Raw genomic sequence first — 57,317 nt, forward strand, 5'->3', positions numbered from 1 at the left:
TGGGTCTGAGTCTCTGTCTAAATTTACAGTAAGTGTGACCTTTAGCAAATCCTGTTTTCTTTGGGCCTTAGTTCCTTCTCTGTGAAAAGAGAGGTGTTAACTAGATAATCTTTATTGTGCTTTCCAAATGGCATGTTCTGTATCTATATATACATTACGCTATGACTGCTTTAATTTATTTAGGAGAGATTAAATACATAAATAAAACAGCTGGGTGGTATGATATTTATCCAAAGGACTGTGTTGCATCTCTAGGCCAGTTTTACCTTAAGTGGCAGTGACAATGATGACAGTAAAATAGCATGTGATGCAGGATTCCCAGTACCACTAAGACAGACACATTTAACCTGTCTCTTACTCCACACTTTTATTTTAATGGACACTTCATAAAAGTGGATGTCCAACCGTCTTAGTCAGGAATAAAATAACTTGTTCTACCTAATGGCCAAACTTGAAATAACAGTCATATTAAGGATTGGTGATTGTGTGGACCAACCAGATGTTTCATACGTTGGTGAAGCGTCTCCTACTTAGGCAAACAGTTTGGCAGTGCCTACTAAATCTGAGTGTATATAGCATATTCCAATTCCTACTTTACCACCAAAGAGAAATGTGTACATCTCCACCAAAAGACATGCATAAGAATGTTCACAATGATATTATTGGTAACAGAAAAAAGGAAAACAATTCAACTGCCTATCAACATTAGAATAGATAAATAAATGATGACATATTTATACAATGGAATATCCACCATACAACAACGAAAATGAATTTCCTACAACTGCACGCAACAAGAAGGAAGGCTCTTACAAACACCATGTTAAAAACAGCACATACTCTAAGTGTACACTCATGTATGAGTCAGAAAACAATCTATCATAATGAAATTTAGGAAAGTAGTTAACCCTGCAGATAATGGGCTTATGACTTAAGAAGGAAGATGTAGAAAGGCCATATTTTGTTTCTTGGTCTGTATGCAATTATGCAAGTTTCAAGGTATTTTTGTTTTGTAAAAATTCCTGTAACTGTGCGTCTATTACTTGAGTATTTTTTGTGTGTTCCTTACACACCAAAAGACTTTTCTAAGCACAGCCTATTCACCATTTGATTGTAAGAAATTTCAGTTTCTTAAGTAAAAATTTTGATTTTTAGCAATGCCTTGTGTACAATAAATTTCAACATATTTTTTGGAAAATTAAAGGTGAAATTTTCATCAGATATTTCAGTGAATAATTATTCTTTTTATAATTAAAACTTGCTGTCTTGCAATGAAACTTAATGTACACTGATATCAGTATATACACTTAATTTATTTCAAAAAGCCCATGCCCTAAGGCAAGACAACTATTTTCTGAAGGAATTGTGCTTATAAGTAAACATTTGCATTGTGTTAGTGGCACCAGTGACATTAGGGAATTTGTTTAGGTACCATTTTTATTTTTTTCCTAACTTGCTTCCTTCTGATGTCTTAAATTCTGCCTTAAATAATTTTTTCCCCACGATCTAAGGAATTCATCTTCAATTAAATGTAAATACCTTTGGGAGGTTAAATAGCTTATCCAATTTTTAATGATAATATAGCCACCATGGTTCAGTTTTAATGAGAAGGGTGGAAAGGAAGTTAGACTAGATAGTCTGGAGGGACAGTCATGTTTTGGTAGGAAAAGTATGGGTCTTGCCTAATTAGAGTGTAGCTAGAGTGAATTTGGCATCCCAGGAGACAGGAAAATGCTTGAGGGGAAAATTAGTTTGGAAAGAAATTAGAAGAATAAGATCAAGAATGACTTTGCCTCTTCCAAATGTACACCAGAAAAGTAGGTAATTGTAGCAAAGCTCTTGAGTAACATAAAGGCATCAACTTCATGAGATTACTTGGTGGACAATTACTAACAATTAGTGAGGTTGTTGGATCTTTGTCTCAATAATGTCTAGCATAGGAGTACATTGGGTACTGTAGTATTGGAATCATAATATAGAAAATTACAAACAGATATGAAAAATCATTGAAATGTATCAACTAACAGCACTTTGCTCAATATCAGGAATGCTTTATTTTAATGAGTGCAGCTTAAGGAGTGATCAGACTTTATAAGAAAAATGAAAAAGGCTATTTCTGTCTGCTCCCAGTGAGGGTTCAGAATAAACAAGAAATTATCTGGAATGTTGAGTAGATTCACTGGCTTATGTCTACCAGTTCTTTTTTTTTTTCCCCCTGTATATGCAAATTTCACAATAATTTCTTTTGTTGTAAAGAAATAAGTGAACTGCTTTAAGATACAAGGTACCATGGTTGAATATAATTATTATGCATTATCTAAAAATATCAACTGACAGTAGATGCTTAATAAACGTAGAAATGTGAGCTTGCCAGTGTCCTGAAACAATTCACAATTATCAAATATGACTCAGAATGTGGCCAATACAGTCAACTTTCACAGGGCTGCCGTCTTGTACAACTTGAGGTGATACCATCTTTCTTATTATTTATGCCTTCCCTGGAATTGTGCAATACAGTACCCCATTTCACACCAAAGTTAATAACATTGAAGTGTTCAGCTAAGATAAATAAAATAGATTATGTTTCAAATCTGGTGACATTTTCTATTTGCTCTCCTCTAACCTTAATCATTGTTAGAATCCTGATTTGGTGGGACTTTGATGACCTTTATGTTCTCTTAGATCTCTGAAAATATTTGGATTGCTATTTTTGTATATTTGCAACCTTGGTTTTAACATAAAAGCACTATAAAGCCCTAAGAGTAGCAAAGGAAGTTATTTTTTAAAGAGCAATCTGTTTTATTACACCATAGTCAGGCATCGGTTGTGAGCAAATGCTTTGGAGTCAGATAAACTTAATGCCAGTGATCCTCCAGATGTTTATTTACTAGCTCTGGTCTCACTTCCCACATTTATATAATGAGATTGTTAGAGATAACTTCGGATGCATAAGATAATACAAGAAATACATAATGTATGGTGAAAAGTTAATATATGAAAACACCTGTCATTAGTAAGAACACTACAATGGACTATATTTAAAATCATACTTCTGCCCCTGAAAGTTCATCGTTGAATGAAAAGGTACTTAAAGTACACATTTATAGAAGGAAGGGGGGATAGATATTTTTATGATTTAGAACAAGATGAAGACATGATTGAGCTCTGGGCCCTGATGAAGAAGTCCTGTCAAGGCCAAGGTGACTGAAATGGTGGACTAACATTCAGGGAGTGTGGCAAAATACATTGATAGCTACGGAGATAGGGGGAAGAGTGAGTAGGTACAAAATCATGTTTCTAGTACCTCCCAATTATCCATGTGCTTAATGAAGAATAATACAAAAAAAGTATTTTATGGTTGATTTAAAAAAAAATTTTATTTTGATATATATATATATATACATACATACATACATATCTATATATAGATATATATGAAACCCAGGTGGCATAGTGGTTAGGTGCTACAGCTCCTAACAAAAAGGTCAGTAGTTTGAATCTTCCAGGAGCTCCTTGGAAACTCTATGGGGCAGTTCTACTCTGTGATTTATGGTTGCTATGAGTCAGAATCGACACTACACCAATGGATTTTTATATATGGAAACATATATACACATAGTTCATATGTATGTTCAAATGCTAATATGTAAGCCTAAGTTGAAACTGACAAAAATTGGAACAAGTGCCTGAGAACTAAAGTACGACCTTGAGTATACCTTATCTGAATTTAGAGACCATCTAAAGAATATATTTGACACATTGGACACAAATGATCGTAGACCAGATGAGTTGTGGAAGGACATCATACATGAAGAAAGCAGGAGATCATTGAAAAGACAGGAAAGAAAGAAAAGACCAAGATGGATGTCAGAAAATACCCTGAAACTTGCTCTTGAACATCAAGTAGCTAAAGCAAAAGGAAGAAATGATGAAATAAAAGAACTGAAGAGAAGATTTCAAAGGCTGACTTGAGAAGACAAAGTAAAGTATTATAATGACATGTGCAGAGACCTGTTCTTCTCTGCTGAAAGGGAAGATCACTTTCAGCATTGCTCAAGCTGAAAGAACTGAAGAAAAAATTCAAGTCTTGAGTTGCAATATTGAAGGATTCTACAGGGAAAATATTAAATGACGCAGCAAGCATCAAAAGAAGATGGAAGGAATACACAGAGTCATTATACCGAAAAGAATTGGTCAGCGTTCAACCATTTCAGGAGGTAGCATATGATCAGGAATCGATGGTACTAAAGGAAGAAGTCCAAGCTACACTGAAGGCATTGGCAAAAAACAAGGGTCAGGGAATTGACGGAATACCAATTGAGATGTTTCAACAAACAGAACAAGGGATACTTCATGGTTTAAAATCAGAAAAACTGGGTGTCAGGGTTGTACCCTTTCAAAATACCTATTTAATCAGTAGAACCCTCGTGGTGCAGTGGTTATTTGGCTGCTAACCAAAAGGTCAGCAGTTTGAATCCATCCCCCTCCTTGGAAACCCTTTGGGTTAGTTCTACTCTGTCCTATGGGGTCACTACAAGTCCAAATCAACTGAATGGCAATGGGTTTGAATTTGGTTTATTCAATCTGTATGCTGTGCAAATAATCTGAGTAGATTGACTACATGAAGAAGAATGAAACAGCAGGATTGGAGAAAGACTCATTAACAACCTGCCTTATGGAAATGGCACAACTTTGATTGCTGAAAGTAAGAAGGACTTGAAACTCTTACTTGTGAAGATCAAAGGCCACAATATTCAGTATGGATTATACTTTAACATGAAGAAAACAAAAATCCTCACAACTGGACCAATGAGCAACATCATGATGAACGGAGAAAAGATTGAAGTTGTCAAGGATTTCATTTTTCTTGTATTCACAATCAAAGCCCATGGAAACAGCAGTCAAGAAGTCAAAAGACACTTTTCATTGGGCAAATCTGCTGCAAAAGACCTCTTTAAAGTGTTGAAGAGCAAAGATGTCATCTTGAAGACTCAGGTGTGCCTGGCCCAAGCCATGGTGTTTTGAATCACCTCATATGCATGCAAAAGCTAGCCAATGAATAAGGAAGACCAAAGAACTGACACCTTTGAATTATGATGTTGGTTAAAAATATCGAATATTCCATGGACTGCCAGAAGAATGACCAAATCTGTCTTGGAAGAAGCACAACCAGAATTCAATCCTTAGAAGCAAGGATGGCAGCAACTAAGAGTCACACACTTTGGACATGTTATGTGGAAGGATCAGTCCCTGGAGAAAGACCTCAGGCTCCGTGAAGAACAGCGTTAGCGAAAAGGAGAAAGACTCTCAACAAGATGTATTGACACAGTGGCTGCAATAATGGACTCAAGCATAACACAGATTGTGAGTATGGCGCAGAACAGGGCAGTGTTTCATTCTGTTGTACATAGGGTCGCTAGGAGTTGGACCTGACTGGAGGCACCTAACAACAACATAGATAGAGAAAGAAAGAGAGAAAAAAGAGAACTAATTTTATGTTTTCTTGAAAGTATCATCCTAACACACATGTTTCCTTTTAAAAAGATTCATCATTGCACCTATCAACTATAAGAGTAGAAAGAGCCCTTAAAGTCTATTTATTTCTACTCTTCTTTCTTTATCCACCAAAGAACCACAAAATACTTAAGAGCAAACGGAGAATGACCCATTACTTTTGGAAATTCTTATTCTAGAGACTAAGAATTTTGAGAGAAATAAATATAAACAGAAAAAAAAAATTCAAGACAGATTGGATTATGTGTAATGGATGTTATATACTCATAAAGTCATTGGATTGGGGGTGGGTGACATGTGGGTGGGGGAAGAGAATCACACAGTGACTAATGAAATAAAACCATTATAGGATTGTCATATATCTAAATAAGGTAGTAAAGAAGTTTCTTCAGAAATGGGGGGGGAACAGGATGAACAATGGAAAAGATATGAAAATCACTTAGTAGAGAGGATTTGAGCTTCATTAGACGTGTGATGTGACTGAAGGATATTGTAGATTCAAGGTGGTCATAAAGCATAGCATTAAACTCAACTGTTATTGGACATTGATCAGTTTGTATAAAAACTTCAGTCTTTGTTAAAGTTGTTGCAACATTCACAGGGGAAAAATATAGAACAAGGAATCTAATTAATCCCATGTTTACACAACACAGAAAAATGAGGGCACAGGCTTTAGAGACCTAAGTCCCAAATGTCACTAAGTAAAAATAAAATGTGACCTGTCTAGTGTTCACCTACCCAAAATCAGAAGAGAAAGACATGCTTATCTCAGGTAGGATTCTGAATTGACAAATTAAGAGACCGTAGGGGAAAAAAATTTTTTTTTTTTTTGGAAAAGCAGGGAGTCAAATATTGAGGACCTTGTAAATGGATCATTTTATACCTACTTATGCTGGGTATGTGCCTGAATAAGCTCTGCAATCTAACGGCCAAACCATATCTTGTTAAAGCTGTGTGAATTTGCCTGACGTCATTTGTATGAGTAAATACGTTATTAATTTATATTTTAACTAAAATTCATAAGCAAATCATTACTTTTTATTAGTGTTTAAGTGATTTCACTACATATGTGAATTTAAGATTTGTTCTAGTGCTATTCCAACCATAAAAACCATAGCCTGAGGTTAAAAAAAAAAAAAAAAACAGTGCCCTTGAGTCGATTCCGACTCATCGGGACACTATAGGAAGGAGTAGAACTGCCCCATAGAGTTTCCAAGGAGCGCCTGGTGGATTCGAACTGCCGACCCTTTGGTCAGCAGCCATAGCACTTAACCACTACACCACCAGGGTTTCCATAGTTGAGGTAGCACATTAAAAATACCAATATGTATAAATTCTAGTTCATATGGAACACACACTATAATATACAAGTACAGAAAGAAATAAAAATCAGAGCATCATTCCCATTTCAATTTTTATGTACTAACAGAGAGATCCACACACTAACAGACACACACACACACACACACACACACACACACACACACAGAGTCACACAAGGAAATGAACCCTTAATATTTCTTGAAACATTTATTATTCTTCTTTCTATTTTCAATTTTTATGGAAAATTCAATTTAAAAATCCAAAGACATACAGATGTGTATGTTAAATCCTATATTTCCCACCTTGTATGATTTCTCTTTAGTTTGTCAGTGGGCATATCCCTTGGGATCTGGTCAGTCATGTAACCGGACAACACGTGGTCAGCAAAGAGGAGATGAAGGGTGATGGGAAAGTTGGATAAAACAGATTGTATTCACCTTTGGTTATTCAGATAACACTAAAGACATCATACACCAAAGCACCATAAGAACTTTCATTTATTAACTTATATGCTGTAGCATTTATAGTTTCTGAATAAATCAATTATATTTCTGTATGAATACAAAAACTGTGATCACTTCTGTGGCGCAGCTAGGTAGTGCTCTTTGCGCGTCCGACCTTTAGGCCTGTGTCTTCCGGCTGCGCCTCCCTGAATAGCGGGGGTTTATCGTTTAAAATCTGGAATAAGCCTTAGATTTATTCAGACCTACCGCCTCAGACAAGACACAAATGTCGAATACCAAGAGGGACGTATCAAAGCTACTCACTAGTCAAGACATTTTGGATTTTTTTAATAACAACAATGCCACTTTGTTAGTGACATTCATCTGGGCTAATTTCCTAGGATAAAGAAGACAATTTAGAAAAAGAAAGTGTTCTGCCTTGTGATAATATTTTGTGGCTGTCCAGCAGAGTTAAACCCTGATCTGTCATTGTCTTGATCATTTTTATAAGCATTTAGAATAAGAACAAAGAAGAATGGCTGGAGAAAATTGCTCCTCCTTGACTGGATTCCACCTCATGGGAATTACTAATAAGCTTGAGACCAAAGTGACTGCATTCACCTTGTTTCTGGTGGTTTATCTCATTATTCTTGTGGCAAATCTTGGAATGATCATTTTAATTAGAACGGACTCCCAGCTCCAAACACCAATGTACTTTTTCCTCAGCCACCTCTCCTTCTGTGACCTCTGCTATTCCACAGCAATTGGGCCCAAGATGCTGGTAGACCTCTTAGCCAAAGACAAATCAATTTCCTTCTATGGCTGCGCTCTGCAATTCTTCATTTTCTGTATCTTTGCAGATTCTGAGTGTCTTCTGCTGGCAGTGATGGCTTTTGATCGGTACAAGGCCATTAGCAACCCCTTGCTCTATACAGTCAGCATGTCCAGCAGAGTGTGCTCCGTGCTCATGGCTGGGATTTACCTAGTGGGCATGGTGGACGCTTTGATACATACGACATTAACTTTCCGCTTATGTTTCTGTGGGTCAAGTGAAATTAATCATTTCTTCTGTGATGTCCCTCCTCTTCTGCTGCTATCTTGTTCAGACACGCAGGTCAATGAATTAGTGATATTCACCATTTTTGGCTTCATTGAACTGAGTACCATTTCAGGAGTTCTTGTCTCTTACTGTTACATCATCCTCTCAGTCTTAAAGATCCACTCTGCTGAGGGAAAGTTCAAAGCTTTCTCTACCTGCACCTCACACTTAACTGCTGTTGCAATTTTCCAGGGAACTATGCTCTTTACGTATTTCCGGCCAAGTTCTTCCTACTCTCTAGATCAAGACAAGATGACCTCATTGTTTTATACCCTTGTTATTCCCATGTTAAACCCACTGATATACAGCCTAAGGAATAAAGATGTGAAAGAAGCTCTGGAAAAACTCAAAAATAAAATGTGGTTTTTAATAGTTAAACACACACTTAAGGAGTTGCAATTTTCTTCCCATCATATAGTACATTATAATGTGGTCTCAAACTCAATACAGTCAGTATTTTTACAAATTATCTACTATACCAATTATTAAGTACTTTCTTAAATATGCTATACTTTCTTAAGTGTCTTCAGTTTAAATATAGTACTATCTAATTTTAGAAAACTTTCTGGTCTCTGTATTAGTGTTTCAAAATTTTATTTGTTCAATGTTTCCTGTATGCATTAACTGAATTATTACAGGAGTTATTGATTATTTATTTAACACCTACTACACTTCTAAGGGTTTTGTATTTTATGGTCAATCCAGTGGTTTCTATACTAATGAACTCTATAATTCAGTGTAAATGATAAACTTTAATTAACTAATAATCCGAACAATTTATAATATCATGAAATGATAAGCTAAGGTGCTCTTAATCCAAAGTAAAATGTCTCAATCTACTGTAAAAAGAAGAAAAACTTATTTGAAATTAACTCATGTATTTTCTGATCTAAATAATGAATGGATACACAAAGTGGGGGAGAGGAAAGTATTCGAGGCAGAAGGATTGGTAATTAGTGGTCAAGAGGTGGGTATTCCTACAATTTTTTAGAGAAAATGAAGCCTCAAATTATTAGCTATAGAAGAACAAAAAGAAGGAACCTTGGTGAAGCCCATCCTTGTGCGGTAATTCTTAACTCTCCCCTCCCTTCCTCTAGGAAGACTTCCTTTCATTCCCTGCCCCCAGCCTATCTCAGGCCTGGACAAATTCCCCTAGTCTTGGGCATAAACCACCCTCTCCTCAGGGTATCACTTTATTTGTCACTTGGTTTGTTAAATCATTGTGTATAAGCTGAGATTATGAGCATTCTGTGATGATGAGTGGTCCATCCCTGTTATAGCAAGCACCTGCATTGTGTCCATGACATAGAATGGGAAAACACATACACGATAATATCAACATACTTGATAACATTTTTTGAGGGATGTTTACATGGCAGACAAAACAAAATTAACTGAGAGAATAGTATACACCTTGAACATATTTGTTTACACCTTGTAAAAATGTTCATATTATGGTTGTGGTTATTAGGGGTAATGCATCTATAAAGATATGCATATTAATTACTTGAGAATTAAAGAATATGCATTTGGGTACTTTCTTGAGGTGTGCCTACTTCTTCGGCCTCTGGTCTTGTTTTTTGATAGTCAAAAGAAAGCAAGTGGCTTTTTCAGAAAACATGAATATAATCCTATATTCAAAGGACTACACAAATGGTTAAGTGCTAGGGCTGCTAACTAAAAGGTAGACAGTTCTAACCCACCAGCTGGCCCTTGGAAACCCTATAGGGCAGTTCTACTCTGTCCTACAGGGTTGCTAGAGTCTGAATCAACTTGATGGCAAAGGGTTTTTTGTTTCTTTTATTTTTTGATGCAACACCCAAGGACACTGTTAATTATTCCTAACAAACATAGAAGCTAAAAAGCCACTGAATGTCATAGGCAATATAGCTGCCACTGCAAAATGTCATTTTATGAAAACATTTCAGAATTCCAGTAAATCCCAAGAGCTCCTCTGCTTTTCCAAATGGCATTTCTGTTTTGGACACTGTGACATGTTTGTGAAAGGTAAGATGGTGGAAAAAAGTGTATGGGAATGGATTGCTTTAAATCCCTCTTCCACAATATTTTCTCAATTAATCCACACTCTTTTGGAATTGATACTTACATACGGCAGAATGGCATAAAAGTGTGCTTCACGTATATTAATGCCCAAACAACTTTTTGGGGGGTACCAGCTTCAGTAGATTTTCTCTAATTCAGATTATATATTCGTGGACTCTAATTAACCCAGCTTCCTTCCATATCACAGTTATATATGACACCATCAAAGAGTGATTTGGTGGCAAAATGGCCTCTTTAATCACATCAAATGGCTTTGAGCTGAAGAAAAGTAAATTTTAAGCCTCATAAATAATTCATTCTAAGCTCAATAAATGGATATCTGAAATGGATTAAACAATTTGATTAATTTCAGGCATCTCCCTGAATTTATGCAAAGACAAGTTGAAAAACTCCTTCATGGGAATCTTTTTTAGGGATATTATGTTTCACACAGGAACTTTGTCAGATAGCTTAAACTAATCCTTCTCCATTTCTCCTTGGAATTCAACAGAAATGGAAAAAACATAATATCAAAGGCTTTAATCTATCCTAAGCCGTCTATAATCCTCACTGCTATCTTCCATTCTTTCGCTCTTTACATCACACCCTTCTCATGCATTCACTAATGACTGGTGGTAAATATTATTATCCAAATACTATACTACCAATGCCTGAGGATAGTGGGTTAATAAAACCAAACCAAACCTGTTGTAGTTGAGTAGATTCCGGCTCATAGCGACCCTATAGGACAGAATAGAACTATCCCATAGGGTTTGTGAAGAGTATCTGGTTGATTTGAACTAACAATCTCTCGGTTAGCAGCTAAGCTCTTAACCACTGCACCACCAAAGCTCCAGTGGGCTAATATTATAGGTGAATTCCTATATCTTGACTCCTTTCTTCAGGCTTAATGATGAAATCCCTAAACATGAGAGTGGCTAGTGATTTGGTTATATGTAAAACGCAGCAAACAGATTATACTGTTGATAGCGGCTATTTAACCACATTTGTAGGAAAAGAGCAGTAATAATGGTCTAGGACTTAGTAAGGGAGAGTGCTCTTTTAAAGACAGAGGCAGCAAATTTTAACCTTCCTAGTAAATCTTCCGCAAAAACATGCTAGGAGCCAGGCATGCAGTGCCACTCTAATCATTGTACCATTTCATAAGTCGCCCTTCCTCACAAAACCCAGTTTTCCCTATGTTAAACACGAGGTCAGAATAGCTTATCTCTCCAATCAGTTCCAGCTGACAAATTCTGACTCTGTATCTAGGATTCTAAACCCAAACTGAAACAAACAAACAAAAAAATATTGCCAAGTTGATTTTAACTCATGGTGACCCCATGTATTGAGGAGTAGAACTTCTCTACAAGGTTTCCTTGACTGTAATTGTTATAGAAACACATACGCAGGCCTTTCTTCCTTGGTGCTGTGGGGTGGGTTAAAAGCCTCCAACCTCTAGGCTGGTAGTTGAGCATAATCTGTTAGCACCTCCCAGGGACCAATATAAGATTCTACTGTTGTGTAATCCCACCCCCACTACTGAACACATCAAAAAAAAAAAAAAAAAAAGATTAATGACTTAATCTTCCTACAAAAGGACTACATTGCACCTCTAGTCTCTTTGATCTGAAATGCCTGTGACAATGAAGTCAGCTAATAATGTTAATTACAAAAAGCCAAATGCCTTTAAAAATTGCTCCTTTGACTGGCCTCCTAGTCTGCATTGACAATTTAATATGCATTTTATATTTTGAAAAAAGGTTATACAACTTTATTTGTGCTCAGATAAAAAAAGAGTAAATTTCAATAGAGTGCAATACCTCAGCTACAGAATGGCAAAAACAAAAATAATGGACAATATCCAGTATTGGTGAAAAGGCAGAAAAATCATAGCTCTCATACATTGATAGTAGAAGTGGACATTGGCATCCCACATTGGAAAACTGTATGACAGTACCTAATATAGCGGGGCATACACATGCCCAATGGCTCAAAAATCATATTCCTAGCTTTATACCCAAGAGAAATAAGTGAATATCCACCATTTGCAACAAGTACAAAAATATTAAAAGTCACATTATTTGCAATAGCATAAAACTAAGAACTCAAATTTCTATCAAAACATTCAATCAGAAACTGATTAACATTGTCTTCAAGTCAATGACACAGTGGTTAAAGCACTCCTAACCAATAGATTGGCAGTTCGAAACCACCAACAGTTCTGCCAGAGAAAGACATGGTAGTTTGCTTCCGTAGTTTTACAGCCTTGGAAACTCTACAGGGTCACTGCGAGTTGACATTGACAGAGTGGCAGTGGATGCATTAGAATCAGGATATGTTGGGCTTTGTTGTTGTTAGGTGCCATTGAGTTGGTTCTGGCTCATAGCCACCCCATGTACAACCTAACAAAACACTGCCCGGTCCTGCACTATTCTCAAAATCATTGTGCTTACCCTATTGTTGTAACCACTGTGTCAATCTATCTTGTTGAGGGTCTTCCTCTCTTTCACAGACCCTCTGCTTTGCCAAGCACGTGTCTTTCTCCAGGGACTGACTTCTCCTGACAACATGTCCAATGTATGTGAGATGTAGTGTCTCCACCCCTCCTTCTAAGGAGCATTCTGGTAGTACTTCTTCCAAGACAGGTTTATTCTTTTTTTTGGCAGTCCATGGTATATATAATATTTTTTGCCAACTCCACAATTCAAAGGTGTCAATTCTTCTTTAGTATTGTTCACTCTTTGTTCAGCTTTCACATGCATATGAGGCGATCGAAAACACCATGGCTTGGGTCAGGCACACCTTAGTCTTCCAGGTGACGTCATTGTTTTTCAACACTTTGAAGAGGTCTTCTGCAGCGTATTTTCCCAATGCAATGCCTCTTTTGATTTCTTGACTGTTGTTTCCATGGATGCTGATTGTTGAACCAAGTAATATGAATTCCTGACAACTTCACACTTTTCTCCATTTATCATGATATTGCTTATTGGTCCAGTTGTGAAGAGTTTGGTTTTCTTTATGTTGAGGTGTAATCTGTACTGCCGGCTGTGGTTTTTGATCTTCATCAGTAAGTGCTTCAAGTCCTCTTCACTTTGGGCAAGCAAAGTTGTGTCATCTGCATATCAAAGGTTATTAATGACTCCTCCAACTCTGATGCCCCGTTCTTCTTCATATAGTCCAGGTTCTCGGATTATTTGCTCAGCATACAGATTAAATAGGTATGATGAAAGGTTACAACCCTGATGCACACCTTTCCTGACTTCAAATCACACAGTATCCTTTTGTTCTCTTTGAATGACTGCCTCTTGATCTGTGTACAGGTTCCTCATGAGCACAATTAAGTGTTCTGGAATTCCCATTCTTCACAAAGTTATCCATAATTTATTATGATCCACACAGTCAAATGTATTTGCATAGTCCATAAAACACAGGTAAGCATCTTTTTGGTATTCTCTGCTTTTAGCCGGGGTCCATCTGACATCAGCAATGTTCTCCCTCATTCCACTTCATCTTCTGAATCTGGATTGAATTTCTTGCAGTTCCTTGTTGTTATACTGCTACAGCCACTTTTGAATGATCTTTAGCAAAATTTTACTTGTGTGTGATATTAAAGATACTGTTCAATAGTTTCTGTATTTGGTGGGATTTCCTTTCTTGGGAATAGATATGTTTTGTTCATCTAGTGCTGATATAACAGAAATACCACAAGTGGGTGACTTTAACAAAAATAAATTTATTTTCACACCATCTAGTAGGCTAGAAGTCCAAATTCAGGGTGTTAGCTCCAAGGAAGTCTTTCTCTGACAGCTTTGGAGGAAGGTTGTTGTCATCAATCTTCACCTGGACTAGGAGCTTCTCTGCACAAGGACCGGAATTCAAAGGATATACTCTGCTTCCGGCACTGCTGCCTTGGTGTTATGAGGTCCCCAATTCTCTGCTTGCTTTCATCTCTTGAAAGATAAAAGGTGGTATAGGCCTCAGGGAAACTCCCTTTATATTGGATCAGGGATGTGACCTGAGTAAGGATGTTACATTCCTCCCTAATCCTCTTTAGCCACAGGCAGAGATTATGATCCAAAAATCATGAAATGGAGGACAACCACACAATATTGGGAATCATGGTCTGACCAAGTTGACACATATTTTGGGGGCACACAATTCAATCCATGACAGGGCATAAATATGGCTCTTTTCCAGTCAGTTGGCCAGGTAATTTTTTTTTAGGTTTTGGAGACCATAAACTTTGTGTTACAGCCATTTACATCTGCCCTTGTATTGATAAAAATCAGCCATAGGCAATGATACACAAATGAATGAGGGGATCAATTAAGCCTTATAGGTCATAGTTTGCTTACCCTTGAACTGGATTAGATAAATAACATATGGTATGTTTGTACATTCCCCCAAGCATCTGTCAGTTTGTCGTACTGTGGGGGCTTGTGTGTTGCTGTGATGCTGGAAACTATGCCACCAGCATTCAGATAACAGCAGAGTCACCCATGGAGGACAGGTTTCAGCTAAGCTTCCAGACTAAGACAGACTAGGAAGAAGGGCCCAGTAGTCTACTTCTGAAAAACATTAGCCAGTGAAAACCTTATGAATAGCAGCAGAACATTGTCTGACATAGTGCTGGAAGATGAGCCCCCCCAGGTTGGAAGGCACTCAAAAGATGGCTGGGGAAGAGCTACCTCCACAAAGTAGAGTCGACCTTAATGACATGGATGGAGTCAAGCTTTCGGGACCTTCATTTGCTGATGTCGCACGACTCAAAATGAGAAGAAACAGCTGCAAACATCCATTAATAATCAGAACCTGGAATGTACGAAGTATGAATCTAGGAAAATTGGAAATCATGAAAAATGAAAAACAACGCATAAACATCGATATCCTAGGCATTAGTGTGATGAAATGGACTGGTATTGGCCATTTTGAATTGGACAATCATATAGTCTACTATGCTGGGAATGACAACTTGAAGAGGAATGGTGTTGCGTTCATCATTAGAAAGAACATTTCAAGATCTATTCTGAAGTACAATGCTGTCAGTGATAGCATAATATCCATACACCTACAAGGAAGACCAATTAATATGACTTTTATTCAAATTTATGCACCAACCACTAGGGCCAAAGGTGAAGAAATAGAAGATTTTATCAGCTGCTGCAGTGTGAAATTGATCGAATATGCAATCAAGATGCATTGATAATTACTGGCGATTGGAATGCAGAAGTTGGAAACAAAGAAGAAGGATCAGTAATTGGAAAATATGGCCTTGGTGATAGAAACAATGCCGGAGATCGAATGATAGAATTTTGCAAGACCAATGACTTCTTCATTGCAAATACTTTCTTTCACCAATGTAAACGGTGACTATACACATGGACCTCGCAAGATGGAACACACAGAAATCAAATTGACTACCTCTGTGGAAAGCTCAATATCATCAGTCAGAACAAGGCCAGGGGCCGACTATGGAACAGACCATCAATTGCTCATATGCTAGTTCAAGGTGAAACTGAAGAAAATCAGAGCAAGTCCATGAGAGCCAAAATATGACCTTGAGTATATCTCACCTGAATTTAGAGACCATCTCAAGAACAGATTTGATGCATTGAACACTAGTGACCAAAGACCAGACGAGTTGTGAAATGACATCAAGGACACCATCTGTGAAGAAAGCAAGAGGTCACTGAAAAGACAGGAAAGAAAGACCAAGATGGATGTCAGAGGAGACTCTGAAACTTGCTCTTGAGCATCGAGCAGCTAAAGCAAAAGGAAGAATTGATGAAGTAAGAGAACCAAATAGAACATTTCAAAGGAACTCTCGAGAAGACAAAGTAAAGTATTATAATGACATGTGCAAAGAGCTGGAAATGGAAAACCAAAAGGGAAAAACACGCTGGGTGTTTCTCAAGCTGAAAGAACTGAAGAAAAAAAATCAATCCTCAAGTTGCAATAGTGAAGGATTCTATGAGGAAAATATTAAACGATGCAGGAAACATCAAAAGAAGATAGAAGGAATACACAGAGTCATTATACCAAAAAGAATTAGTTGGTATTCAACCATTTCAAGAGGTGGCATATGATCAGGAACTAATGGTACTGAAGGAAGAAGTTCAAGCTGCTCTGAAGGCATTGGCAAAAAACAAGGCTCCAGGAACTGATGGAATATTAATTGAGATGTTTCAACAAACAGATGCAGCACTGGAGGTGCTCACTCGTCCATGCCAAGAAATATGGAAGACAGCTTCCTGGCCAACTGACTGGAAAAGATCCATATTTATGCCTATTCCCAAGAAAGGTGATCCAACCGAATGTGGAAATTATAGAACAATATCATTAAAATCACACGCAAGCAAAATTTTGCTGAAGACCATTCAAAAACGGCTGCAGCAGTATGTCAACGGGGAACTGCCAGAAATTCAGGCCAATTTCAGAAGAGGTTGTGGAACCGGGGATACTGTTGCTGATGTCAGATGGATCCTGGCTGAAGGCAGAGAATACCAGAAGGATGTTTACCTGTGTTTCATTGACTATGCAAAGGTATTCGACTGTGTGGATCATATCAAACTATGGATAACACTGGGAAGAATGGGAATTCCAGAACACTTAATTGTGCTCATGAGGAACCTTTACACAGATCAAGAGGCAGCTGTTCGGACAGAACAAGGGGATACTGATTGGTTTAAAGTCAGGAAAGCTGTGCGTCAGGGTTGTACTCTTTCACCATACCTATTTAATCTGTATGCTGAACAAAGAATATGAGAAGCTGGTCTGTATGAAGAAGAACGGGGCGTCAGCATTGGAGGAAGACTCGTTAACAACCTGTGTTATGCAGATGACACAACCTTGCTTGCTGAAAGTGAAGAGGACTTGAAGCACCTACTAATGAAGATCAAAGACCATAGCCTTCAGTATGGATTACACCTCAACATAAAGAAAACAAAAATCCTCACAACTGGAGCAATGAACAACATCATGATAAACGGAGAAAAGATTGAAGTTGTCAAGGATTTCATTTTACTTGGATCCACAATCAACAGCCATGGAAGCAGCAATCAAGAAATCAAAAGACACATTGCATTGGGTAAATCTGTTGCAAAGGGACTCTTCAAAGTGCTGAAGAGCAAAGATGTCACCCTGAAGACTAAGGTGCGCCTGACCCAAGGCATGGTATTTTCAATCACATCATATGCATGTGAAAGCTGGACAATGAATAAGGAAGACCAAACAAGAGTTGATGTCTTTGAATTGTGGTGCTGACGAAGAATATTGAATAATACCATGGACTGCCAAAAGAACAAACAAACCTGTTTTGGAAGAAGTGCGGCCAGAATGCTCCTTAGAGGCAAGGATGGCGAGACTGTGTCTTACATACTTTGGAGATGTTGTCAGGAGGGATGAGTCCCTGGAAAATGACATAATGCTTGGCAGAGTACAGGGTCAGCGGAAAAGAGGAAGACCCTCAGCAAGGTCAATTGACAGTGGCTGCAACAATGAGCTCAAGGAGAACAGCGATTGTAAGGATGGCGCAGGGCCAGGCAGTGTTTCGTTCTGTTGTGCATAGGGCCGCTATGAGTCAGAACCAACTCGACGGCACCTAACAACAAGAACAACAACATGTTTGTACATTAAAATATTACTCAGAAGTGAGAATGAATGAACTACTGCCAATTACAATACGGAGAAATCTCAGAATCATATTGATGAACGAAATAAACTAGAAATAAAAGTGCAAACACTGTATGATTTCACTTCTAAATAGTTCAAAAACATACTAAACGAGTCTACTATATTGGATATCATTTTTTTATGGGGCCCATGGACAGTCTCCAAAAAGCGGATAATTTTGTGTTTTTTGATCTGTGTTCTCACTTCAGGGACGTTTCTGAAAATGCATTTTCTGTACAATTTATTACTTGAGAATTTTTATATGCGTATTATACCTTAGCTGGTATTACATAGTGTATTCATTATGAGATTGTAAACAACAGAATATCATTATTACCTTTTACATCTCTAGCAATTTCTTGCACACAGTAAGTTTTCACATTAAAAAAATTTTTATTTCTTTTTAATTATGTTTGTAAAATTAGTCAATTGCACAACTTTCATAGACTATTTCAGTAAGTAATGATCCTTTATGTTACTAAAAATGTGCTACCTGGATAAGAACAGTAACGTTCTTATAAACTGACAAGCTCTGCTAGTCTTATTTCCAGCACCAGGGAGGCTGAATGACTCTGGGTCACTTTGGGGCCAGTATCCTGCACTGAACTTGTCTCATTACAGCCGTACTTCACTGCCAGACAACTGTTCTTTGACGTTCATATGTAGACAGTTACTTACATAGTATGTCAAGGGTACTCGTGACACCAGGGAAACTGTTTAGTTACAGCTTTAAATTCCACTCAAATCTTTTTATCTTTTACATAGTATGTCAAGGGTACTCGTGACACCAGGGAAACTGTTTAGTTACAGCTTTAAATTCCACTCAAATCTTTTTATCTTGTATGTATATGATGCTTTAATTCGATGTTTTGAATTCCATTCAAATATTTTTTCTAATGAAGAATTGTTTGCATACCAAATGATCATGGCCACAGGATAGATTACGTAAATCAATGTATATAAATAAAAAGGAATGCAATATTATTCATAATACTTATTTACACACAAAGTGGGTTCATTCTGAAGTCATTTTTGTTTATTTATTTATTTATTTTTAATCTGATAGATTCTATAACAAAACATGGTTATCCCCGGTAGTAAGATTTTGGTTAGTTTTTTCTGTCTTTAAACAATTCTTTATTTTGTGCATTTTATTTTAAAGGGAAAGTGTTGGGGTGTGTGTGTGTGTAGTGTGTGGGTATGTGCAAGTTTGTAGTATATATCATGAAATTAAAACATAATGCTTGTATAGGAAGTGGTGAGCAAGAAATAATGAATGACGGTTGACTAGAGATTGCTTAAGTATTATTTTATCAGGTATAATAGTGGATGTCAAAATAGAAACAAAACAATAATGGGGAATAAGTTGGATTTATTTTTAACCACCCAACCTGTATGAAGTAACAGGTGATAAATCATGTAATTATATCAGTCACATATTCCTATGAGACAAACTTTTGAACACCCAGAGACCAGACACAAAGGTAGTTATATAATCTCAGTCATCAAAAGACAACACTGAGGGTCCACACAGAGGCAGCTGCATCTAAGGGATAAGTCACTAGCTCTAGATCAGGTACTAGTATTTACTGTTGTTGCTGTTCGTTTCTTTTTTAATTAACTTTTTATATTTCTTTTTCCTCTTGCCACTAAAATTATATTTATAAAACCAGGGGAGGTTATGGATCTTTGCATAAGCTTTTATTTTAATTAAATATGTTAACATCCCTAGATAACAGAACATACAACAAAATGCAAGAAGTAATTGGAGTGGTGGTCAGAATTGTTTTTATTATTACTATTATTTTTAATCTTTTAATTAAATTTTCTGCATTTTAAAAATGTTCCTTCCCTGGGAAGGAAAACATTTCTAAAGATGTGTCTACAGGGATATTTAAATGAGTTCATGTCAAGGTTTTGGAGACCTACACTTTGTTTTTGTTTGTTTGTTTTGTTTTTTTATTGTGCTTTAAGTGAAAGTTTACAAACCAAGTCAGTCTCTCATACAAAAATTGGTACCTACCTTGCTATGTACTTCTAGTTGTTCTTCCACTAATGAGACAGCAAACTCCTTCTCTCCACCCTGTATTCCCCGTGTCCTTTCAGCCAGCTTCTGTCCCCCCTCTGCCTTCTCATCTCCCCTCCAGACAGAAGCTGCCCACATAGTCTCATGTGTCCACATGAGCCAAGAAGCTCACTCCTTACCAGCATCATTTTCTATCCCATAGTCCAGTCCAGTCCCTGTCTGAAGAGTTGGTTTTGGGGATGGTTCCAGTCTTGGGCCAACAGAAGATCTGGTGACCATGACCTCTGGGGTCCCTCTAGTCTCAGTCAGACTATTAAGTCTGGTTTTTTATGAGAATTTGAGGTGTGCATCCCACTGCTTTCCTGTTCCATCAGGGATTCTCTGTTGTGTTCCCCGTCAGGGCAGACATCAGTTGTAGCCGGGCACCATCTAGTACTTCTGGTCTCAGGCTAATGTAATCTCTGATTCATGTGGCCCTTTCTGTCTCTTGTTAGAGCTCTGTACTTTGATCACTAGGTCATTATTCAGATGTCATCCATTTCACAATCCCCCTTTTTTAAATCTATCTTCATTCCATTTTTTTTTAATCCCCACAGAGCAGGAGGTACATGTATGATATAATATATGATAAAATTGATTTCAGTAAAACATAACAGTAGGACCCAAAATTCAGTTGTCCTCCCAAGTTCCACAACATCTTCTTAACCAAGGGCAAGCGGATTTCAAAGGTATCGAAGAGAAAGAACACAATATTATAAGTTCTGGAAATTGAGAAGGAGAACACAAATCAGACATGACTTTGAGGTTATGAGAGTTGATCGAACATGTATTACTATCACAGGTCTTACACATGTAATCTGTTTGTGAATAGAGACCATTAGTTCTTGTAGGCTACTTTAGAGGGACAACACAGGAAACCATACTCCCTTTCAGGCTTCTCTGCCACTTGTGTTAACAGCACCCTTACGATTAGTTTCAAAATGCTCTTCATATGTCCCTTGAGCAACAGAAATTTGCTGAAGGGAGCATGGTTAGCCCTGGCATATCTTTGTCTATTCACTTCAGCCTATTGCTCATGGGGACCCCGGTAGTGCAATGGTTAAAAGCTATGGCTGCTAACCAAAAGGTCGGCAGTTTGAATCCACCAGCCTCTCTTTGGAAACTCTATAGGGCAGTTCTACTCTGTCCTACAGGGTTGCTATGAATTGAAATCAACTTGACAGCAAAGAGTTTTTTGTTTTTGTTTTTTTTTCTTATTGCTCATGAAGATCTTTCAACCCCCTTTTCTAGAAACCACTACCTGTTCTACTCTGGCAGGTCCTGATTCACAGACTATGTCCACCGCATGGACAATGGGATGCAGTTTTGTTTGTTGAGTCTGGATAGGACCTGAGGGGTTAATGGGATAAAAAGGGGAATGTTTTATCCAAAACCTGCTACAGCTCTATCTGCTCTACAATCTGTGATGATCTGAGTGAAAAAATAAAGGATTATTTTAAATACCTGAACTGCTCACTTAAATATACTTCCCTGTTACTGAGTCCAACTACAAAATTGGGGAAAAAAAGAGCTTCTTATCAGATGATGTGGATTAGCTGGACCAATTAATTGTAAGAATCATGACCCTAAATTCTCAAATTATCAATTTCTTAATCCACACAATAAAAATATTAAGAATGTCATGAATACTACGTAGGTGTGTGGAAATAACATGATTTAATTGGAATGAAAGTGTCCTGCAAACTCTGTATAAAACCAAACCAAGCCGTTGCTGTTGCGTCAGTCTGACTCATAGTGACTCCACGTGTCGCAGAGTAGAACTGTGTTCCATAGGGTTTTCTTGGCTGTAAACTTTATGGAAGCAGATTGCCAGGCCTTTCTCCCAAGGTGCCAACCCCTAAGTTAATAGTGCAGTACTTACCCCTTTATGCCACCCAAGGACCTTGCAAATTCCGTACGGAGATATAAAAATGTAAAAGGCAGTATTGCCATTATTATTTAGTAGATTTGTATATCAATGGGTATATTTCCAGTTGGGTCAATTCGCTTCGAGCAATCCTAGTATTCTTTCTTTACTTATTTTTAACTACCAAAACTGAGAAAGGACCCGAGGTTAAACTGTGAAGACAGTAAGATGATGCTAACCTTTCACTTCCATTTCCTTCTTTCAGGGGTTTCATAAATCTAAGTGATGGCTGCTGAGAACCACACTTTCTTTACTGACTTCATATTCTTAGGGTTTTTTGACAGAAAGGGTGTGCAACAGGGGCTCTTTGTACTCTTTCTCCTGGTTTATGGCATAACCGTGATTGCAAATCTAGGGATGATCCTACTGATCAAGATAGACTCCAGACTTCACACACCCATGTATTACTTCCTGAGCAATCTGTCTTTCTGTGATGTCTGCTACTCCTCCACTGTCTCTCCCAAGATGCTGGCTGATTTCTTATCTGAGCAAAAGAGGATTTCATATAACTTATGTGCCACTCAGATGTATTTTTTTGGGACCTTTGCTGATGTGGAATGTCTCATTTTGGCTGCCATGGCCTATGACCGTTACGTAGCCATTTGTAATCCACTTCTTTATACAATTGCCATGTCCAGGAGGGTCTATACCCAACTAGTGGCTGGTGTTTACATTGTGGGGTTGGTGGATTCAGCAATCCACACTTGCTTCACATTTCAACTGTCCTTCTGCAAGTCCAATGTTATCAATCACTTTTTCTGTGACATCCCACCTTTGCTAGCCCTCTCCTGCTCAGATACATCCATCAATGAGATAGTGATGTTCGCTTTTATTGGTTGTGTTGTAGGGTGCAGCATCGTAACCGTTCTTCTCTCCTATAGCTCCATCATAACTACCATCTTTAGAATGAACTCAACTGAGGGGAGACGCAAAGCCTTTTCCACATGTGCCTCCCACTTAACTGCTGTGGCTATATTCCATGGTACACTCCTGTTCATGTATTTCCGACCAAGTTCAAGTTACTCAATGGACACTGACAAAATAGCCTCTGTCTTCTACACAGTCGTGCTCCCTGCGTTAAACCCACTGATCTATAGCCTGAGGAATAAGGATGTGAAAGATGCCCTGAAAAAAACAATAAGCATTAAATTATGTTCTGGGTGAAACTGCATTTTCAACCCAGAAGTATTTATGTAAAGATTCTCCGAGCTAAAGTTGAAGGACTTTGACATAAGTGCCTGCAGTTTCACCAATACACTCTTGTAGGTTTTTTGTTGTTGTTGTTAGTGATTTTGCGCCTAAGCTGAGTATTAAAAAAACAAAACAAAACAAAAAAACCATGATTAAGTTGATTCCAACTCATAGCTACCCCACAGGGTTTCCAAGGCTGTAAATCTCTGCAGAAACTGACTGCTACGTTTTTTCTTGTGGATCAGCTGGTGGTTTTGGAAGGCAGACCTCGGGGCCAGCAGTCGATGGCTTTAACCATTGCATCACCAGGACTCCAACTGCGCGTAAGGAGCTTTTACTATTGGTCTTATTCTTCTCTCCAGAGTAAGAAAGAGTAGTAATGGTTTAACTTTGCTATTATGCAGAAGGAGCTCCTCTATTCTGTGCCCATGAGTATGCCTGAGTGAGATATCATGGGTTATAGCAGCATAGCTTCTAACACCAATTCAACATACCCTCATTAGGAGTCAATTTTTAAAAAAATGAGTCTAATAAATATAAGGAGCCCTGGTACACAATGGTTAAAGCAATCGACTGATAATTGAAAGGTCAGTCGTTCGAAACCACCAGTGGTTATGCAGGAGAAAGATGTGGCAGTTGGCTTCCATAGAGATTTATAGCCTTGGAAACTGTATGGAGTCGCCATCAGTCAGAATCAACTTGATGGCAGTGGATTTGGGTTAATAAATACAGTTGCTCAGCCAGAAGGAAGTTTTCATGAATCAAAAGTAGCCTTATTTGTAACCTTCCTATCTATTAGCATGGCCCCTGGAAATGCTGCATCATAACACGTAGATGTAGATAATCCATATGGGTAAATCTGCTGCAATAGATTTAAAGTTTCACAAAGGCAAGATCCTTCTGTCTTGTTCACCATTATTTTTGCATGGCTATTCTTTTTTTTTTATTCTCAATACTAGGCTCCAAAATGTCCATCAAAAATACTTACTGAATAAATACATCAGTGCTTCCCTGGCAAAACTGATACAAATTGTGTCCTTTTATATACAAGTAGAACATCTATCCTTTAATTTTGTTTTAGCACATTCACTTTACATGAAATATGTCTGCACCTCTTATCATTTGGCCTTGTCTAAAATAAGAAATCATGGACAGGGCTCATTTGACATAAAAACCATCTCAGGCCCTTCATTCCTCATTGCTGTTGCTGTTGCTATTGCTAGTTGTCTTCGAATTGATTCCGACTCATGGTGACCCCATGTATGCAGAGTAGAACCGCTGCATGAATTTTCAAAGCCATGACATTTCAGAAGCCAATGGCCAGGCCTGTCTTCCAAGGCACTTCTGAGTTGGTTCAAACTGCCAACCTTTCAGTTAGTAGTTGAGAGTTTCACTGTTTGTGTCCCCAGGGGACCCCTCCATTCTTCCTTAACCTGCAGCAATAGTATCAGCAGATGTTCTCAGGATCAGTGGTTCATGGTTTATATTGCACCTTCCAGCCTGAGAATCAAACTGCAGGTTTTTTCTTGCTCTCACTCTGGGGATTAGATGTGGTGATGTGGTACTATTGACAACTGTATGTGAACTTCAAGAATGGAAGTTAAGTGTGAAGGGCCTGGACCTTCTCTAAAGGCCACTGCAAAAGGTACTCTGTCTCCCCTGATGTGTCCATGGCATTATACATGGCATTAAAATATAAACAGCGGAAATACCCAGTTATACATTTTAAGTTGCAAAGGAAGAGTTATTAATGTGAAAATATGTGCAGTGGGGAAAATACAAATAAATAAATAAAGGTTAAGACCGTATTTATATTACTATTCCATTTATAATAATTAAATTGTCTTTATGCATATCTGTGAAATAAACTGAAACCCTATTTTGAGCAAAAATTTGATACCCACCCACTGCTGTCAAGATTTTAATAGTAGTTTTAAAAGCAGTGTGGAGACTTAGTCTGACCTCTTCTCACTTCATAAGAGGGAAGGAGAATCGAGATCAACAGCCCAAGGCTGATTCCTATGAGATGGAGGTCTGACATGTCTCCTCTCTTGTCATCTTTACCAAATCTGACACCCACAATCCCTCCCACAGCACTGTCTGCTTCTCTGCTGGGTTCAATAATTCACTGCAAGGCCACACAGAACTCACAGACAATACTCACAATTATGGGGTTCATTAGGGGAGTACAGGTTACAATTCAATCTCAGGAACACTCAAGGGTACAGTTCTTCCGTCAGAACAGCCTCTTCCCAGCTGTGCTCACAGGCGTGCCTCTCCCTTGCCCTAGGGCTCTGCACAAAGGCACTGAGCTTTTCCTCTTGGTGGGCCAGGAAGCCCACCTCACCTTTTCCAGCCGCCAGGTCTCTGCTGGGTCTCACCTGCCACTGCTTCTCAGCACCTTCAGGGTTACAGATCACTGTCTCTCTGAGCCTCCTTCTCCCAAGAGCTTCTCAGCCCAGGGATACTGGGTCCAAAGGACATGCTGGCTTCTAGCTGTTCTTCCTTGATGGTGGTGGTATTCTTTCTTTCCGGCATCTGGGGAGGCTTATTTCAAGCAGACCTGGATAACTAAACTGACCAATCCCTTTGGTGGGCCACAATTAGCATATCTGCATGGTCCTTCCCAATCACTTAGGTGAAAGTTACAAGACTATGGCTAGAAAGGCCACACAGAAGTGATCCATCACATTGCAGTGGTCATCTCTAAGGGATTGGAAGATATCGTGTAAAATAATTTTTTTCTTTTATATATCAGTGTACTTGAAAAAAATCCATAAAACATATGTATTGCATTAAGAATGAGAAAAAAAATAAACTTGTTTTAGCAGTTTATGTACGGACATTATTTATGAGTATGCACACGTGTGTGTGTGTGTGTGTGTGTGTATGTAACCATGTGTAGATATGTGAGCCTGTATAATTGACATATTTACAAATTCATTAAAACCAATTTATTCCAAATAAAGTATTTCTTGTAATTTGTTAATCATTTACTTCATAGACAGAATTTCTTAATTATACAATTATGAATTGTTTTGGAATAATTCTGTCATCTTTTCCAGTGACTTAATTGAGTTAATTGCATATGCTGTTCTCATTGTAAGCAATTAACAATTAATCCAGTTATGAAAAACATGACACAATTTCAGGTGCCCAGGTGTACACATTTTATTTTAGGTTGTTGTTAAGAAGGAAACATGAAGGCATTCTCTCCTGGATCTGAGACTACAGAGCAGTAATTTACAAGAGGTCTTTCATTTAGATCTTGCCTAATTTTATACATTCCTTTAGTGTATAAAATGAGCTGAGTGTTTTTTACTTTAAAAATTACAGAGATGAAATAATTCATACAAAATGATATTCCACGTGCTATTTGTTTCACGTTGCTTATTAGACAGGTTTTGAAAACAAATAAAATTATTTGATAATCTCTTAAATATGTGTTTTCCTCTATAATCTCAAATACTTTAATTGGTGCTCATAGAATAATTTATATTATTTATCAGGACACCACAATTACTGTCCAATCCTTTCCAAACTCAATGTTTTCTATTAGAATAATGTATTAGTTAACAATATCCTCATCTATGAAATTAGGCCTACTCATGTTATCAAAAATTGGTTTTCACCACCACCTTTCAGCAATATGTGTAAGGAAAAATATATCCTTTATTATTATTTATCCTTTTCATTGAAGGCACTGATTTACATATGGGTAGAAAACCAGAATTTTTAAAATTTTGTTTGATTATTTTTGTTTTAAGAAAATTATCAAGATGAGAGTTTAAGATAAGAACTTCAACTTTGAAGTAAGACAGACCTAGCAGTTCATAAACTACCATTTACTTGTTAGCTGTATGACCTTTCTCAGGTTCCTTAACCCTGCTAGGCCTCAGTTTCTTCACCTGCTTAGCAGGGATTAAAAACAATATATATCACTGGGTATATCACTGTCATAAGTGTGCCTGACATTATTAAAAGGTTTGAAAATTCAGAAACAAATATTTATTTTTAAAGAGAGTTCACACAACTACCTGAGTTTGATTAAGAAAATTCCTATGGTGATATAAAGCCCTTAATAACTAGCTCCCTAGCCAGGGGCTGAAACTTGATATGACTGAACACTGGGGGCAGGGGATGCTATTCATTGCATTATCTCAAACAGTGAGTCTCCAAGCCCCATCTTTCTACCCTCTTTAGAACCTGCTCACCCTGTCTGGGAGACCCCAGTTGTAGATCCTAACCTCAAAATTCCCATGTGTGTAGCTTTCTCCCCAGCCACCTTAAGGCATGTTCTTCAAACCTGCCTTTACTCCTTGTTATTGCTTAGTAGAGGTTTCTTCATGGCTACCAATTTTGGTCACAACATTCCCATGTTCCATGGCCAGCTACCTGCAACCATACTACTGATCTAAGGCCCACACTTCTTATACCCAAGAAGTGAGTTTGGATAATTAATGTCAGAGTACTTGATTTTACGTTATCCTTTATGACCCTATCTCCAGGGCCATGGCCAAATGGGCACACATAGCTGCACTTGGATCGCTAGCTACTAATTATGATTCTCCCACGCCTTTCAGACAGCATTCCCTGCTCAGTATTTAGAAAGAAGCACTTGATTCTCAACAGCCTTGAATCACAATGCACAAAACTCTTCACTGTTGAAAGCACACAGTGTCCAGGGCCCTGTCCCACCAGTAATCTACATGGACAAACCCCTTCTTGTGAAAATAAATCCCACCTCAGTGAATCAAACTGTGGTCTAGATTTAGAACCCAGCATACATTGCCATTGTCAGAAGGCATTGTTCTCTTGGTCATCCTCTTTCCTATGCCTCAATCTTACCTTTGGCTATAGCACTTTTTTTAGATTTTACAGCCTTCTCCATGGGTCATGCCCCAGTTGCAGACCAGGTTATCGTTCTGCCATTAGTGGGCTCCAAGTCTTACCTCTGTCTGCCAGAGCCCAACTTCTCTCAGATTGTTCAGCTTGGTGCTTACCAATATAGATTCCAGACTGAATATGTTGTTGATGAAATAGTCTATGAATTAGATTTTAATCTAGTCAACTTTGTTTTTTTAAGCTACCATACTGAAAAACATTCTTTAATAGTTATTTGTGTATATACTGCCACTCTAGAGAAAAAAAACAAAAATACTGGAAAGAAAATACGGCGCTGGGTTTTTTTTGGGGGGGGGGTTAGAGGCATATATTCAATATGAAAAACAATCAACCATAAAATTTATTAGGGCTTTTTCATAAAAATTCATTCAATAATTACACTGGGGAAGATACCATGGTAGAGGCAAGGGATCAAATAATGAGTAAGGAATTAATGAATAAGTCTAATAGAGTTATAGAACACAGTCACAAGTAGCTTCACAGTAAGATAGGAATTGATGAGAGTGTTAAAAGAAGCACACTCAAGATTCGAGTGGCATCCAGATTGTAAGTTATCATCTGTAATTGCAGGGTGATTCAGAAAAAAATCATGTAAGGTTTAAATTAGAGCAGGACCTTTTTAGAGTGAGTAGGATTTGAACAGCTAAGCTACCATGTGCACTTATTTACATGGGGATAAAAATAAATTGAAAAAGAGTCTCAATGATTTGTATTCATTTATGTTCACAAAAGAGGTAGTTACAGTATGTCATTGGCTTATCCGATATGGGGAATAATCATGGTGTGAGATTAGGATGGAAAGAAAGCTTGGAATATAGGAAATAAAATGAAGGGCAAATCTTATCCAGAAATAAATATTACAAATGTCAACTTTAAAATGGTAGAGATAGACATAACATAAATCATGTGAGAGGGCCAGTTCTGATGTTAAGTCCTGGCCACATTCTATGGCCGAGTATTTATTACCTGCAACTTGGGAGAACATCCATATTAAACTTTCATCTCCAGCATTCCAACCATAGGCCAAGAAACATATATTGCTGAAAGGTTTCAAGTCTTATTTCATCCTTTCCTAAGAAAGCAATTTTCAACTGATAAGTTTTCTAAAGGCATTTTTGACATCTTTGTTCCTTAGACTGTAAATCAGGGGATTCAACATAGGTATAATCAATGTATAGAACACAGAGGTCACTTTGTCAATATCCAGTGAATGACCTGTACCAGGGCGCAAATAAATGAAGATCAAGGTACCATGGTAGATAGTGACAACGATCAGGTGGGAAGCACAAGTGAGGAAACCTTTCTTTCTTCCCTCAGCAGAACTTATCTTGAGGAGAGCTGCTATGATGAAGACATGTGAGAGAAGAATTGTTAGAAGACAGACAGCTTCAAACAAACTAGCAAAGACCACCAGAACTATGTCATGAATGTAGGTGTCTGTGCAGGACAGTGAAAATAGAGGGGAGACATCACAAAAGAAATGGTTAATTTTTTTGGAGCAGAAAGTGAGATGGAAGATGTTAGTGGTGTGGATAATGGAGCTCACGGTGCCTCCCAAAAATGCTCCCATTGCAAGCTGGCAACAAATTCTCTTGGACATAATAACAGTATAAAGCAGTGGGTTGCAGATTGCTATGTACCGGTCATAAGCCATGGCAGCCAAGAGGAAAGATTCTGTATCAACCAAAGAAATGAAAAAATAGAGCCGTGCAGCACACCCATTGTAAGAAATTGTCTTCTTATCAGAAACCAAGTCCACCAGTAATTTGGGAGCAATGACAGAAAAGTAGCATGCATCTATGAGGGACAATATGCAGAGGAAAAAGTACATAGGTGTGTGCAGGTGGGAGCTGCTTGTGATTAAAAAAATCATCCCAAGGTTCCCCATGAGCGTCACTGAGTAGATGGAAAAGAACACAGCAAAAAGAAGCCTCTGAAGTTCTGGGTGGTCACTAAATCCCAGGAGGAAGAACTCAGTCTTCACTGTGCCGTTCACTTTCTCCATCTCTTTGCAGTGCTTTGTGGATTCAGGAGCAGTGACAGATATAATGACGACAATGTGAATAACAACCCAGACATTGACTAAAAAAAAATGAAAGTGCCAGAATAAATAGAACAGTCATTCTAAAATCTACTGGGTCATCCTTATGGCACCTAGTCACGCCTACAGTTAATCCAACAGAATGCACAGGTTTTCAAATATTTTAGCAGCAGAAGCTTATATAAAAAAACCCAGAAGCTTATATATGTATATATATAAAAAATATACACACATATTTTTAGCTAAACTGCCAACTGAGCCACTTCGTATTACTTAAAGCTATTTGTTCCCACATTAAACGGCACTACCCTCAAGCTAGTTGCTGACTCTAAACTTGGTATTCAGCTTTAATTTCTCTAACTCTGTCTTCCACCACATTCTGTGCATCTAAAATTTCAAAACTGAACATCTCACCTCTGTCCAGTCCACTCAATCAGGACTACCATATTAATCACTGCTTCTTTCATCTTTGCCTTTATCTGTTGCACAAGCCAGTTCATCAGCTGCTCCACCTCCAATCTTGTCTGATGCAATCTGTTCACCTCTCATTCACTGTCCTCCAGTCATGCAAACTCCCTGTAATGCACTACAATCTTACCTCCCTCAGCTGGGCCACTGCTTGTCTCTACAGTGTGTTGGTGGATCTAATAGAAATTTGCCGCCTATGGAATAATGTAGTCTCATATGCCTAGAGCTTGGTTACCAAAAGCGAACATAAACCCTTTACTATCAAGCTAATTCTAACTCCTTGCAACCGGGCCTATATTCTTGTGCAAAGGAAAAAGTACACTATTATTTAGGTTGTCTCAGCCCTTTGCCGGAGAACAGCTCAGCTAACATAGAACAATAGGATTTGAGTTGACAATCACTCTCCTAGGCTGGTGTTTTGGTGAAGTTCTGTATGAGCTCTGTGCTTCAGGGCCTTTGCACATACAATTTCCTCTACCCAGAACATTATTCTTCCAACATTCTTTATTCTCCGAGCTCAGCTTAAATCCTGACTTTCAGCAAGGTCTCTACTGACCAACTCTAAGTAGTTCCTCCATTATTCTCCATCTCTGCATCCTAGTTATTCCCTTCATAGCACTTATCACAATTTGTAATTTTTTTATTATTCATCTATTTATTATACGTGTCCCTCCCTAGACTGTATGATTTCTGACAACATGAATGATGTCTTTAATTTTTTTTTAGTTTCCATCATTGTAGAATCAATGCCTTATATAATCCTGACCCATAGTAGATTCTCGATCAACAAAGATTAATAAATAAAGTTTAATCCTGAATACATAAACAGTGACAGATTGAATATACAAATAGGCAATGTCCAGACCATATATCACAGTAGAACTCTGACCCACAACCTCTTCATCAAATAACCCAGGATGCCAAATCAGAACGTTCTCAGTAATTGATCCAGAATTATGACCAAATTATGATTTTGTCGTTGTCTTGCTTGCTTTCCTGAATTTTGTCTGACTTCTGTTAAAAATCTAAATGTGCAGAGAAACATCAGAAATGTATATAACAGACTATATTTATTGTGAGTAAATACAGTTCTAATTGGGCAGCTTCAACCAGAAAGTATTGGAAAGGTGGTCCGAAGAGGGGACAGTGAAAGGGTTACATAGTGGCCTTTAGATATAGCACCACAGCATTCGTTCTTCAAGGCTTCAAGGATTAGGTGCATGAATCCTCAAGGTGGCCAGCTGTCAAGGATCCTAAGTACCTGGGTCTGGCAAGACAGTCCCCTGAAGGTCATTGTCTTGTTAATTTCTCAGGAGATAGCATCAAAGCACTTACAAGGTTTCAGGGTCAGTCAGTTGTAGAAACGAAGTCACTAAGGACATGCATACATCTCCCAGTCAGACCATTGAGTTCCTGCTTTTCCAAACTGGGTACACATATATCATTCTCTAGGGGACCCAATGCCTAAGGCAAAATGATCTCTGCTAATCTGTTTATGAGGCTGTTTGACCTGAAGTTGGCTCCAGGAAAACCAGCTCCTTAAAGCCTTAAGTTTCAAAAGAACACTTAAGGGTGAATGACATGGGTGGGTCACTGGAACTCCATGAACACAGAAATGTAGATTGCAAGAGAATTAAAACAGTTTCTCACTTCTAATTAATGACAAAAGAGAAAAAGCCAAATAGACTCCCAAGACAATCAATTGCATAAAATGCCCCATTTCTAATAAGTCCAATTCCAGCTTTCCTACTTCAACAATCTCCAATCAGGGCATACTTTAAGCCTTCCCTTTTTCTCATGTAAACTTTCCCACTCCTCTGCCTGCCTTTGAGTTCCTGTCAAATACAAGTGATGGCAATGAACCACCTTGAATAAACAGGCTTTATTTGTCCCCAGTTGGATTGCTTTCATTTATTTCTACAACAGATAAAAACATTACTGTTCCAGGTGAAGATTTTTGGATAGAAGAGCAGAATTTCTGTATTTCTCACTTTCAGATGTAGTTTGACTCTGAGGAAAAAGGGATCCATTAGAACAGCTTGAAATCCACTGATAATATAGAAAGACCAAAGACTGAATTAGTAAGGTAAGTGCTGAATTCTTCCCCTGTCACGCAGTAGCTGGGAATACTTGGGCAGTACAATTAATTTCTTAGTTTTAGTTTCTTCATCTATAATATGACAATGAGAGTATCTTTCTCATCAAGTTACAATGGTAAGTGTTAAACAAATTTCCATTAATGATCTCAATATTCTCACCATCTTGTTCCTTTACTGTTCAAAGTGGCAACATAGAAAGAAACTCTGGGTAGATCCAGACATCTATTTTATTTTATCCAGATCCAATCTATGGAATGCAACTTGAGAAATGTTTATAATAACAAATTTATTATTTTTCAACTCAGGCAACTGCTTTAATTATATGCAAGGTGATTTCTATTCTTTCTACAGGGAATAACTGTAATAGATTTTCAAATGGGCTCATCTATCCGTTCATCTGGGCTATTTCCACTTTTATTGCCCTTGCCTTAATTTACAACTCTGCAACTTGCAGACAATCACTAGCAATGCAAATGATACTGGTTCATGGAAAAGTATATTTTGTCCAGTGGACAGGGATTTGATTTCCCTCCCCGCTGTGGAAAAACACAGTTTTATATCTATTTGTAAATGTACTTGTGTATTCCGATGCATAAAAGTATGCCTCTTTAAATTTCCGTTTGTGGCATTTGTTATTCCATGCCATTTCCCCAATTTCTTAAAGGTTTTACTGAAGTTAAATATTTTTACTAAAACGTTGTATACATTTAGGGTAAATAAGCAGAGTGTAGCTATCAGAAGAGTTATTCTTTCACTAGACAGAAGGAAGTATACATAAAACAATGATCATGAAATCTGCAATATTGGTTGTTTCTTTTTCTACCTTGGTGCAGTTTCTGACAAGCTAAGGTAGATTAATTCTGAGCAAGTGTCACATACTTCGCCTTAACATATTTTGATCTCATTATTTCCAAAGTAATTTCACATTTAATTCTCATAACTCTTTAAAATATGTTAACAAGTGAATGTAAGACATGATCTTGTAGAACCCCATTCAGCCATAAAATTGTTTAATTCTGTTAAGAATACTTACCAGATTAATGACTTTCTATTACCCACCTTCTTACTACACTGTTGTCAATCTCAGTTCATTTTCTAGTGGGAAAATCAAGTATGACACTTAGAGACAAAAACATTCAGTTCGTTGCAACATTTATCTGAACCCATTAGGGGTGTGCCTTCTGTGTTCCTGGAACCAGTTCTTGCCTCCCATAGGAAGGATTTGGTTCCTATGAGAATGCACAGCCTTTTTATGCTTGCTTTGTGACTTTTGAGGTCATCTTCCTGATCAGACATAAGTTCTCAGGGACTTACACTCTCATATCTAAATCCCAAATGGAAAAGACATATGAGCAATTAAATAGTTCTGATCAAAAGTTTTAATCAAAAGTTTGTTAAACACAAAATAAAATGAAGTGATATGTTTTTGTGTATCTTGAAAATGTCCAAAGAAACATGTCTTGGCTTCAGAGTGGTAGATTATTAAAATCAGCCTGAAACCAGAAGAACTAGATGATGCCAGGCTACCACCAATGACCACCCTGACAATGAACACAACAGACAATCCCTGACAGAGCAGGAGAAAAGTGGAGTGCAGAACTTAAATTCTACTAAAAAGACCAGACTTAATTGTCTGACTGAGATTGGAGGAACCCTGGAAGACAGGGTCCCCATGGGCTCTGTTAGGCCAAAACTAAAACCATCCCTGAAGCCAGTTTTTCAGACAAAGACTAGACTGGACTATAAGACATAAAATGATACTCCAGAAGAGTGTGCTTCTTAGCAAGTACATACATGAGACTAAATAGGCACCTCCTATCTGGAGACGAGATGAGAAACGGACAGGAGCTGGTTGAACGGACATGGGAAATCCAGGGTGGGATGAGGAGTGTGCTGTCACATTATAGGAAGAGCAACTAGGATCACATAACAATGTATGCATGAATTTTTGTATGAGAAACTGACTTAAACTGTAAACTTTCAATTAAAGCACAAAAAAATAATTAAAATGAGGTCTAGAGAGAATGTGTTGTCTAATGAAGAAAAGTATGGCGGGAAAGATATATTTGATTTAGACAAAACAGCCTTGAATTGCACTTCAAGCTTTGTAAACGCAGGGAAGTTCAATGTGGAAGGTTCCTATGAGAAGGCTGGAGCTGAAGTATATTGATCCACTATTTCAGTGGTCCCAAGAATGGGTGATTTTTCTCCTCATGGAACATTTGACAATGTCTGCAGATAGCTTTGCTTGTCAGAATTCTCAGACGTGGGTCAGGGAGGAGAGGAAGGGTGCTGTTTTCATCTAATAAGTAGAGGCCAGAAAGGCTGTCACATCCTACAGTTCCCAGGGCTGAACTCCATGGCAAAGAATTGTCTGACCCAAAATGGCAAGATCACCAAGGTTGATAAACTGCTCCAGTTGGAGGTTCAAGGTGAACAATTTCCCTTACCTTTATCTTAAAATGCAAAATTGCTCAGGTAATATGAGAAATCTTACCTCATTTAAAACATTTGAATTTCAAGGCAGTGCCATATTTTCATTTTAAATACAACATAACTCCATATTTTTCACCTAGCATGTGTTCATTTATTTAATTGAAATAATAAGTAACTGTGACAGGGACACTGGAATAGTTTCTAAAGAGTTAACACATGATCCTTGCTCCAAAGATAACTTTTTAGGATATGTTAGTAAGAGTGCTTTCTGTGTGTGCCATGTCCTTGCAGTTTTATGATTTAGCACGTAAATAAACACACATAGAGGAAGATGTTGTGAAGACAGGAGAGAGGTTTGAAGATGATGGCATTGAAGGTTGGAGTGATAGGGCCACAAGCGAAGCAAAACTGGAAGTCACCAAAAGCTATGAGACAAGGAATAAATTCTTCCCATGAGCCCCTAGAGAGAGTCTGGCCCTGACAAAACCCTGATTTCAGCCCAATGATACTGATTTCAGATTTTTGATCTCCAGAACTAACACGAGAATAACTTTCTATTCTTTCAAGTCATCAACATTGTGATAATCTATTCAGGAGCCTAAGGAAATTAATACTAGAGGTAAGATTTACAAATGTAAAAATGGTTAAAATAATTTCAAAAACAACATTAACAAAGACACAGAAACTTGAAAAAGATAAGGGATCAAATACATGATCTACTTGTTTAATCAAGAATTAAAGTGAAATACAGAGCATAAAGTATGGTGAAACACAGAGCAAACAATAATAAAAATGAGTGCAACTAATTTACTAATCAAATGTATTTATTATACCATATATAACAGTAAGAATTTGAGATTCATTGTTTATTTAATTTCCATGATAAAATTATGAGAAGTACCAACCATTGTCCTCAATTTGACTCCGAATCTCAGTGACCCCATATATGTCAGAGTAGAACTCTGTTTCATAAGGTTTTTGAGAGCTGACTTTTTCGGAAGCACACCATTGGGCCTTTCTTCTGAGGCACACCTGGGTGGACTTGAACTTCCAAACTATTGGTATATAGCCAAGTTCCTTAACTATTTCCACCACCCAGGAGCTCATGAGACAGGTAGAGTAATATTACATTCATTTTACAGGTAAGAATTTTTTTAAAAGGTTCAAAACTACCAACATTGCAATAGAAAAAAGTAGTAAAAGAGATAATAACCAAAAAATGACTAAAAATTAATTCCTACAAATATCCAAAAACACATGGGAAGCTCAGTCCAAATTAAAAAAAATATATATGTATATTTATTTATGTATGTATTATATGCTCAGAGCCCTGGTGCCACAGTGGCTAAGAGCGCAGCTGCTAACCAAAAGGTTAGCAGTTGGAATCCACCAGCCTCCCCTTGGGAACCCTATGGGGCAGTTGTACTCTGTCCTATAGGGTCGCTATGAGTCAGAATCGACTTGATGGCATCAGGTTTATATATAATACATATTTACATATATATAAGTATGAGACAAATGCATAGTTATTCCTCTGAAGAAAAGGAATTATTTAATCCAGTAAGAATGGTTATATGAATTAAGGGCGTTGTAAAGACATGTCTCATTATATGCACTTTGTTGGAAACATATTTGTGTAACCACAAATCAAAAAAATGAGGCTTAACAGTATCATCCCACAAACCCGATCAAAACACTCGGAGACTGGAGGAGAGCAGCAAAGATGATAGATATATTTGAACAATGTTCTTCTCTGGGAAATTTAAGAGAAGTCTAAAAGGTGAGTAGACAACAAAGAATCATGCATAGTACCCTAGTTCACTAATGTCCTTCCCCGGTTTCCATTCATCCATTTCTACCAAAACTCAAATCCATCCTTAAAGCTTCCTTTTGAAACTTTAAGTCTGGCTAAGAAAATGGCCCCTTGGAAAGTAAGTTAAATCCCATCACTTTCCTGAGAGCTTCTTTCACATCCTTGTTCCTCAGGCTGTAGATCAGGGGGTTCAGCATGGGAATCACTGCAGTGTAGAACACCGCAGCTACCTTGTCTGTATCCAGAATGTTGCCTGAGCTGGGACTGCAATAAACGAAAAGAATTGTTACGTGAAAGACAACGATGGCTGTGAAGTGAAGTGGGAAGCACAGGTGGAAAACGCCTTGTGCCTTCCCTCTGCAGAGGGCATCCTCAGGATGGTGATGAGAATAAGCAAGTAGGAGGTGAGGATGACCACAGTGGTGATGATCTCATTGGCAGTGGCCACAATGTACAAAAGCAATTCATTCATAGAGACTTCAGAACAGGCAAGAGATAAGAGAGGGAGTAGATCACAGAAGTAGTGATTAATCATATTCGATCGATAGGACGGGATCTCAAGAACCAAACACAAGTGCATCAGAGAACACACTGTTCCACACAGGTAGCAGCCAGACATCAGCTCCACACGGAGCTTCTGGGACATGATGACCATGTACAGCAGTGGGCTGCAGATGGCCACGAAGCGGTCGTAGGCCATCACAGCCAGCAAGTTTACCTCAGTGATTGCATAAGCACAAAACAAATAGAATTGCACCATGCATTCCAGGAAAGAAATGGCTTTGTCCTTGTTTATGATATTGGCCAGCGTCTTAGGCACGATGATGGTGGAGTAACAGAAATCCACAAAGGATAAGTGGCTGAGGAAAAAGTACATGGGGGTGTGAAGCTGACTGCTGACCTGAATCAGTGCAATCATGCCCAAGTTGCCCACAACTGTGATGCCATAGATTAGAAGGAAAAACAGGACGAGGAAGACTCTCAGCTCTGGGATGTCTGATAGTCCCTGGAGAATGAACTCTGTCACCACGGTGCAGTTTTCCTCCACCATTTTCTGCTATGTTTCAGGTTTGGGAAAACAAATTAAATCTTTTGTCTTTCTCCTAGAAGAGAATAAGAGTTTCATATCAGCTTCACAGAAATAGAATATTGATATGAAAAATTTATTTAAGAAATTTGCAATTTTTAAGAAAAATGCAATTGTCAAGCCATTCAAAATGTGAATAACTTCTGTTGATCCCACCGATTAAAAGTAGTCATCAACCGAAGCCTTGAATGTTTCTCAGAATTTATCTGCATACAGGTTGGGGTGACCTATTGACTTAGTGGTTTCATGGAATTTTGAAATAGATTCAATGTTATCCTTTACAGCTCCATAGAAATTAGCTCCTGTTCCCTGAAAACCTTAACGAGCTATATCCAGTTAGGACAACAGCTGTTGTGATCCTGTATAACACACAATTTTTTTTTTCTTTCAGTTTATTGGTAACATATATTTGCAGTACACGAGCTACATACTATGCATATCCAATGCTATGAAATGTGACAAACTTCCTTGAGATCAGTGGCTTATAAAGACCTTTTTACATATGATATTATGCAGAATAAAAGAAGATAATTAGACTGTGGAATTCATAATCTTTTTACTTTATGTAATTAACCAAGTGATTTTGTTAATTAGAAGGGTAGTAGTCAATGCTAGCAATACTAACTGTCGTATAAACTTTTCCAGGAAGCATTTAAAGAGCAAATATCCAAAACATTAACATTAATCCAGAACAACAATAAAAAGTTAAATGATCTTTCTCGTGGAAGAGAGATTTTATTCTCAGCCATGTATTGTAAGAAATGTTTAATTTTACTCTCAGCCCTCCCTCCTAGAGTCAGACAGGTGTGCTATGACAATTCAGTGAGGAAAGACAGGATTATCAACAAAATTTTGAAAAATCATGTTCAAAGCTACATTTCAGTGATGTTTATATTAAAAATAAGAAAATATTATGTATAAAAAATAGATAAATTGTTAAAAGTGCTATACATCATGACTATAATGGAAAATCACGATGGTGTTTGAAATTAAGTTTCAGACATGGTTAATTAAAGACAGCATAGTAAATAGTATACCTGGGAACAGATGTAGCTGTTGATGTAGGTGTAGAGGTATGAATGCAGAAAGATGTTCCATGTAATCAATTTAGTGTCAGCCTACAATCCTGAAAACCACATATTTTATCCACGTTAAAAAAGAGGCAAATAAAAATTTTCCAAAGTCCTCACAGAGTAGATTAGGGGGAGTGGTTATGTTATCTAGTCTATGCAAGTGGGAGCTGCAATCCAGACATTTTGCACGGAGCAAAAACATACAGAAGTTGAGGAATTTTACTCTCTGCACTCCCTCCTAGATTCATAGATACATGTGCTATGACGATTGTGCGAGAAAAGACAGGATTAGGAACATACACAGGTTGGTATTTGGACTAATTTTAAAGAAATGGGGACAAATAGTTGTCCTGAAGTCATGGTTTGATCATCTACCTGATCATAACTGCATACATACATACATACTTTCATACAACTCTTTGCCAACCCCTAAATTAAAGAGAAAAATAAACTTGGAAATGTTTCTTTCCAATCTAGGCTAATAGTATAAACTAGGTCATGGTAAAGTCAATCATTATTTGAAAAGAATTAAATCCTTTCCTGAGTAAAGATAACCAACAAGTCCATGTGTCCTCATACTAGCTGTGTGGGCACATTAATGTAACCCTCAGAATTAGGGTGACATTAAGGAACATCTCAGTGGTCATCTTTACTAGATTTAATGAAGGAAATTTGTGCAAAAGAAGAAGGAAAGAGAAAGAAAAGGGGGAAAAAAGATTTACCATTTTGTTTACTGTGTATTCTAACACACATTATTGGATGTCACCCAGTGTTTGGTGTTACAGAGGAATTGTTCTAATTTCCCATCAAGTATCTCTTACTACTAAAGATGAAAGTATTTTAATTAATAAGTACCCAGGAAAAGGGTTTCTGTGTAAACACACTGTAATTAGAAGAGCAGAAGAGTGCTTGTAACTATTATAGAAACTTACTACAGAGCTTATATTATTATTGAAGCTTGTAAGTCTTCTACATAATGAAAATAATTAGGTATATTTTTAAAATATTTTCCAGTTCATAAAATGTATTCATTTCAATATTCAGGTAACTAGAGTCTAGTTCTAGCTAACATACCTGACTGGCAGACATTTCTTCCCTGGCCCCGAAGATGTCCTGCTAGCTATTATATAGAGTTAGAGACTTTATACCATAACTTAAGCTGCTGGGGACTGGGTCTCTTAAATTCCCCAAACAATTATTAGTCTTTACGGAATACCAAAAATAAATAATTAAAAACAAAACTTTCTTTACATATAAGACACAAATGATTGTTAATCTCTGCAGCATGCCAATTGAAAATTAATAAAACATGCTGCATATCCTAACTTGGGAACCAATTCTGGAAAACCAAACAAACCTCCTCGGAAATTTGACGGTGTGTTTTGGGAAACTAAAGTCCCAGCATTGTATACGTGAGCTGCAGCTAGGATTGACATTCTGAAATAACACAAATGTTCTTTCTGAATTTTCCTTTTTCCATGCGTTTTGTTATTGGGTGCAGGCCAGCTGATTCCAACTCATCGTGACTCCATGTTAAACAGAATGAGACACTGCCTGGCACTGCACCATCCCCACAATCACTGCTGTGTTTGAGCTCATTGTTTCAGCCACTGTATCAATCCACCTTGTTGAGGGTCTTCCTCTTTTTCACTGACCCTCTATTTTACCATAGTATCCATTCGCTAACCCATACTTTAGATAGTATTCCTTTGTCGCAGTAATACAAAGTATGCTAACATTCTGCAGGGCGTAGTGTCTACCAAAAAAAAAAAAAAACCTGTTGCCCTCGAGTTGATTCCAACTCATAGAAACCCTGTAGGACAGAGTAAAACTTCCCCATAGAGTTTCCAAGGAGCACCTGGTGGATTTGAACTGCTGACCTGTTGGTTAGCAGCCATAGCACTTAACCAGTACTCCTCCAGGGTTTCCACAGCCACACTAAAACCAATCTAGTCAGTAGTAGAGCTGGGCTTTAGTTTTGCTGATTCTATGGTTACCTCTTTATGGTTACCTCAGTGCAACACAAGCTTCAAATTTCTGTAGTGTTAGCTCACACTTAGTGTGAGGGCTGCTGGTTTGTCATTGATATGACGTTTAATACAACCTAAGTGTTAGGTCTTCCCTTTCACCTCCGCATCAGAGAGGATCTCTTTCCAGATCACTCTCCCTCCCCTGGCAGTGAAATGCTGGTACAGGTTACTCAATGGTTGCGTTAGCTGATCTTCCAGTGACCTCAGTTATCTAATGTGTTCCAGAAAGGCTGTGATTTTGCAGACTATGTTTGTCCTTTAATAATGGAAACAAATCCGTTTTCAGTTTTCTACCTCCTGAACTGAATCCAGAGTCTGATTATACTGTTTTAAAGAATATTTGACTAAGTTAAATTGCAACAAGCTTTTAAAATTGTTATTTAGTATATAACATACTGAAGGCTTTTTCAAATAATTTTCTCAGATAATGAAATGGAGAATGCCTCTAATGACTAGATAACAATTCCATTTGAAGATAAGGAGATTAACAGATTTTCCTTCGACAAAAATGAAAACAAAAATCTGATAATATTTAATAAATTATTAAAATAATCATTGATAATAAGTGACTATGAAAGCTTTCATATATGAGGTCGATGATGTTAGAAAATTCAGTGCCACTGTTGTTTTAATAAAACAATTCTTTTCTATCTTTGTTTTACTATCAGATTTAGAGATGCTGAATCTGTATTATTCTAACGATGATAAATATTCATCCATGGATAGTTTTACTAATTGAAGTAAAGAAAAATAAAAGCAACCTTATTAATATCGTTGGGATGTGTTTCCAATGACATTATATAGTTTCTCCTTGAAAATTTTATCAAATTTATAAATACACTTAAGTTTTCAAATAAAAATGTATCTTTCCCAATAATTCATTGAACCAATATAAAAATTGTCCAGTTTTCATTTTACACTCATGAAAACAGTATTTTTCTCTATTATGTTTCTGACTGAATTTGGAATTCCATCCAGACACTAAGGGGGAGAGAAAAGATTGCTAAGAAAAAATAAATCTGATGTTATAAAATTTTCCAGTTAGATACCAATGTCTATGAAAGTTATTTTTTGTAGTAACTATTATATTTATTAAAGGAAAACCAGTTCTTCCTAATAAACACAATAATTTTGGTGTATGATTATTTCTTAATTTAGAGTATAATTAGAAATGACAATTAATTTAAAACCATAGTAAAGCCCAAGGAAGGCATTTAGCTCTCAGTAGTTATCACAACCCGACTCTTTTATTGTATGAATACTGACTGGAGTGTTCTGATGATGAATGTTGTGATTATGTCCTTGATCAAACTGCCATATTGGATTAACAATATATTTACATTTATTAATAGATAAGTGTAAATATATTTGGAATCAAAAAACACAGCACATGAACATATCATCTCTGTGTTTGTTCTCAACATTCTAATCTTCCAGATACAGGGAAAGAAAGGATGAGAGAATAAGCATTCATTTCACATATATAATACGGCAGATGGGGTATTTCCATTTTATTTTGCTCCATACAGAGGGCCAATCTATCTAAACCTCGTTTTTATATCTTGTCATCCTCCACAGTGAAATACTTTCCTGAAATAATTTAGAATAGTAATTACATTTCATTATAATTTGCATTCCTTCCAGCAACTAACAAGATACCTTTTACATATGTGGTATAAAACAGAAGCTCAAAACACTTTGTTCAATCATTGACTTAATTGGACATTCTTGCTTTCTGAACATTGCTCATACTGTTTAATCTTGTATAAAACTTCTTTCTTTTTTAAAATTTTAATATATTTTTATTTATTATGTTGTTGAGAATATACACAGTAAAAACAAACCAGTGCTGTCAATTCGATTCCGACTCATAGCGAACATACACCAATTCAGCAGTTCATACCTGTATCTTTTAGTGACATTGATTACATTCTTCAAGTTGTATAACCATTCTCACCCTCCTTTTGTGAGTTGTTCCTTCCTCATTAACAAAACTTCTCTGTCCCCTAAGGTTTCTATTCAATCTTTCGAGTTGCTGCTAACAATTTGATTCCATATAGATAATTCTTACCCTTTCATTATTAATTTTTCTTTTTAATTTGATGCTATGTGTTTTCACTAATTGTGGCATGCTGATTCAAAGATCTATTTGGAATTTTTGATATGAGTTATGTGTTTTGAGATATATGATCTGGTAATACAATCCACCAGTAAGACAGGTGGCACTGTAGTGCCGCAGATCAGTGACATAACAATATAACAGTAAGAATTAGTTTATTGTGAGTGCCTTTCCATTAGGTTACATGGGGAATCTCTGGTTTTCTAAATACGACACAGAATAAAAAACAAAACAAACCCATCAGGTATCCCTAACTATCACATAGGAAAGCCATAATTATGCTTGTAATCCTTATCTCACAGAAATAAAAGAAAAAAAGGGGGTAAAAGTTTACAAAACTAAAACATCCAGGAAGCATCACCTAATAGAATGCTCAACATACACAACAATGAGGCTCCAACTCTGGTCTACTGAGCTTCACACGTTTCAAAAGGGACCCACCTTGACACTAAACGCATTTGAACTAAAATAATGCATTGTCTTGATAATGAAGGTTTACAGCAGTTTCTTCTCAGTTTGAGTCATGGCACAGCAGCAAATGAAGGTCCTGAAAGCTTGACTCCATCCTCCTCATTAAGGTCGACTCTACTTTGAGGAGACAGCTCTTCACAAGTCATATTTTGAGTGTCTTCCAATCTGAGAGGCTCATCTTCTGGCACTGTGTCAGACAATGTTCTGCTGCTATTCATAAGCTTTTCACTGGTTAATTCCTTTCAGAAGTAGACTGCCAGGTGCTTCTTCCTAGTCTGTTTTAGCCTGGAATCTTGACTGAAACCTGTCCACCATGGATGATGCTGCTGGTGTTTGAATAGTGGTGGCATAACTTCCAGCATCACAGCAACACACAAGCCCCCACAGTATGACAGACTGACAGACACATGGAGGATAACATAGGGATTAGCCTTTTAACTATCAGCATGAAACACTTAATGATCGTCTCATAATTAGTGGTTGTTCTAGATGCATATGCCTTTCTCAACCACACCCACGGCCGTCCACTCAATTCTGATTCACAGCAAAAATATAGGGTTTACAAGGGTATAAATTTCTATGGAAACAGACTGCCACATCTTTCTCCTGCAGAGCTACTGGTGGTTTTGAACTGCTGAACTTTCGACTACCAGCAAATTGCTTTAAACACTGCGCAAACAGGGAGTGCATAGATATTGATATCCTAGGCATTAGTGAACTGAAATGGGCTGTTATTGGCCATTTTGAATCAGACTATCTTATGGTCTACTATGGCAGGAATGACAACTTGAAGAGGAATGCCTTGCATTTATCTTCAAAAAGAACATTTCAAGATCTATCCGGAAGTGCAACTCTGTCAGTGACAGGATAATATCCATATGTGTACAAGGAAGAGCAGTTAATACAACTATTATTCAAATTTATGCACCAACCACCAAGGCCAAAAATAAAGAAACTGAAGATTTTTTACCAACTTCTGCTGTCAGAAATTGATCAAATATGCAATCAGAATGCATTGATAATTACTGTCGATTGGAATGAAAAGTTGGAAACAAAGAGGAAAGATCAGTAATCAAAAAACATGGCGTTGGTGATAGAAATGATGCCAGAGATCACATGATAGAATTTTGCGAGACCAATGAATTCTTCATTGCAAATACAATTTTTCACCAATGTAAATAGAAACTATACACATGGACCTCTCCAGATGGAATACACAGGAATCAAATTGACTATATCTGTGGAGAGAGATGATGGAAAAGCTCAAAATCATCAGTCAGAAAAAGGCCAGGGGCAGACTGTGGAACAGACCATCCATTGCTCATATGCAAGTTCAAGTTGAAACTGAAGAAAATTAGAACAAATCCACAAGAGACAAAGTATGGCCTTGAGCATATACCACCTGGATTTAAAGACCATCTCAAGAATAGATTTGATGCATTGAAAACTAATGACTGAAGACCAGACAACTTGTGAAAATGACATCAAGGGCATCATACATGAAGAAAGCAAGATGTCATTAAAAAGAAAACAAAGAAAGAAAAAACCAAAATGGATGTCAGAAGAGACGCTGAAACTTGCCCTTGAAATTCGAGTAGCTAAAGCAAAAGGAAGAAATGCTGAAGTAAAAGAATTGAACAGAAGATTTCAAAGGGCAGCTCAAGAGGACAAAGTAAAGTATTATAATGACATGTGCTAAGAGATAGAAAACTAAAAGTGAAGAACACACTCGGTATTTCTCAAGCTGAAAGAACTGCAAAAAAGTTCAGACCTCAAGTTGTAATACTGAAGTATTCTGTGGAGAAAATATTAAACTACGCAGGAAGCATCAAAAGAAGATGGAAGGAATGCACAAAGTCACTATACCAAAAATGATTGGTCAATGTTTAACCATTTCAGGACGTAGTGTGTGATCAGGAATGGATGGTACTGAAGAAAGAAATCCAAGCTGCACTGAAGGCATTGGTGAAAAACAAGGCTGCAGGAATTGACCGAGTACTAATTGAGATGTTTCAACAAACAGATACAGCCCTGGAAGTGCTCACATGTCTATGCCAAGAAATTTGGAAGACAGCTATCTGGCCAACTGACAGGAAGAGATCTGTATTTATACCTATTTCCAAGAAAGGTGATCTTACCAAATGTGGAAATTATTGAACAATATCATTAATATCACACCCAAGTAAAAATTTTGCTGAAGATCATTCAAAAGCAGCCATATTAATATATCGACAGGGAACTGCCAGAAATTCAAGCCAGATTCAGAAGAAGACATGGAACCAAGGATATCATTGCTGATGTCAAATGGATCCTGGCTCAAAGCAGAGAATACGAGAAAGATGTTTATCTGTGTTTTATTGACTATGCAAAACCATTTGACTGTGTGAATCATAACAAATTATGAATAGCATTGTGAAGAATGGGAATTCCAGAACACTTAATTGTGTTCATGAGGAAACTGTACATAGTTCAAGAGATAGACTTTTGAACAGAACAAGGGGATACTGCATAATTTAAAATCAGAAAATATGTGCATCAGGGTTGTATCCTTTCACCATACCTATTCAATCTGTATGCTGAGCAAATAATCTGAGACACTGGACTATATGAAGAAGTATGGGGTATCAGAATTGGAAACAAACTCATTAACAACCTGTGTTATGCAGATGACACAACATTGCTTGCTGAAAGTGAAGAGGACTTGAAGCACTTACTGATGAAGATCAAAAACCACAGCCTTCAGTATGGATTGTACCTCAATATATAGAAAACAAAAATCCTCACAACTGGACGAATAAGCAACATCATGATAAATGGAGAAAAGACTGAAGTTGTCAAGGATTTCATTTTACTTGGATCCACAGTCAAGATCCATGGAAGCAGCAGTCAAGAAACGAAAACATGCATTTCATTGGGCAAATCTGCTGCAAAAGACCTCTTTAAGGTGTTGAAAAACAAAGATGTCACCTTGAAGACTAAGGTGTGCCTGACCCAAGCCATGGAGTTTGCGATCACCTCATATGCATGCGAAAGTGGTATGATGAAGAAGGAAGAAAGGAAGGAGAACTGATGCCTTTGAATTGTGGTGTTTTTGAAGAATATTGGCTACACACTGGACTGCCAAAAGAAGGAACAAATCTGTCTTGGAAGAAGTACCATCAAAATTCTCCTTAGAAGCAAGGATGGCAAGACTATATCTCACATACTTTGGGCGTGTAATCAGGAGGGATGATGTCCCTGGAGAAGGACATCAGGCTTGGTAAATTAGAGGATCATCGAAAAAGATGAAGACCCTCAACAAGACGGATTGATACTGAGGCTGCAACAATGGGCTCAAGCATAACAATGATCGTGAGGATGGCATAGGACGGGCTATGTTTTGTTTTGTGATACACAGGGTCACTATGAGTCCGAACCAACTCGAGGGCACCTAACGACAACACCAACAATGTCCTATCTATGAGATGCAGAGGTGTAAAAAGTGGCTAGAATACAGTTACACCAATGGTAAGGAAAAAGTTAAAAGAACATAATGCTCTAGGCAGATATTTTTTACTACGCAAGCTAAACCGCTGTTTGGTTTTAAGAAGACTTCACGGAACGTTTTTGGTTTAAGATGTAAAGATTATCTCAGGGCAAGAGTTTCAGGGCCTCATTCAACATTCATTGCTCCAGGAAGTCTGGTGTCCATGAGAATTTGGAATTTGTTCTGCATTTTTCCCTTTTGATCAGAAATCGTCTATGGAGTTTTTGGTCAAAATGTTCAGTAATGGTATCAAGACACTGTCCAGTTGTTCTGGTCTCAGGGCAAAGGAGGCCGTTGTTCATGGAGGCAATTAGTCACACATTCCACATTCTCCTCCTAGTCATGACTCTCCTTTTTTCTCTGTTGCTCCAGGAAAATAAAGACCAGCTGTTATACTTTGGATGACCAGCTTCAAGCTTTTAAAACCCCAGGCACTATGCACCAAAGAAGGAGGTGGAACAGAAGCACTAAATCCATTATTAGGCTAATTAACTGGAATACATCATGAAACCATAATCCTAAACCTCCAAACCAAGAAGCCAAATTCCATGAGCTTTTTAGTTGTACATAACCAAGCTTAGCAGCTACTCTTTTTTTTTTTTTGCCATTGTTGTAAATATATCTATCACACTTTTGACAACTCAACTTTTTACAGGTATACAACTTAATCTTGCTCTTGTGCTTGTCTTAAAATCTCATCTATTCTTAAAGACCAAGTTAAAAGAGCATGTCAATTATGAAGCAATTCCTTTATTATCCTCTGATGAATTTGAACTCTCGTGTCACTCACCCAGTTATGAAGTTTGCTATACTGAACATTGTAAAGTGGCTACTTTTTTGCTTGCCACACTACCGCCACTGGATTTTAAGGTCCCTGAGGATGAGGAAGATACTTTTTTTTTTTTAACTGTGATTTATTTTACTAATTTTACAATAGTAATTTGGTTGTTAATTTAATAGCTATAATCTTTCCTCTGTCCTACAGGGTTGCTATGAGTTGGAATCAACTCAATGGCAACTTTTTTTGTAGTTTTTTTTTAAATAATCTTCTAGATACCAGAAAAGAAAGGATGAAAGGACAGACACTTACTCATTTCAAATATACAATGTGGCAGATGTGGTGTTTCCAATTTCTTTTGCTTGACCCAGCATCTGGCTTATAAAAGCAGATCCAGGTACAGTCTCTCCAACCAGAAACTCATCGTATTTCTATTGTAAAATGTTCTCTATTTTTGAAGATCTAAAATGATACTTAATAATGAAACTTTGACCCATGATTCTTTTGCAAATCAGAGAAATGTATTCTGTAATAACTCAGCTACATGTTTAGCAATGGATGGATTCAATACGAAAAAACAAAAATTGTGTTCATGGTTTTCCTGACTGTATCTTTGACATCCTTATTCCTCAGACTGTAAATCAGAGGATGCAACATGGGCATCTCCACTGTGTAAAGCACAAAGGACCTTTTGACTCTGTGACCTGAGTTTTTGGAGTTGGGCACACACTAGAGGAAGGACATGATGCCATGGAAGATAGTAGTGGAGATCAGGTGTGAGGCACGTTACCCATTAGCTGAACACATCCTCAGGATGGTGACAAAGATGAACACAAAAGAGATGAGAATGATGAGTTTTGTGCTCACCTCATTAAAGGTGACAAAGAAGAAAAGCAGCAACTGGTGGAGATGAATATCAAAGCAAAAAAAGAGAAATCAGGGAGGATAGCTCACAGAAGAAATGTCGGATTGTGTTGAAACCACAAAAAAAAAAAAATTGAAAACAGGGCATATGAATCTCAAAAAACACTCTAGTGTGCATGCATATGATTTGGCCACCAACATGGCACAGAATCTCTGGGATGTGGCAACTGTGTACAGCAGAGTGTTATAAAAGGCCACAAAATAGTAATAGGTCATCACAGTGAATAAAATTTATTCGGTTACTGCGAAGTTATTTAAAAAAAAAAAAATTGCACTGTATACCCTGAAAATGAAATGATTCTGTCCTCTAATATTAGATCCACCCATATCTTAGGAGCAATGATGGAGGAATAGCATCCACTAATGAAAGGCAACTGAGGAAAAAGTACATGCGGTTGTGCAGTTTGGGGTTAATTTTGATGATTTCAATCACACCAAGATTCCCAACAACACTGAAGCTCTAGATGAACAGAAATATCAAGAAAATGGCGATCTGAAGTTCTGGGTAATCTGAGAAGCCCAAGAGAGTAAACGTGGCCCAAGCATTTATATTTCTCTCTGCCAGGAATATGTTTCCTGTTGGTGGAATCTGAAAATCAATCTTGTAAATAAGTGATTAAGAAGAGCGATGGATACATGAAGCACGGTTAACTATCACCCAGGTAAAGCATTTAGGTGAGACAAAATAGATCTCTGTCATAATTCTGTTGGGTGTTAAGTATCTAAAACATACAAGAATATCTAAAGTTTCAAAAACAGAATTACTAATTAGTTTTCCTTTCTCAAAAACTGTAAAAATTAATTCTGTTCATGTTCTGAAATGTAATTTTAAAGACTGCAAGTGTCATTATTATTTACTCAAGCAATTTGGATGGCACCGTGCATCCCAATCTTCATTTAAGACATTTCAATCTCACTGAGTCTATGAATTCTGGAAAGAATAGTCTAAGAAAATGAGAAGAAGTATTCATATCTGACCTACTGAAACTAATGAAAAGTGAAAGCATCTGAAAGAACTTCTGTAATTAAAATCAATTTTTATGTAATATTGACATGTGCATATATTGCAATATAAAGAAAGAATAGTCATTATATTCATCTGCTATATCGATATTTATATCTATATTTTAAATGGCAGTTTAGCAGTTTCATCATCACTCTTTTTAAGGAAGTCAGACATCAAAGTCAATTCTGATTTATCATTTTCTGTAAAGACTACCTATCAACCTGCCTTGTTCTACAGTTGAAAAAATAGAAGCCTAAGGAAGCCATGACTTGCCCAGTGTCATATAGATTTTAGATCATCTGTCTATAACTAGAACCCACCTCCTCTGACTCCGTGCCATGTACACATCCCTGTATACCAGGCTCTGACTCACACTACAGATTTTTCCCTTCTAAGGATCACAACCCTGGTGGCATAGTAGTTAAGTGCTATGGCTCACAATTTCAAACACTTCATTCTACTAACTTTTTGAGTGGTTATAAGACAAATTTTAGATTGTAAAACTATGGAAACTAGTTTAGTAAAAGTATTGAGGACCACAGAGATGTTCTGAAGATGTGTGTCAAGATGAAGCATACAGAAATGGAATTTAGGGACATGTCCCCATTCAAAAATAACTTTTGGAAAAACTCTTGAACTTTGATGATATTGCTTCACTTTTCTAAGCCCTTGTCTCTTCTTTCCCTTCAAGGCACCTAGAATACTGATTCTATCCCTGTATTTCCTGTTGAGAAGATGGGTGAGAATCTTAAAGTGAAGATATTTTTGAGGAAGAAGTTCTTAATATAAAGAGAATGGTGGGATTTCACAAATTGGTGTCAGGTGTATTTCCCAGATAAACTAAAGGATACCCAGTTAAATCTGAATCTTGGTTTTTTTTTTTTTTTTAAGCATGTATCACCTATTGGATGGGAAATTCCTACTTAAAAAAAAGATATTTATGTATCTGAAGTTCAAATTTAATGGGGTGTCCTGTATTTTTATTTTCTAAACTTGGCAACCCTATGCCCAGAAAAGCTCAGAATTTTAGGATTACAAACTCATCACAGTTCCCAGGGACCCTTCCTTGTTTTAGTACTATTTTAAATCCCAGGTGTTATGAATGCCTTCAGTGAGTCTCTTATAAAGGGGATCTCTTACTCAGACTATGAATTCTGGTAAACTCATCTCTGGTTCTACCATCCAAGACACAGGTTCCAGATGTTCGAACACTAAAAGCCTCAGGTCCCATGTAACACTTAGAACTCTCAATAGCCCTATCTATTCAGATATTCAAGGATTTAAGAACAAACCGAAAGTCAATCTTTCTCAGACAATTCTCACTACTATAAATGTTTCCTTAACATCCTATTTCAGAGTTTCTCAACCTTGACACTATTAATATTTTGTGCTAGATAATTTCTATGCAGAGCTGCCTTGTGCATTGCATAATGTTTAGCAGCATCCCTGGCCTCTTTCCGCTAGATTACAGTAGAACCTTCCCCTCTCAGTCTTTACAATCAAAAATGTCTCCAGATGTTGTCAGATGTTCACCGTGGGTGTGGAGGAGAGGTTCAGGGATAGCGAAACTGCACTTAGTACTTAATTAAATAAATTACACCTATTTCCTTGATGGTGGTAGATTTTCATGTTTCTGCTGCCTGAACTCGACTTGCAACTAATGTGCATATTTAATATCATGATTCCTTTTCTCTCAAATGTTGTTGTTATATGGATTAAATAATGCATATTATCTTTGAATCCAGGAAATGCGGTATTGAAAACCTTCTTCCTTTTAATTTCTTCTTTTGTTTATTTTCTCTTTGCCCTCATTAGCACATGAGCCAGTATTTTTTCCATGCTCTTAAATCTTATTTAGACTTGTTTCTGTGTATGAACTGTATGAAGAAAGATGGGGCATCAGGATTGGAGGAAGACTTATTAACAACCTGCGTTACACAAATGACACATCTTGGTTGCTGGAAGTGAGGAGGATTTGAAGCACTCACTGATGAAGATCAAAGACAACAGCCTTCAGTATGGATTACACCCCAACATAAATAAAACAAAAATCTTCACTACTGGACCAATTAGCAACATCATGATAAACGGAGAAAAGATTGAAGTTGTCAAAGATTTCATTTTGCTTGGATCCACAGTCAACACCCATAAAAGCAGCAGTCGAGAATTCAAAAGATGTATTGCATTGGGCAAATCTGCTGTGAAATATCTCTTTAAAGTGTTGAAAATCAAAGATTTCACCTTGAAGACTAAGGCGCACCTGACTCAAGCTGTAGTATTTTCAATCACATCTTTTGCATGGGAAAGCTGGACAATGAATAAGGAAGACCAAAGAAAAATTGATCTTTCTGAATTGTGGTATTGGCTACTAATATTAAATATACCATGGACTTCAAAAGAACGAACAAATCTGTCTTGGAAGAAGTACAACCAGAATGCTCCTTAGAGGCAAGGATGGCGAGACTGCATCTTACATACTTTGGACATGTTATCAGGAGGGATCAGTCCCTGGAGAAGGACATCATGCTTGGTAGAATACAGGGTCAGGGAAAAAAAGGAAGACAGTCAACCAGATGGATTAGCACAGTGGCTATAACAATGGGCTTAAGCATAACAACAACTGTGAGCAGGGTGAAGGAAGGGGCAGTGTTTCATTCTGTGTACATAGGGTCACTATGAGTTGGAACTGACTCGATGGCACCTAACAACAACTATGTATTTTTTTTCCAGAAGGTTCATTTTATTCCTTTCAATTCAATTTTATGTAAATAAATGCTTATTCCCCCCTTTACAACTCTTCCAAAAATTCACAGAAGCAGGTAGGTAGACATTCCTGAAAACTCTGAAGATCGTCTGTTCTCTGACTCCCTGGAAATTGTTATCCAGGAAACTGCTACTGAGGTACTCATCTAAGCCAGGCTGTCTGTACAAACTTTTGTAGGAAAAATGAACATCCTGTTCCCTGAAAATCCAGATATGAAATGTCTGCAGTGACCAGAAATTTCCACAAATAATTTTTGCCTTTAAAAACTGCCTGAAACTAAGACATTTTCTAGACTTCTTGCATGAAAAAGAATATCCTTGTTTTCTGAGAATCTGAAAACAACTCTGCTGTTAGAAAAGGCAGCCCCCCTTCTGTCTCTGGAGAGCTTGTTTAGGGGAGATACTAAGATTCTTCCATCTACTTCCATTCCCTTTGACACCAGGACCCTAGAGAAGATCTGTTGCCTTATTCTCCAGGGGCCTCAAAACAAGAAATTAAAACCAGCTACTATTTTCTGATGTAATTTTGGCTTCTTAGAAAACTTTTTTTTTTCTTTACTGTTTTCTGATGTAATTTTGGCTTCTTAGAAAACCTGAAGGTAAACAGCAGCAGCTTTAGAAACATGTTACTTTGAACTTAACTAGAAATTTAGAAGTCATCTCCTTGTACTCTGTGATCATTCCCATACTTTGCGAAAATTGTTGTATGCTATGAAATCATATTAGCAGTTATCTTTATATTTACCCAACAGAAATTTTTTAAGGGTCAACCATCTCGTTAGTCTCTGTAAGGAACAACATCCCACCTGTAACACTAACCACACTTGGGAAGTAGAGAAATGCTGTCTTCAGGTCCCTCACTACTTAGTTACATTCCTGCCAGGGGCGTTAGGTGCAGAGCATCTCTTCATATATGTTGACAATAGGACAATAATGTCAGACATTTACTTTCTCAGTGTCTCCAGAAGTAGCTACATCTGGCTAGAAACAGAATTTTTAGGATTTCTAAAGTTATTGCCAACCTCTCAGAGTACTGATATACAGAGAAATTGTCTACTGTTCACAGCAGGATCTCATTATCACTTGTGATTTATCATATAGTTTTCACCAAGTCATCCAGATTTTACATCCCCTTAACATCACACATTGACACCACATTCTTGATTACATTCTCTTTTACAACTAACAATTCCTTAGATCGCATTTTTGTTATTTCACACCTACACTGTTCAGTAGTCTATATAGCATTTGATCCTACCTGATGATGTGCCCCAAACAAATGAGTCAGACAGTGTTCTGTTATGATCCATAAGGCTATTACTGGCTAATTTTTTTTTTTTTTTTTTTGATTGCCAGGACCTTCTAGCTTGCCTTAGTCTGGAAACTCCATTAAAACCTGTCTACCATGGCTGACCCTGCTGGTATTTTAAATACTGGTAGCATAGCTTCCAGTATCACAGCAACATGCAAGTCACCATAGTACGACAAACTCTTTACTTATTGTACGCAGTTTAATTTTCCTTAGAACCCTGTGAAACAATTATTAATATTGTCTCAATTTTTCAAATGGGAAAGTATTTGGAGTTTCAACACACCAGGCACTGCAATGACAACAACAGCAGCAAAATGAATAAAGGAAACAAGAAATAAACAAATATATGACAATTTTAAAATGAGATTTAAAAATGTATTCATATATGGAATTCTCATTTTATGCATAAACTGACAAAGGTGTGTCTTTCATTGTAAAAAAAAAAAAAAGGAATTCAGTTTTGAAAAGAATCATATTTTCCATTACGGATACTGAAAAAGGTTGTCATGAATTCTCCATTAGATTTTTGAAGTTTTACAGTAAATTAAATGCCTGTGCCTTAACAGTGCCATTGTCATATTTACTTAAAACAATTACAGATTGGAGAAAAGCAAATAAATGTATTAAAAATATTTAAATATACTCATTTCTTCTCTTGTTAATTAGAAAGGCACAGAGATAAGTGAATGAAAAGTTATCATTCCTAACTATCTAGTTCCTTACTGTTTTCTCCAGTCCAACACCGTAGCCCACCTAATCACCCCTCCACCACCTTCCACTTTGAAACTCGCAGTCCTGTTAAGAAAATGTTCTCCAGAAAAATATTTTGGGGCCTGCCATTTTCCTGATACCTTCTTTCACATCTTTGTTCCTCAGGCAATAGATCAGGGGGTTCAGCATGGGAATCACTACAGTGTAGAACACTGTGGCTACCTTTTCTTTGTCCGAACTCTTGGCTGAACTAGGCCGGCAATAAATGAAAAGGATTGTTCCATGGAAGACAACGATGGCTGTGAGGTGGGAGGCACAGGTAAAAAAGGCTTTGTGCTGTCCGTCTGCAGAGTGCATCCTCAGAATGGTGAAGAAAATAAAGAAGTAGGAGGTGAGGATTATCACAATGGTGCCGATCTCATTGACAGTGGCTACAATAAACAGCAGCACTTCATTCATAGAGACATCAGAGCAGGCAAGAGATAAGAGAGGGGGTAGATCACAGAAGTAGTGGTTAATCACATTTGATTGATAGAATGGAATTTCAAGAGCTAAAAACAGGTGCATCAGAGAACACACTGTTCCACACAGGTAGCAGCCAGACACCAGCTCTACACGGAGCATCTGGGACATGATGACCATGTACAGCAGTGGGTTGCAGATGGCCAAAAACCGGTCATAGGCCATTACGGCCAACAGTGTGACCTCCGTGACCACACATGTGCAAAACAAGTAGAACTGTACAATACACCCCACAAAAGAAATGGCTTTGTCCTTGTTTAAGATATTGTCCAGCATCTTAGGCACAATAGCGGTAGAGTAGCAGAAATCCACAAAGGACAAGTGGCTGAGGAAAAAGTACATGGGGGTGTGAAGCTGAGAGCTGACCTGAATCACTGCTATCAAGCCCAGGTTACCCAATACCGTGAGTCCGTAAATTAGAAGGAACAGTAGAAAGATGAAGACTCTCAGCTCCGGGATGTCTGATAATCCAAGGAGAACGAACTCTGTCACCATGGTGCAGTTTTTCTGGTTCATGTTCCAACTTTATTTGGGGTTGGAGAAAATACATAAATAAACTAAAAGTTACTCTCCATTATGTGATCCAAATTTTAGGTCTGGCTCTCTGCTAAGAGGAGACATGAGAAGAAGTAAGAGAGTAATTTTGGAAGCAGAGGAATGGGACATTACTTTTGTGAATTTTAAGAAGAGTTCAGACATTGTAAAAAATAGCTGCATAAGGCTCACAGTTAGGTTTACAGATCACACGGAAACATTAACATCTACTAAAACCTATATGACTCTTTAAACACGCATCCTACAATTCAGAGATTATAACTTAATCATTAGAAAGGGATTAAAGTATTACTTAATTAGCCTTATTGTTCCACGAAATTCAAATCCCTTTTTCCTGACAAACTTTACAATCAATATTCAAATATTGGGCTCCTAGAAAATAACCTTTAAAATGTATAGCACCCTTCTCTGGGTTTTCCATTGAAGTGATGGGAGGTATGCTCTTTAAGATCACTAACTCAGATGTGTTCATTTTTTATAGATATTGTTTAGATGGAGAATACAGCTTTTCTATAAAATTTTTGTAATTATTTTGGTAATTACACTATTTAATCTTGGTCACGGTTTATGGAATTGGATATTCTTAAATACCGCCTTCCTATAACTATATCCCTGATAAGACCTATTTAACAGTGAAATTCCCTGCTTTTAATCAACTGGAAAAAGTGTTCAAAGATATGGTTTGGAAATTATGAACAAAAATGCCTACTTGCTCCATTGTAGCATTATTTATGATATTAAAACTTAGAATTCACTCAAGTGTTAAGAAGGAAATGGTGAAATTATGGCACATATGTATGATGCAGCTAAAAAAAGAATAATTTTGAAGAATTTTTAATGATGTGAAAAACGACTGACAAAATATCAACTTGAAAAATAGAATGCACAGGTAGAATATTATGTATGTATTATACACAAGTTGAATTACACTTTTAATCCTCACCACATCCTTGAAACAATTTTTATCCCCATTTTTTTAAAGCAAAACGTATAAACTTAACTGAATTAATGCAAAGCATAAATATTATGGTGTGAGGGGAGAAAAAGGGTGACTTTTTATGTATAGTAGCTGGCTTTCAAGGTGTAGGACACAAAGCAAAGGCAGAGGACAATAACTATTTCATTTCTTCTCTCCCTTCCTGGCTCTTAGTAGAAGCATACACTATAGTGAATTATCTCTATGAGAAAAATAAAAATAATCTTCCCGATCCCAAAATAATATCACTCATGTACATATTCAAACAGACTGTAGCCTAACCAACCAACCTGTGGGACAGACATAGTTTCCCTTTTTCTGAAGATGCCATGATAGAAAATGTTATAGCTTTTATGTTTTTTCTTTGGGCTCTCATGGGGCCCATCTTTCTTAAGCTTATTGAACCAAACATTGATCTCTGTG

At 37.4% G+C, this 57,317-nt stretch overlaps 4 protein-coding genes and 1 pseudogene across 4 annotated transcripts; 2 read left to right on the forward strand and 3 right to left on the reverse strand.

Annotated features, from left to right (window-relative positions):
- The first annotated feature begins 7,812 nt into the window (after positions 1–7,812).
- LOC126063792 (olfactory receptor 5W2-like) lies at positions 7,813–8,868 on the forward strand. Its single transcript, XM_049862175.1, has one exon. The coding sequence runs from the start codon at positions 7,816–7,818 to the stop codon at positions 8,866–8,868; it is 1,053 nt and encodes a 350-aa protein (XP_049718132.1). The 5' UTR covers positions 7,813–7,815.
- Positions 8,869–22,313: 13,445 nt separating this feature from the next.
- LOC126063793 (olfactory receptor 1019-like) lies at positions 22,314–23,252 on the forward strand. Its single transcript, XM_049862176.1, has one exon. The coding sequence runs from the start codon at positions 22,314–22,316 to the stop codon at positions 23,250–23,252; it is 939 nt and encodes a 312-aa protein (XP_049718133.1).
- Positions 23,253–29,271: 6,019 nt separating this feature from the next.
- Positions 29,272–30,189, reverse strand: LOC126063794 (olfactory receptor 5I1-like). Its single transcript, XM_049862177.1, has one exon. The coding sequence runs from the start codon at positions 30,187–30,189 to the stop codon at positions 29,272–29,274; it is 918 nt and encodes a 305-aa protein (XP_049718134.1).
- A 4,366-nt stretch (positions 30,190–34,555) lies between these two features.
- Positions 34,556–38,092, reverse strand: LOC126063978 (olfactory receptor 5L1-like; annotated as a pseudogene).
- A 16,836-nt stretch (positions 38,093–54,928) lies between these two features.
- Positions 54,929–55,879, reverse strand: LOC126063795 (olfactory receptor 5L1-like). The gene has a single exon (XM_049862179.1). The coding sequence runs from the start codon at positions 55,877–55,879 to the stop codon at positions 54,929–54,931; it is 951 nt and encodes a 316-aa protein (XP_049718136.1).
- Positions 55,880–57,317: the final 1,438 nt, after the last annotated feature.

Source organism: Elephas maximus, chromosome 20, assembly GCF_024166365.1.
Source record: "Elephas maximus indicus isolate mEleMax1 chromosome 20, mEleMax1 primary haplotype, whole genome shotgun sequence".
Classification (NCBI taxonomy): Eukaryota; Metazoa; Chordata; class Mammalia; order Proboscidea; family Elephantidae; genus Elephas; species Elephas maximus.

What these genes read in the sequence shown, in the direction of transcription:
- LOC126063792 (XM_049862175.1), top strand. Translation starts at nt 7,816, where the DNA reads ATGGCTGGAGAAAATTGCTCCTCCTTGACTGGATTCCACCTCATGGGA.
- LOC126063795 (XM_049862179.1), bottom strand. Translation starts at nt 55,879, where the DNA reads ATGAACCAGAAAAACTGCACCATGGTGACAGAGTTCGTTCTCCTTGGA.
- LOC126063793 (XM_049862176.1), top strand. Translation starts at nt 22,314, where the DNA reads ATGGCTGCTGAGAACCACACTTTCTTTACTGACTTCATATTCTTAGGG.
- LOC126063794 (XM_049862177.1), bottom strand. Translation starts at nt 30,189, where the DNA reads ATGGAGAAAGTGAACGGCACAGTGAAGACTGAGTTCTTCCTCCTGGGA.